Here is a 60,948-nt window from a genome sequence, read left to right on the forward strand (position 1 = left end):
AGTAAATTTATTACTCCAAAAATATGCACACTATCTATTCACTTTCAGTCCAAATATCGTTACAATTAACGTCTATTTATAAAGAATAAAGCAATTTCCAAATACCCAGGTTTTCTTGGCGAAATATTGTAAACTCTCGTTTTCATGGTACTTGATGTTCATGTTTACATCGGCTTTCCTGACTGAAGTGTGTCGGACGTGTTGGCATCGTTAAGTGTAATTACTCAAAAAGCCATATCACGCATGTCAGGTACAAGTTCATTTGTAAAATGAACTGTAAACATCCGACTGGAACTTTTCGAATTTTTTTTGGAACTGCAACTGTACTTAACGATTTATTTAAAGTTGATGTATTGATATCGCTTTAGGTAGATGATGATGGCACCTACATACTGATCTTAAGTTTGAGTTCCCATACAACCCCTGTCGTTTAAAGAAAGAACAGTGTGCTGTGTGGGTGCGTAACCCGCTTGCAGTAACCTTAATCGTTTTCTTACTACCGATAAATGTATGGAGTGTCCGTGAAGGTAATATATGTTTTCAGAGATTGTAGGCCTACCTGTTTATAATAGATACTCAATGAAATCATTTTGGCGAACAGGAAATACACAAACATTTCAACGTGTTCTAGTGTTTAAAGTTTCGTGGTGGTATATTACGCATCAACAAAATGTTAACAACATGAAATGTATTTCGCGCTGGTCTGTAGGCATTCGTATTAAGTTTGTGTTCTGTGCATTTCAACAGCGCGCTGTAAATTCATGTAGTCTCTCAACACATATTGTTGGTGAACATCGATATAACATAACGTTCTATGCATTTCAACAAAACTACGTTTGTGTGTCTCGGTATTGTGATTCAATAGATCTATCTGAAAGGACATGCAAAACGTGCAATGTAATATGAAACATAAACTATACTTGCCTGTGTTTAATTATCTCAATGTTCTTGACACTTTAAATAAACAAACACTGTATGTGGCAAAACATAATAACGGTACAGATAAGTATTTTGCAATACGAAGTGACCAAAGAGTATGATATTTTGCTATAACAAAAGACGTATTATCTTTACCATAATATGTTTAAACGAGAGCGCCGATGGCGTTAAAAGCATAGGTGCAAGATACAGGGAAGAATGGCGTCACGTGGTATAATGTAGTTCGATATCGCCATCCGCGAATTTCTCAAATCAATAATTTCAAACAATTACCGACTATTTAAATAGATAATCTTTCCATTTACATCAGTGTTTGAAACGCTTATGAAAAATAATTACCCAAGCCTTTCAAAATTTAAGCACGGACAGATCTGTATCGATTCTTTTCTCTATTCTTTTCACAAATGAAAATAGACGCTACCCTATTCGTCTGCGTCAAGAATTTGTCGTAAAACTTGTGGTAAGCGTTAGATGCAGACGTGCACAACAGATTGAGTTCTGAATACAGATTTCTGAATGCAGATTTTTATAGAAACTCCTCACAGCAGTTACTTCCCTTGCTTCGCCCAGTCAGTAACTTCTAGTATAAGGGAGGCCACTGCGTAGGAGATTGAGATTTATAGTGCAGATAGAATTGTTTTACGAACGAAATTTGTTTTAGGTTATAAGAAGATTTTTTGACATAAAACGGTCTTAGAAAAATTCACTGAAAACGGTGTCAGCAATATTCTTGGAAGAAAACGTTAGAAAAACGTTTCCAAAAAAAAATTGTAAGAATGACCATATACTAAATCAAATAGATATTTCGTCTGATTTTTGATCAGGTAAGGCTTCATAAAGGGCAACCGATGGATGTGGATTTTCGAAATGTGGTATATACCATAAGCATAGGTGCGTAAACGCACCTATGCTAAAAACAACATCCTGATAGTATAGTTACTTATGTTGTCTTCAAAAAGTACGTATACAAATATTAATCGAATCGATGTGCATCATTATAAATATTGTCTTGGTACAGTACGTGCACTAGGGCTCCATATAGTTTGTGCACTTATGATGGCTTCTTATAACATGTGTATAAAAATACAATTTACACGCACATTTACCGAACACACTGTAATAGGACTTGCATATTATTTCATTTTTAAAACCAATATTGCTCTTTTAACCGTACTAATTTCACTTATAACATTATTTATTATCACCAACAAGATCAATTGTAACCAGCAAGTTCGATATATATGTTTTTGCTGTCGTTTTGGAAATTTGTTATACAGTAATTGCAATTTTTTTCACCGACGTTTGCTAAATATACAACATAATAGGTATTCCATTAACACTATTTATGCGGAAGATAAGAAGATACATACGCTCTAAGTGGCGCGTCTGGTTTTTTTCTGAGACAGATTTATGATACTTTATTTAGGAACCGCATACGTTGTAATAACAATGAAAAGAAACACAATTGCAGTGTAATGGTGAGTGATACATATACATATGTTTGTCAATATATTTACAATATCGCAAGCTAAAAGATAATATCTGACGTAACATATCAATTTATTAACGAATATTACCTTGAGGGCTTGCAGTTATTGTTGCTTCGTTTGTGAATTTCGAAGGTTAAAAGGTATTTCGTATCTGACCCGGTTTTAATCCCGGACCCATGGTGTGTCTCAGGACGCCAACCTTATCAACTTTACTTGACGCACGAACGTCGGGAAAAATTTAGAGCCCAGCTGAAATTTCCAGCTTTTTTATTTTTACTGAAAATATATCAATTTTGGTGTGATCTTTTGCAGTGGTTGGACAACGGAGTACACTGGGAAATCCCACTTGACAGGTATTGCGTACACGTGCCAAAATCACATACGTATTGAGCGGGTATTGAACGCGGGTCACCTAAGTGGGAAGTGCGTGAACCAAAACACTGCGCTAACCGGGAATGCATATTGTGGTTTAGATACTAACTCATTGTACACATTTTAAACATCATTTGTTTATTATGTTAACACATGATAAATTAATATATAATAATTTAACTTGACCATCCACTAAGGATTGTAATTCAAAATAAAATATTAATTAAAATGTACTAAGAAGCTCAATTATATCTACTGCAAATATACATTGTATAATATACACATTTTTGATATATTTGTTCAGCGAAACTGTTAAGTTATGAATGCATCAGGGGACTGGAGAACGACTTAGATCAACACTCTTTGAATAGTTAGCCAGGTAAGGAGTCACTAAAATAGGACTACTTATTTATAAAAACACGTGCATGTTTTGAAATGTCTTTTTTCTGGTATCCTTTGTCGTTGATAATCGTAAAAAAAAACTTAATCATGTTGAGAATACGTGTGCTATTGGAAGAAATCAACAATGCTGATTAAAATGTTATTGTTGTAAACATGCATCGAACTCATTCTTCTCGACTTGTATTGGTATTCATGACAGAACTACGTATTTGTTTTCAGACCGTTCATTCAGTAGTTAAACTATAATTCCGTTGATTGTATTTTTGAATGGATAAGAACCACATTCACAATACATATATGTGTATGCGGATTTTATCGTATATGGTCAAGGGAAAAACAGAATATATTTACTACAGTTAATCGATTCATTGCACTATTATTTAAAAATAATTAAAATAACTAAAATACATAACCACTTTCTACAAACAGTCAAAAAGCATATAATGTCTTGTAATATTGAAGCACGATATAGTGCATGTCAAGTTGGTATCTGCTAAATTTTGATATTATCCGCAAGAAAGGCATTTATAACATTATATTATATTGTATATAATCTGCAACGTATCCATTGCATTAAGTGTATTGAAGCTATGATACGCCTAGATCATACGCATTAGCCTAGACCATACGCATTAGCCTAGATCATACGCATTAGCCTAGATCACACGCATTAGCCTAGACCATACGCATTAGCCTTGATCATACGCATTAGCCTTGATCATATGCATTGGCCTATATCATACGTATTAGCCTAGATCATACGCATTAGCATAGATCAAACGCATTAGCCCCGATCATACGCATTAGCCTAGATCAAACGCATTAGCCTAGATCATACGCATTAGCCTAGACCAAAAGCATTAGCCTAGATCATATGCATAAGCCTAGATCATATGCATAAGCCTAGATCATATGCATAAGCCTAGATCATACGCATTAGCCTAGATCATACGCATTAGCCTAGATCATACGCAATAGCCTAGATCACACGCAATAGCCTAGACCAAACGCATTAGTCTCGATCATACGCATTAGCCTTGATCATTCGCATTTGCCTAGATAATACGCATTAGCCTAGATCAAATGCATTAGCCTAGATCATACGCATTAGCCTATATCATATGCATTAGCCTAGATCATACACATTAGCCTATATCATATGCATTAGCATAGATCAAACGAATTAACCTAGATCATACGCATTAGCATAGATCATACGCATGTAACTATTAAGATATGGCTAATTTCATAGTACTCATTGAATGTAATAAACGAGTATAAGGGGAAACGCCAAGAATTTCAGCTGACGTTATCCAGGTGTAAATTTTAAAAGGATAATGACACGTTGCCATTGTTTTGACTATCTGTATCTGCGAAATTCCAAACACTCTCACAGCCGTTATTCTTCATAAAACACATACGCAATCTGTATCGTGAAAATCCATGCGGATGTTTCGATCTGGTTGCAAAAAGTTTTTCTCAAATTTCATTTTGAAACACTTGGGATCCCATTACCTCTAATAGCCGCTGTATTACGGTAAATCTATTCTTAACGGTTTACCTGTACAAGAACGTAACATATTCTCAAAGTTGATATCACGAGTGATACGGCTTTCAATGTGATATATATGTAGTCCGATATTTTTGGTGTTATGAAGCTTCCCAATATTTGCAAGACGAGAACTTTTGATTTTAACGATTGGGAACGCAGTCTAGTCAGTAGTTACCCTCCCCGCTAATGAGACTACGAAACTTTGTCGGACTTCGTAGCGGACAAGATTGATCCTGATCTGACTGAGTAAATGTGCAGCCTGGTCTGGAGCTACGCTTACCGCATAAGGCAAAAGATACATTTTTGCACAACACAGGGCAATTATAATTGGCAGCATTACTTCCGATGGACTGAGGCGTATATTACATCTACACCAAAACAAAACACACACATTGCGTTGTGAACGTATTAAATGAAATATTAAATTTTTGGTAGAGATACTTTAATTTAATTTTCAATGCCAGTAGTTTCGTACTTAATCACTATCATATAACACACATAGCTTATAAAGCATCATACAATCGATTTTTAAAATGTTTCAACATTACATTTGGTAAAATTTAATGATACAGCGAGTATATACGATATAACTAAAACAATTATAATCAGGTACATGGTTGATGAATAAAAAATAGAAACACAAGTCACGAATTGTTAACAGAGAATCAATATACCTAGTAGTTATACTTTATACACGCAATTGCATATACTGTTCGCTTACATAGAACAAACGTTTAGTTTTGTAAGAAGGCATGTACAATTTGTGCAGATTTATTCAGACGAAACACAGTCACAATTTTTGGTTGTTCCACAAGTAAGAGTAAGTTCGCATTGGCGTAATGGATAAGGTGTCCGCCTAGCGATCGGGAGGTCACGGGTTCGATACCAACTCGAGAGTGTTTCTATAAGCGTGAGGCTTTCGATGCAATCGAGCTTAAATAAATAGGTTTAAACTAAGTAAGAGTTAACGTGTTTGTATCAGCTCAAACTTCGTCATTAATAATTTCATTGAAATAAATCAATTGTATTTATGGTACTTTAACACGTCAGTTAATACATGTTTCGGCGTAAGCTGTATTAAGCCAGCTTTTCACCCTGACTTGACCTTTGTAAGTGTCCAATAATATTCAAATAAAATTTCCCGCGGCTAGGTACGAATGAATACACTTCATTTATTCCATTGGCTGATTTGAGTATAACACCAGAACATTGGAAACATATCCGCGTCGTTGTAACACTGTTTTGCTGCATGAAACAATTTTATCTCTAATGAAAAGGCTCAATAGATAGAACAGTTTTACATTCAATTTTCGACATAAATACAGTTTGTGCGTTCACCTTGATATATCAATATTTTAGGCACATTTGTTGCCTTGGTCGTGTACAGTTGGCGTAAAACAGAGTATTCACATAATGTACGTGAAGCATTAAAATTATAAATTAGTTTTTAAATAGGGCGTAAAAAAGAATACACCGTACTTATTTTTTAAATTAAATTTGCGCACTAAAAGTACCTTTATCACATAGCTTGTGCCCCGACGCTATCGCTAGGTGAAACTGTGGAAATTTAGTACAAGTATATTTGATGTAAACAAGTTCCTTGTTAATAATTACTGCTAGAGCAATATTATAAGCGACATACATAAGGAGCATTTTGCGGAAATATATGTTTCGTTTGAGAACTGTTGATTCGCAGGTTTTCGGATGCAATAATGTTGAAAATATCTACGGGTTAAGATGAACATGTGTAGCTCAGCTTTAAACATTGCACTGTTATATAATTTTGTAAACAGCGTAGTAATATACGTTAACGTCTCAAGTCAAAAACTGTGATAGTGTATACTAGTGTTTGTCTATTGCAATATTTAGTTCACTGAAATATTTATTATATGTTTATTTACTGTTAATCACTTCAAGTGGAGTCATAATCATAATTGTTACGGAACTATATTTCCTCACATTAATTTATGCGGGTGTACTGCGGCTGTGTATTGCGGAAAACGTGTACTTCGCATTAGACCTAAGAAAGAATGTGATTGATGAAGAAGGCCATGTTCTTATATTTAGTACTGACTTCCATATTCCTGTCAACATGTTATATGTAAAAGTATAAAGAGCAGTGGAAGCGATGCCGCACTTTAATGCATTGCATTTCAACCCGCGAGGTATAAGGGGTCAGTTCGCGGTTAGTGTGTTTGAATGTCAGTGTTTATATACAGGTCAGACGTTATGTGCTGTTCGGAGTTCGGTCAGTAACATAATAGTTATATAATAAAGACGCTATAGCGTGAACTAGGTGAACTGGAATTTTCTTCACCACCAGAAAGATGTGAAATGAAGATATCCATCGATATTATTTTATGGCCTGTCAATAATAGATCCTTAATGTGTTTTCAACAATACCATGATAAATATTATTTTTGATTAATTAACAAGAATTATTCCATCATATTTACTAATGTATTATTGCAGCATATTGACTAATGTATTAAGTATGAGCGCGATGATTCTCGATACTGTTAATAATCGAATCAAATACACGTAGCAATGCCCGATAAACCACTCAAACAGGTTTGTTCGAAGAACGCGCGTATACATATTTAAAATATGTACGGAGACTTCGCGTGTGGCCGGTTGACTTTGGTTTTCGGTTTTGTATCTATAGGTTTATGACCAGCAATATTTAATAATGTAAAATAAGCCGCGAAAACTCCGCGTAACATCCCGTACTGCGTTGGATGCAGCTAAAAACTGCACAGAAAAAGATATTAGCTATCCTTGATCTCATTCATTTAAATCTTTACCTTCCATAAACTCCAACCACAATCAACGCCGTATATCTTTTTTAAAGATATTTCTTGTTTATATATGTGTTTACATTCCTCACTCCTATTCCTGTATTTGATTGAGAATATGAAAATGCAAGAATGACATAAAGCTCGTATATTCTTGCTTTTACAACAGTTCTTCGTGTAACTCTTTATAATTCTTCATTATTCGCTTAACATATCCGTCTGTATAAAGACATACCTAAGTAAAAAAAACTCAGTTGGTTGCTTTCAGCAAATGTAACTTAAAGATGAACGCTACAGGTATGACATGTTATTTTTATTGCAGCATCAATTATCTTTCACGACACGGTATTCTGGGAATAATTATAACCATAGATGAAACCATGAACTTTATTTCTTCGCCATTATAGGTTTTTATTATACATCATTATAAATCATTTCCACAATCAACCAAGATATTCATTTTGACATTTTAAAACATCTGCTTCCTTATTTCGACGACGACATTTGTAGTCTACAATTAATTTTTGATTCTGTCTTAGTTAAGGCTAGCCATCAAACCGGTTTCGACCCCCAATGCTTGGAACTGACTGGACCAAAACGTTCACTCTATCTTTTAAACTTTTATCTTTGTTTTCAGTTTGTTTATCCTATATCCCTTAATACAAGCTACATGTAAATATAGCTATCTTGATAATGATTTAGGAGTTTTATTTTAAAACTACATCAGCTTGATTCGTGCTTTGTCGATGAGTAAAAGCTTTTCTCCGTACGTGATGTCATATTTCAGTCCTAAGTGGCCGTTAGCAATAAAGCTATTTTGTGTTATAAGAGTGCAATCTTTTCAAGTCTTTCTAATACTTAGATTTGAATGTACCTTCTGTAAATACAACGCAAACCGATGGTTGGTCCATAACTTCGTAAAGAAAGAGACAAACCAGCACCAGGTTGGCTTTCAATGAATACATGCTGTGAATTAAAACTATAATGTGTTCTGGTTGTTTCTGTTTATACCAACACACATAGCGAATATGATCGTCTTGTTCTTGTCGTATTGACGTGAGCAAGACGATATATACATTAACCTATACAACAACAAGGTCTCTGTGGTCAGCACATAAAGTAGACGCGCAACGACTCGGCCATGTTCTGTTAATAAACTCTCACAGACACACAGACTAGGTCTCGATCAAACAAAATGAAAACGCAGATGTGTGTTTCGTAAACAATATGATGACATTGAATAGACGTACTCTATTTTAAGTGCAAAACTGGTAAAGATGTACGATTAAAGAGTATTCTGAAAAAATTATCCACAAGTATAACTTTTTGTCTTCTCTGTTTTTTTTCGAAATGTAGTCGGAAATAATTCGGAAAGATATTCTGGATTGGGAAAAAACCACTGGCGGATAATTGAACGATGAGAACAGAATCGTATTAAAATAATGTGGATTTTAAAAGTACTTTTATTGTATCAAGATGAGCATTTTCAATGCCTGATTGGTTTAATCAATACCTTCCAGACATTGCCACTAAAGAAATATAATTTAATGATAACTCAATGTTTAGGCATTTTATGATTTTAATATTTTCAAATTAAATAGTGTATGTTAATAAATAAATATTTCCTTCTATTTATCTAAGCATATATTTCGATTGTATACTATGATTTGAACTGACCTGTCATCATTTAATCTATATTTCAATTTAATTAGAAATTTAAGTGTACAAGTTGTAGTCAGGCTTGTGAGAACATGTTCAGGATTTTTTTTATAATTCCATACTTTTTTTAGTATTAAATAAAATCTTAATAAATGTACTTGAAGATGCACATCACATGTTTAAATGAAAATCATCATTAATGTGAATAACGAAACAACTTTGAGATTTTAATCCAATTTTATCAACATCGATTAGCCACAACATGGTCATTCCTTATCCAGATGGCAAAAAAATCGTTCTTTTAACTATCAAAGCCCAGTAATACACGCATGAGATATGAGTTCATGGCATTCATTCTTATGAACTAATCACGTGTAGAGAATAACACAAAGGTAACGTAAATGTAATGTAAACATGTACATATAACAAAATGGACGATACAATAAATTATAAAAAGAGAAAACACATAGTTTATTATTGATTCAGCATAATGATTTGCATTAATTTTACGCTTGCATTTAGTTACTGTTTGTGAGAAATGCGTTCCCATTTAAAGTCTCTTACTCCGTTCGAAATGTAGCAGACGTATGTTGCATGACAATTGATTGCTAAAAACAATTCGTCTTAGTTAAATATTTTAAAACTTTTATTGAAAAGCTTAAAACTGGATGGATTTTTCTTGTTCGCTTGTTTGATATCGTCCTTCTTGTCTGTACTGTTTTTCGGAGATCGCGGTCTAGCCTTTTGCCCAGCGTGTACCCTGTCCTCAGATATAAAGAGCGGCGAATAAACTAAACTCCTATCTCCACGCGATTTCTGTATTGCATGCACAAGTCCGTGGAACACGTCCTCGACACATTCATAGTCCTCTGCCGCTGTGCACTCAAAGAATAGTCCGCAATGGTCCGTGCATAACGTTTGTCCATCTGACTTACTGACCTGTCTGAAAAAATATACATTTGAAAACAAATTCAGTCTTCTTGGTTTATTGTACATTTGTATGAAAAACTTGATCAGTTATGATATAGTAGTAGTAATTTTGTTTATGTACTGTTTATCGTAGGTTTGCTCTTAACATATCCTTGATTTGGAAGTAAATGTGCATTCTTTGAATGTTGGTCTTGAATAAGTGCAACGGTATTAACGATAATGAATTTCTTTTAATCGGACGAGATTAGAATGGCTATTTTAGAAAAACATTCAATTCGTAAATACCGATTACGAAGAATATTTAATGTGATAAAATTCACATAAACCTATTAACGTTTAGAAATAGGATCGTACCTGTATCTTTCTAAATCAGATTTGTTCCCAACTAAAGCAATTGGACACTCCTTGTTGGCATTCTTCAAATAATCAGATACTTTGCACGTGTAATCTTTTGCCGTCTCAAAACTCGTCCTATCTGTTATGCTGTAGACAATCATGTACGCGTCCGCCCAACGGAAATAACGCTGAGAGTTAGAATCGTCCTGTAAATAGGGCACTTGATATTGCAGCGTTTTTAAAAACTTATTTGCCAAACACGATAACAATAATGCTAACATAATACAACACAAAACATAGTAAGAGTTACAATTTTGAAGTGTAAATGCATATATACAACGGGCCCGGCCTTCATGAAGGAAAATGTGATTTTCGTATGGCTGGTATGGATGCCGAGAGAACATGTTTTTATAGTACTTAGCGCTGAAGTATATATTTTTTTCATAAAATGTATTATGATTTTAACGCTGTTTTACATAATCAAAACATTGCAACTCAATCTGAGTGATGCAAATTCCATTTTTTATTGTTAGCCTCAACATTTATGCACTGCAATTTATTTGATTCTTATCAGTTAACCAGTACAAGTAGGTTATTATTAATCTCTCTATCTCTCTCTCTCTATCTCTCTGTTGCTCATCAACAAGCGTTATTGATGATTCCTGATATTATGATGCCAGAAATCTCAGTGTACTATGAATTAACTTTCTTGGTTTGAATGCATACGCACGTAAGATTAGATATAAACTTATATTGAATTCTTTGTGGCAGTTGTTGTGTATTTTCTAAAAAAACACACTATGTTTTCTACTTAGTTATGAATCTTGAAAATAAATGTACATTATGTACTGCTTTGGAATCTGACGTTAGTAGATCGTTTCATGTGTTTCAAGATAACGATAATTCAATAATAGAATAAACGTTTTTCATCATAAAATACTACCTGCGAATTTGGCAAAAACACGATGTTAAGACTCGTACGCGAAGACTTTAAAATAGTGTTAAGACGAAGAAATAAAAAAATAGAGATGAAAAATATTTCTAAAGAGCTTTAACAGAGGGTAATTACGTCTTTATTTGTTCTTGCTAATGTTAAAGGGGCCTTTTCACAGATTTTGGCATTTTTTTAACTTATTCATTAAATGCTTTATATTGATAAATGTAAACATTGGATCGTAAAAGCTCCAGTAAAAAATCAAGAAAAAATTTAAAAAAAGGAAAAGAACATTGTCCGGACCAGGTTTCGAACCAGTGACCCTTGGAGTCCTGCCAGAGTCCTGAAGTAAAAACGCTTAAGCCTACTGAGCTATTCCGCCGAGTAGACATACCTGACGTATTTTATACCTTATATAAGCAATCTTCGTAGTTTCACAAAATTTAACGACAAAAACAGAACTCTCCAAATTATTCAATCGTTTCGCGTTGCAACGCTTTATAATTTTTAGGTTTTAAAATCGTCAAAAGATGCATATAATGGATATATTAGAGCATGGTTAATGTTCAGTATTACTGTTTCCTCACAAATATCATAACTAAAACGAAAACTTACGAATCTGAAACAACTTTTTTCAATTTTGTCAATTTACCAAAGCGTGAAAAGATCCCTTTAATTTCGATCGACCGGAACATTATACATCCAAAAGACAAATGCTTTTTTTCTGAAATAATGGCCCCATGAGTCATATTAACTGTTTTGTTTATTAAGTATATGTTACGGAATTTGAAATAACTCTCTGCTTTACGAACAAAACTTGTGGATTTCGAACAAAGCACTTTTCTAAAAATCATAAAAATATATACCTTCTCAAACGTGTCCATGACGTTGACGAAGAAGTCCTGGCTTTCAACACCTTCATGTTTCGTGTAAATGTCTTCTGAAATTATTAATGTGAAACCTGTAAACATGTTAAGGAGTCGTCGGTCTTTTACAATTTTAATACCATAATACTTAATGTGTTCACGTTACTTGCTGTCAACGTTATCACGTTGAGCATTGAATTTGCATCAAAACAAAGTTTGATTTGCGGAGAATATTGTGCTTCATCCTGACGGAAAATATGTGCCTATTTTAATGTTTACATAAACATATTACTTTGAAACGTATTTGCATGACAAAATTGGCATGATGATCGTGTTATTGCATCCAAAACATGTGCAGGCAACGTAATTTATTGTTGAGATTAAGGTATTTATTATGATTAAAAGATCTCCTGTATAGATCTTCTAAGGCTGCAATTAAGAGAAAATATATGTACAATGTACAAACCTATAAATGGATCGTATTCCATAATAAATCGTTTAGTCATGTACTTCACTGTCAGAGCTGTAATTAAATTATAGAAGTGTGTTAATATATCACGTACAACATAATAACAACAAAATCAATTAAAATATTACTTTTCAGTCACCTCGTTGGCTGTAGCGAAAATGAATGATATATTTAAAATATCAAATGGCATATTTTTAAAAAGAATATCAAATGTCATAAGCTTTTTTCACCTGGAAGGTAAGTTTGAAAGCAACACTAATTTTTCACAACAAATTCAAATGAACTACTGCATATTAACTATAAACAATCATTGATGTGTCAATCGTTACCATTTATAATGCGTGTTTTTTCTTTCCAAGTACCGAAGTGTTAAGTGCACAATAAACGTCTGTATAATTTAATTAAAAGATTTCGAAGTTTTTAGCAATTTAACTTCAGGGAAACTGATCCATGATAATCGTAAGAAAGGCTTTTGTGTATATTATCGATTGGTAACCGCGTTCTCGGTTAATTCGTGTTAGCACGCCAAAGGGTATCTTTTGCGAGTATACACCTCCTACAGAATGTTCAAAGTGGAATTTCTCAGTCAGGTACTTGTTCTAAACACATTCCGTTTTCATTTAATTTAAACATAATTCAGGTTGGAATTTTAGACTATTATTCGAGTGTTTGACACAGATAAAATGGATACACTCACGCTTTCATATTTAACTTAGTTAGAATAAGACTGTTTTGAGGGAATTAATTTGGCGTTTGTTTCGAAATTGTATTATTACACCGCGAAACATAATTGAGTATTAACTGCTTAATGTACACAATATATTTCAAACTGGAAGGGTATGTGCCACATTATTTCTGCATCGTTTATTTAAAAGTATGCCAACCAATACGCACATCCTTTGAACCCTTATGAACATTAAATGCTCTTTAAATCATGACTTTAGGTGTTAGAGGGCGTTGCATTGCTATCAGTTAATTATAAAATCGTGTAAAACCGTTTGTTTAGCGTGTTATCCTATTGTTTGTATTATTTTTATTTGAGGAATATTTCATTGATTATATTAGACAGATTTAATTACATTATCTTCTTCTATTACAGATAGTATGTACTAACTAAAAATAATAATAAGACGGCTTATTTCGGCTTTGATCTAATACTATAATTATGTTGTAAACGACGTTACCCCAAAAAACGAGTGTGTAGGAGGAAGTCGCTGTTTCGTTTACCGAATTTATATACTAAATGCCTACGAATTATTCGTTTCTGGTGTTACATTTATCTCAACGGGACAATTTTTAGATGGTCGCTTAGCGACCGTCTAAGGTGGTTAGTTTCAGATTCAGGTCGATACGCTTTAGCTACTAGGAGCCCAACACCCGCTTACTACGCGTATCCGCGCGAGAAAGAGTTGTATAATTTATACAAGAGGTTTGAGTTCTCCAATTATATTCATTCACAAATGGAAACATGATATTAAAATCGTGTTAAATGCAATAGTTTCGAACGGTGCTTTTATAGAAAAGAATCAATAAACAATAATCGTATTGTACGTGTCGCGGAGGAGATTGTTTATGAATGAATAAAATAGTCCACTTTCTGCAGCGTCTTCATGACGTAGTATTTTTGCTCAGTCCATTCATGATATGAGGCTATTAATAGATGCGTCTTTCGATAAACAAAGGAAAGTCCACGGGCGATAACAACGCAATAGGTTACGCTCTCACATACACCTCAATGACGTAGTACAGGTCGTAAATTGAGGCTATTAATAGATTCGGGAAAAAGTTAACGCTTATTTATATTCTCAATTTATAAGAGTTGAACATAAGTTCAACAATAACTTCAGCGATACGATAGACAAAAACAAAAAAATGTTTCATAATCGCTAAACCCGAATATAACAAACAATTTATAATAATAATATGAATATCCCGTTTCGTAACCTCGTTCATCCTACTACAGCGGGTATTTCTGGAAAACGTTCTTTGGTTCTCAACAGATACCGGCGATCTTTTGGGTGCTAGCAACGCAATAGTAAAAGGTTAGTAGAAGGTTTAGCTTGTTTATATTCACAGTTCTCAATACAGTTGGATATGAGTTCATCAATTACTACAGGCATACTTTAGGCAACCTCGAAAATGCTTTATAATCGCTAAAACCGAAAACAACTAAATATATTATATTAAATATATTTATAACAATAGATATCTTTTCAAATGTAGTCGGCGTATACGCTGACTTTGAAATACAGTTTGCAATTTACTTTTCTAAATAAATAAATACAATTAAACAAAAGTTAAACTATTGTGTTGTGTTGTTCACTTGTAAGTTGCATATTCACCGCATGAAATGTGTTTTAGCATTGTCAAACCACACTTTGGTGTGAGTAGATAAAAATATACTACGGGAGAACACTTCATATGTGTCCTCATATGCCTTGTTATGAGTATCTTTCTTCACTATCGAAATATATCTTATGTTGATATTTGATTTAAACGCAATTTTCTTTCGACACATTTAAATCATACGTCAATAGCGCCGTCATGCGAAAATGGGTCTTATGCGTTTCGGCAAGCGTTTGTTAAACCCATCATGTGCTTTTGCGCAGTCAGGCCATGGGCGATGCTGTTAGCTATAAAATCACTCAATATGTTATGTTTCTCCATACCAGAAGGAGAGATAGCTGAGTGGGCTATTTATATGTTGGGCGCATATGGAATAAGACCCATTTTTGCATGACGAGGGTCATTACAAATCTCATTGCGAATTGAAAATGCCACATTTAAGAACAATGCTTTTTGATACAAAATTGAACTAAAAATAGCAAACTTGTTAATAACGGCAGCCTATCCACACATTAAGGAATGATTTCCAGACGTGCTGACCAAGTACGGCAAACATTGTGGTATGAAAATTAAACGATTTTCTCTTATCGTGACACTATACTATTTCGCTAATGATTGTTTTCTCATCTTGGAGGCGAAAGTGAAATTCTGCGAGATGGATTGTAACGCGTAATTGTAACAGGGCCACAATTTGTGTCGTTTGAGCATACAGAGATTAGTCCGGAATCCCTTACACTGAACAGTGCTTCATCCTTTGAATTGAGCACATACGCAGTGATGTAACAAAAAATCAGAGGTTGTATCTCGAATCAGCTTATTAAATATTCGAAAATATTCATGCGTGTCTGTTGGCGTTATGTAAAAGTCACTAAGATGAAAACTGAGTAAAACAGCTATGCCTAAAAGCGCATTAGTGCTCTATACCTATGATTATGTCAGCCTTGTTGACACCGTGTGAAATGCTCGGGTAACAAGTAAAGCATAAACAGCAATGTTTATATACTTTTATTCCTCCAAATGCAAGATACGAAGATTATTGTATATTTTGAATTTGTATATGGTGTCAAAAATCAAAAGTTTTGTACACGGAACTTTCATTATGGATTTATATTCTTGGTGAGATAGTTATTTGATATTAGAAAAAATATTCCTTTAATATGATGGTGACTGCAAATTTTCTTTATATTAAGTTCTCATTACCATTTCCATCATACTTTCTATGCTTTCAGAACGTCCAAAAAGCATGTTGTTTTTATTTTGTCTAAGCTATTTCTATGAAATAATAAGGATGATAAAAAGTGCACACAAAACTCGACCCGTGCGCTATGACACACACTTTATAAAGTTGAATGGCGTGTGTTCATTTCAAACTTGCGATTGATTTTGAAAAATGAATTGCGTGTTCAATAATGCAATAGCGAACATCTTCAGTGCCTTCAGCGCTTTGATTATGAATGTTTTGAATTAAATGCCAAAAGTAAATTTTCGAACAATATATGTACTCATTCCTCCATTATTTTTATGGCTTATGCGTATTCCGAAGAGAATGATAATGAAGAAGGAATGAAATTAATAAATATAAACCACCAAGGCTCCATTATCTTCGATAAAACACATAAGAGAACTATAAATGAGGAGAATTAATACTTATATGTAAACAAGAAAAGCTAGTAACCATATGATATCATTATAACAGTGGAATATTGGAATATTAGTGTTTACAGAAAAAGCGATTTATACAATTCCGAGTGAATCACATACTGATATAGTGATTTAGAATTAACGGTAAACAAGACAAGTATGATTAAATTAATTGAATGTTATGTAATAGATATTGTGTTTTAATCGGAAGTTTTTTTTAATAGATTGCAAATTTGATATGCGATCATAGATTTTTCATTTTGTCAGCCATTCAGTTAATACCTAGATCGTATTGTGATCGCTTTTGATAAGAGATTGTGAATAATTATTTAACAAGACTATTGCCAAGCAATATATGTCCCCTACCGGCTCCACCATTGTCAGATTATTTTTTTATTTGTTGCCATAGCAATCAGAATTTTTGACGTAGGAAGACAATGAAATGACGTGCATAATGTGAATATTGCCATCTATCCATGTTTCAAGTTTCATGAAAAAAATATGAAGAACTTTTAAAGTTATCGCAGGATCCAAAAAGGTTTGACAGACTAACAGACAGACGCACAGAGCGCAAACCATAAGTCCCCTCCGGTGAAACCGATAGGGGTCAATAACATATTAAGAGAATGTTTGATGAAAGTCTAACTACAGTTACCTGATTTTCCGACACCAAGAGCCCCGAGTATCACAATGTTATACTCTGTCTTTCTTCTGCTCCCCATAGCGTCTTGAAAACGTACCGTACGTATTAAAAATAAAATGTTCGCGTTCTAGACAAAGTCATAATGAATTGTTAGTCTTTTTCATGCATCCGTAAATAGTTTGTTAAATTAATGTTATGTGGTTTGGTTGAAATAAACCAAAAACAGCACACTTGATGTTATATTGAAATATTTATATATCCCTTTGTAAAAACTCCATACCATTTACTTTAATATTCACTATATCACATGGCAAACATATTTAGAAATTCACGTTTTCGATTTCAATAACAGCATTATATTTATGTAAACATTCAAGTTTCATATTTTGCATATAATCACACAATAATTGATATAAAGACGCTCGACAGAGCAAGCATTCAAATGCAATCCGATGCAATGTATTAATTTACTGATACGTTTCCGCAAAACACTTCACTTCACAACCCGTTCCATCCAGTATGCTCGCTCTTATACCTTGTTCCTCGAACGTAGGTTAATAAATCTACTGCAAGTGCTTTGCTTATCAGTAGAGGCGAAATAAGTCTGGCCTCTCTAATTGTTTCCAAAGCTACGATGAATCTCAAATAAGCAAACGATTTGAAATACGGTGCGTCATGTCAAGACTTGTCGGTCTCGGATGCCAACCATCTTTTGTGTGGATATTTATGACTAAATCGACTCGGAACTAGCATTAACCCATTTATGCCTAGTAGACTCTCCCATCCTTCTAAATTGGATCAATTTATTTCCAAAATTAGGGATTTCTCGTTTACTTATTTCTATATTTAGAATATTTCTTACATAATTTTCTTTCAGCAAACGATGCGGCGTCTCATCAGGGTCTACGCTGTTTGCCAATGCCTTTTTTTCTAGACGCTAGGCATAAATGGGTTAATACATTTGCATGTATTCATATTCATATTTCGAATCAGTATATAGTCTAACACTTAGTTATTATAATGAGTTAATTGGTTTATATGTTCAATAAATCATCGCTGATTTTCAATTTAATTCAAATAAACTTCCACAGGCATGGATAATGAACTCAATAACAATGCAAGCAAGCGTAATGTATCTTATTTTACCACAAATATAAGGTGCGGGGAGCCATACCATTTACATTTTCAAAGGTAGATTAAATGTTTAAGGCTCTAAAAGATGCATGGAATGCAAACACGTGCAGGCGTCAAGCACTCATTTCATTTTCAAAACATCTGTTCACGAAGATATTTGTTTGTTGTTTTTTTACTTTGATATATAAAGGTGTATATGTTGAAACATAAGCTGATAATATGTTTTCGCAAATTTCTATTATGTTTTAGTTGAATGCGCCATGCCTAATATGAATAGACGTTATCTATATCTTTATCTATATATTGTTTGTAAAAAGTCCCGGATTGTCAATATTATCTAGTTGGTTGTGCTTCCGGGTTATGATTAAATGTTTGTATTTATGCGAAACTCTCCAATTCATATTGAATATCAGACGACCATACTTACGTAAATGAAATATTCGCGCAGCTTAGAAAAACTGCTTTTATTCCGTCAAACACATCAACGTGTTTTAGTTCGTTAACAAGATAAGTAGTTATGAACCTTTGAGTGATGTCTAGAAAATTACTGGCATAATCGCTTTTAAGAAACCGCCATCGAATCAAAACATTCATCCACACGTTGCTCCGAGGCATGTGCTTATTTGTTTATAGAACGTTTAAATAAACATTAAGAGTATGTTCAGTCCATCAAAAAGACCTCTTTACAGTTTTCCTTAAAAAACACCGATTGCTGCCGTACATTGTCGCAATCAATTACGGTAATGAAAACATCTACACTTATCTGTACTTCATATTACTCATGTTTCCTTCGCTAATAAAAAGTATTTCACGGAAATCGAATTGGCACACAGTTGGAACTATCTATTCCGACGATATGGTATTGCGTCATACCTTCAAAACATCTACACATCAACATTGTTAAATTATTGCATGCTGTTTGCCTTTAGGACGAGTGTTATACCATTGTTTTGCGAACAAGTTATATAAACGGATAGTTTCTTTCGGTCCTGCTTTCAATGGCAAACTTACAAACACATATATCAACAACAGTTTTTATTGATAACATTTTGATCTATATCTAGCTAGATTATTTGATATTTATACTTTAAAATGTATACATAAACACCACATATTTTACCAATAAAGATAGAACGCGTTTTCCCACATCTGATGAGAATATATACACAAACTTAAAATATGTAATATGAAATAATTTCATGTCCTTAAAATGATAACCAACTTAGATAAAATATTTGTTCAAATTATACAATTGAACCAACTGTAATGCATATAAAGATGACTTAAAAAAATATAATATGGCATCCACCAGCGATTATCTCTCTGTGTGAATGATTGAAGATTTCAAATGATTGAAATATAAATATAAACATATATGATTTATGATTATTCAAATATGAAAGTCAAGATTGAATTAATAAACAAATGAGATTAAAATTTTCTTACGGGAGATTCTGGAAGATAAGCACCGGTTGATATTCAACATAAAATTTCCGATTACGTATGAACGCAATAAAACATTTTTACACAATAATTACGTGTTGTACTAAAAGCGTTTAATGGGGATGATATTCTCTTGGCATGATAAGGCTATCAGTTTCTTTCTTGTTAGTCCGAAACAGTCTATTAAGACAAATTTTGCCTCAGAAAATGTTTGCACTTGTAATGCAAATTAAATCAATTATTTACCAATCGCAAGCTACATGTGTGTTACAATGCATTTACGAACCTATTCACATAGAAATATTTGCCAGGATTAAAACATATTTTACGACAAAATAATTATATGGTCAAAGCTATATACTACAACAAAAATTGCAAACAAATTATGACACAAAGGGCGTTCTTGGTGGCCTAACGGGATACAAATCCTAATTGCACTTCGATTATCCCATTTATGCCTAGCGTCTAGAAAAAAGGCCTTGGCAAACAGCGTAGACCCAGATGAGACACCGCATGATGCGGCGTCTCATCTGGGTCTGCGCTGTTTGCTTAAAGGAATTTCTGTAAGAAATATTCTAAATATAGAAATAAATATACTAGACATCCCTAATTTTGGAAATAAATTGATCCAATTTTGAAGGATGGAAGAGTCCACTAGACATACATGGGTTAATGACCTTGATATGCACCATAAACACTCACAAAAGCTCACTACAACATTGTTCTTATTTCAATTCCAGATGATGGTTGTGGTCCTTTCGACATCTGTCTAGATCTGTCTTTGGGAAATTCTGAATGGGTCTGCAAAGAATAATAATCATATGCTGTGATTTAATATCACCAAGAGGATGCTTAACCATGTGAATATTTTTCAAATGGTTATATCAGTATAATACATCAGTGATAAATGACATTTATAACTAAATATAATTAAATTTACAAACAAAGACATTAATCTGTTTGTTTTTTAGTTGATTTTCATGCTACCAACTCTTCATTAAACCCCTTTTTTTCAGTTTGACACACGGGTACTTTCTTTCATATATCTGTATGTAGCCAATACAACTATTATGTACACTTGAAGGACATTACGCATATTATTTTCTTCACATATGGTTAATATTAGATAGAGTGTTAAAGTTTAAGACAATACACGTATAAAGTAATAAATATAAATATCGGACATTTAACAATGCGCCAAGACACTACGAGAATGATTTGAGTACATTGAGTCGCGTTCTGAGAAAACTGGGCATAATGCATGTGCGTAAAGTGTCGTCCCAGATTAGCATGTGCAGTCCGCACAGGGTAATCAGGGACGACACTTTCCACCTAAACTTGATTTTCGGTAAGGAGGGACTTCCTTGAAACTTAAAATACCATAAAAGCGGAAAGTGTGGTCCCTGATTAGGCTGTGCACAGGATAATCTGGGATGACTCTTTACGCATATGCATTAAGCCCAGTTTTCTCAGAACGCGCAAATTACAAGATTACATACGTCGGAGTAAAGTTGTCTGTAAATCTCGCTGGGTCTTGTCGACACCTGTGGTCTTTGAATAGAGTACTGCAATACAGATGAAAAAACAATAACAATTACGTCATATCACGCAGAGAATGCTTTACAACATCAACCGCCTCCATCTGGCACAATATTATATGCGCATAATGATATTTTAGATGATTGATGATTGAAAGTGTAGCTGTACTAACACATGATGTATATGTATTTTATCATTTAAATTGATATATTAAGAAATAGTGTGTAACATTAATCGTGTTATTTATAAAGGGTTTATTTTACGAGTGCGTGCAAGCAGATAAACTTAGTAGTGTTCATGTGAAAAAGAATTCCTGACACAATATATATTAATATAATATATATATATATATATATATATTCCTTTTTTTTTCAAGTTTAACATGAAAACGAAAAACGTTCAATTACTAGTAAACATAACCTGTTAGTTGCACTTCTCGGAATATATGTTGTATTACCAAACTACCACATAGTAATTAACATCACCACACTTAAACTAAAAATATCAAAAATATACAATTGGAAAATCAATTCGTACACAACTAGCAAACACGCTGCCAAGAACGCAGTCGTACCGCTATAACGCTACCAGGCTTTCTGTCCCATCAAATAAATGTTGTTGTGGGTATTCGATTGAAGTGGTTCCGCCCTAATGTGAAGTATTATAAAACACACGTTGTATCTTCGTTTTACTGCTCTCATAGTAGATTTGGCATGATATGTCATCACTAGGAACACATGCTAGGAGCAATATTGTTATCGGATGTCGTAAAGTGTTTATATGAACTACATCAAAACAACGACAGCCAACGCCAGAGCCATAATATCGACTGTTGCGTCTATCGCTACTGCTACCGTAACTACTACTTAAACAACAACAACAAAAACTACTACTACTTCTACTACTACTACTACTACTACTACTACTTCTACTACTACTACTACTACTACTACTACTACTACTTCTACTACTACTACTACTACTACTACTACTACTACTACTACTACTACTACTACTACTACTACTACTACTACTACTACTACTACTACTACTATTACTACTACTACCACCACCACTACTACTACCACCACTACTACTACCACTACTACTACCACTACTACTACCACCACTACTACTACCACTACTACTACCACTACTACTACTACTACTACTTCTACTACTACTACTACTACTACTACTACTACTACTACTACTACTACTACTACTACTACTACTACTACTACTACTACTACTACTACTACTACTACTACTACTACTACTACTACTACTACTACTACTACTACTACTACTACTACTACTTCTACTACTACTACTACTACTACAACTTGCAACATCTTACATCAGCTGCGGGATCTATGCGCATAAATGACGGCGTGTTGTAGAAGTCATCTTCGTCCGGTGAGGGGAGGTACATTCCTTGGCGCAAACGCCCACTTCCGCTAAATACAGGCTCAAATGCCTATGCAGAAACACGTATTATGACGTAAGGTATGTTCTAACAGATTATCAAAATTGGGAAAAATATTGCACAGCTTTATTGGTTTTAAAATTTTAAATGTTTGTTTTCAGCTAACTAATACATTAATTAAAATATAAGTTTTACTAGTCAATTCAAATTAGTTATTTCATTGTGTTGTAGGGATCCCAAAACTTAACTTATTCAAGCGAGTAATCATCAATAAATAGTTTTTGATCGTCAATAAATAATCTGTAATTTTAATACAACAACGTTTCTTAATTCTGTATTAAACTTGTGATGCGTTACCATGTTGACATGACCCGGTGTACGGTGGTAACGCCCGTATGTCGACCCTGTTTTGCCGGGATGGGATCGGAAACTGAGATCCTTTAGTGTCGCTATACGGCCTGTCGGTGGCTCATCCCATCTAGATACACCATAATCACTGAAGAGAAATTGAGAGATTTAGGTTGTGGAAGACGATTTTCATCTTTTATATCTAGTTTGTTTCATTTCATATTTAAGTAAGTTACATATTGTTATATGATCTAAAGGACAATATGCCAATTAAAGGGATCTTTTCACGGTTTGGTAAATTGACAGAATTGAAAAAAGTTGTTTCAGATTCGCAAATTTTCGGTTTAGTTATGATATTTGTGAGGAAACAGTATTACTGAACATTTGTCATGGACTAATATAGCCATTATATGCATCTTTTGACGATTTAAAAACCTAAAAATTATCAAGCGTTGCAACGCGAAACGATTGAATAATTTGGAGAGTTCTGTTGTTATCGTTTAAATTTGTGAAACTACGAAAATTGCTTATATAACGTATAAAATTCCCATCTTATGTATGCTTGGCAGGATAGGTCAGTTGGCTTATGCGTTTTTACTTCAGGATTCCGGGGGTCATTGGTTCGAGCCCTGCTGCGGGTTACTTTTTTCGTTTTTATTTTATTTTTATTTTTTTTGCAGGAGCTTTTAAAATTTAATGTTTACATATATCAATATAAAGCATTTAATGACAAACTTCAAAACAAGCCAAAATCTGCGAAAAGGCCCCTTTAAAGCATATGTGGGCAACGATGTATATGGTTGTGGTGATTGACTCTCGAATATATTAAGATGTTAAAAAACTACCTGATGTTGTGTTTATTCTTGTTTCTATAATTGCGGATGCACACACATATGATGATGATCAGCAGGACGAACACCACGCCACCGCCTATCCCCAATGACATGGTGAGCACATACTTCTGGGTTGCTGTCATCTCGTCGCAGCGTGACCCGTGATACACGTGGTATGATGTCTGATCGCACCTTTTTTCAACAATAGTAAAACAGAGCATATACTACATTTTCTTTTTATTTTATTTTATGAACGTAAATATCGAAACCATGATCGGTTTTAACCAGAGAAGGTATTATTTACCAAAGTAACAATACAGACTAAATGCCTGATTTTGGTCTAATACACATAGGAAAGTATGTTTAGAAATATAGCATTACATCAGTATTTTTCTATGAGCAACAAACGTCTATCATCGGCAGCGAAACTCCCATGCCATATGAATTTACAGAAATATAAATTGTATACATGATTACATAGTTTGTGTATGTTCTTTATAATTAATATAATGTTTACAATCATTTGGACATCACAAACGTCAACAAAAATATAAATTAGAAACAAAGTTACACACGATGACATTTGTCTCACAATAATAAGAACACGTACTTTATAATTCACTGAAAGCAACACAAATCCTAACTATTCTAATTGTCTTATGCTGACAATATAAAGAACACATATTTCAAAAGTGTTCTGTTTTATTGTTTAAACGCTATCAAGAGTAGGAACTCTAATTTATCTTTTGATTACACTGTAATTGATAACACACTTCTTAGTCATAACTGTATAATTCACTGAAAGCAACACAAATCCTAAATATTCTAATTGTCTTATGCTCACAATATTTTAAAGAACATATATTTCAAAAGTGTTCTGTCTTATTGTTCAAACGCTGTCAAGAGTATGAACTCGAATTTATCTTTTGATTACACTGTAATAGAAAACATACTTCTTACTCATAACCAAAGTGTACATGACTACATTAATGGCATAAATATTTTTTTTATAAAATTCTTACTTGCAAGCCAGTACGTCGTTTCCAAAGTCATAGAAGCAGGTCCCATGGTTGCCACAATAGTCAATTGACTGAGTTGTGACGCATTTGTGCACACAAGAGCCCCGTGACACGTCACCGTTAAGGCATGTTAATTCATAGTCTGGCCGGCATGCGCCTGTGATAAGGCTGCATTGGTCTTTGAGGGCCATTACTCTCGCTGAAAGTGAGATCACTCATAATTATATAACTATGCACTATTAAAATGCGTAGCTTGTTTGTTGTTTAAAGAATGTTTCATAGCTTTTCCTAATATTCATTTACACATGGTCACAGTTTTATTCAATTATTGACCTTACTAATATATGTTTAATTGTTAGTTAAAGGGGCCTTTTTACGTTTTGGTAAATTGACTTAATTAAAAAAATGTTCAAGTTTCACAAATTTTCGTTTTAGACATGATATTTGTGAGGAAACAGTAATACTCAACATTTACAATTCTCTAAAATAGCCATTATGTGCATCTTTTGACGATTTAAAAACCTGAAAATTATAAAGCGTTGCAACGCGAAACGATTGAATAAGAAAGAGAGTTCTGTTGTTGTCGTTATATTTTTTGAAGCTATAAGGACTGCTTATATAAAGTATTAAATACATCCTCATGGTTTGAGATTGGTTGATCGAGTGGTCTATGTGGTAGATTTTTACTCCAGGACACCAGGGGTCAGTGGTTCGAGCCCTCTCGAGGGTGACATTTTTTCTCTTTTAAATTGTATTCTTGATTTTTTACTGGAGCTTTTAGATCTAATGTTAACATTTATCAATACAATGCATTTAATGACACACTTCAATACATGCCAAAATATGTGAAAAGGCCCCTTTAAATAGCCAAAAATATTTTTTTAACTGTGTTAACCGTAAAGCGTATAGAAAACATAAAGTGTGAACAGCAATTAAATAAGTTTAATAATATGCTGAATATTTTGTTCAACGCATGATTTGAGCACACGAACGCACAAACTACCAAGTAGGTTAACGTTAAAGACAAAATATGTAGTTGTGAACAACCTCTTATATCTTTAACATTTTGTTGCAGATCCAGTGTTTTCACTTCCCCACGTGTTGTTGAGATGTTTCGAATCGACCGTACGTTATCGTCAATTTGTTGAAGAACCGTCGTGATGTTTTTATTTGCAATCATCACTGCACTTTGATTAAATCTCGCCTCAATGTGGCATTTTATGCTTCCTTCACTAAAACATCACCCATACTATTAACATCTATAAACATAATCATGCTTAGAAAGTATGATGAATATGTATATATATTGTTTTATTAATTTGGCACAAAAATTACTGAACATCTAACAAATATTAGATTACAAATATTAGGCGCAAAATATTAACACTTTTTCCCAAAAGGAATATCATCTTTGAATCATAACGCGATCAATACCGTGTTATTGTGTATTCTTCGATTTGAGTTGCGTTCTGGTGTACATATGTATATTTATTTATATTGGAAACGCATATACTATAAAGAACATTATAATAATGTAGGTGTATATCTAATAGACGTGCATTAATTGATTCAACGACATGTCAACAAAAAGTATGCATGATGTAGACCGCTTAAGCGCGTTAATTTACATGTCAGACGGCGTATCGCATTTTCTTTATCTATTAGATTCGAAATTCCAAAATAATGCACGAATTTGCGGTGACAGTAACCATGTTCCGAAGGCATCACTTAAGTAAGCAAATATAATATTTTCACAACACAATGCGAGCGTCAAAAGACAAGTGATAACACAAGCATCTTAAAAATGTGTAATGTCGTATTATGATCTCCACACAATCATAACGCGATATTGCTTTTAAAACATATAAGTACACTATTTCATATCTTATCTACCATATGCACTGTAAACACAACTAATAAATAAATATTAATATTTTAGATTATACATGAGTATTTTATATTTGTTCATTATATCTATTGTTGTTTTACGAGGGCAATAAATCAACAATAAGCTCTTTTACACAATTGTTTAAAAAAATGATGCTATGTTTACTATACATGTTCATTTTGACGATCATAAGTTTTATTTCTATGGTAGCGGATTTCTAAAATAACACTATTGTAAACATAAATGCCAAAACATTACAAATGCACAAACGCAGTTGTAACAAATGAAGTTTAGGTCCCAATTACATGTTAAGAAATATCTTCAAGACATAATTTGTTATGTAGCTCGTAAAATATCTTATGGTAGTATGAATTGTGAAACATTTAAATGTCGTTGAAATAATCCAACTCCCAGATATTGACCCTCCGGGTCGCTGGTATGGGAATTGCAACTGTTAACTGCATGTTTAATGTTAACTATTCCGCCTGGAATCCACTTAAATAGGTACAACGAGCGACATAACTTATTTCTGGCATTTATAAACACAACAGATCATAAATATATCCAATGAGCGCAAACTAAAACAACTTATTTGATGTTGTGTGCTCGCAGAGTAATGATATTAACCCAAGGTTCAAACACGTCAACGGTTCACGAAAATGTGTACGTGTTTGAAATGAAAAATAGAGAGTATTCCAAATTTGAAAATATGCTAATTTATACGTCGACTATCTCCGAAATCCTTGGCAAGTTAGATCTCGTGTTTAATTTACCAGTCATGCTACATAAACTTTCTCCGGAACCTCCATAAGATTGATTTATTCGTCAATTCAAAACTTCGACTTTCGATTTGATTCGGATTTTTATTAACTTATAGTTTTTAGTATGTATCAACACACAAAAAACACGCACGTTAATGTCGATGGTAACATGTATTTGTTTTTATGACGATGTATTAGGTTCATTGTATTCGATTTTATAGACAAACTTGCGACTTTTTTCCATAGACTTAGGTTTATCAGGAATAACTTCGAGTTGTTCGTATGTAACATATAAAAGCTCAAAGCATCCAAGGAGAACTAGTTTTAAATGGTATGTGTAATTAGAACACAAATGGTACAACGATCAATCAAAGAGTTAAGCTCAGGTTAGTTTAGTCAATTTGTTACACATTGTGTTTATACTACTATTGCTGATTTCTGCCAAAACGCTTTTGTAAATAAATGAACATACATTAGCAAAACACAAACATAGTCTAACTAGCGTAATTAAGGACAAACTGGCAAGTACAAAAATATATTGATGAAAAAATGTTGTTGTTTTTTAAACAGTAACATATATTCAGTTAGTATGTTTTTTTTTCAACGTTTTAATGCATCCGTTTTAGTACACAAACGATGCAACTAAAAGTCAACTTATAATATCCACTCAGTTTAGACAATAAACAAAACAGGTATGTGCGTTTGTGACTGCGTTTGTACGTGTGTGTGAATTTAAACCATATTAGCTTCGCACATCTCTTTATTTCTGAAAGGAACTAATTGTCTCATTACCTTATCGCAAACAAAATTAGCGTTATTACGCATAATTAATTACTACTCACAATTGTTAGTAAACTATATACGAAAATACTTATACACATTTACCTGTCTTTGCTGCTAAAATTTTTCAATAAGATATACGTCAGATGTTTCAATCATGCAATATCACAACGTATGCCATATAAAATGCTTTGAAACCATCTGGGACTAAGTGACATACGTTTCTGTGTGGTTATATTTATCATTAAATAATGAAAAAAATGAAACCTATTTATCAATAAACATGATAAAATAAATAATAATGTCAAGAAAATGAAAATATTACGAGTACACGTTACCAATAAACGAAACGTGTTGTATACAATGCTTATAGTATGGTACTGAGCACTGGCCCATACATTATGTAAACACCTTTTGGTCTGTAATCATTTAACATACTTCACAGTTTTTAATGATAGAATGCAATTTACAATCTTAAATGATCAGCTCTAAATTTAATTTGGTTATGCATATTCAAACCTAATGTGTATACGTGCAATATAATTTAATAAATATCAAAATCATAACCGTAAAGAATCAGACGTACCTAAAGCTGAGTGTAAAGCTGTAACCTGGTGTGTTATTGAACATGTTCGTGTTCAACTGAAATGTAAATAACAATAAATATAGTATTAAAACATCGGCATTGACCTAAGGCACGATGGCTATTAAATTCCAATATGAAACCAATTAATACATAACAAGTTGCGCACCGTAACATCTATTATGAATAAGATATACGACAAGTATCGCAGTGAACGGATTAGAGTTGATAATAGAAACAAAACCATATGGCAACATTAACATAAAGTAACCTTGGTGCGAAGATCCTCCAAGAAACTCTCATCCTTTTCAATTAAAGGGTCATATTTTGCGTTTATTACAAGAACAAATTCCACCACATATACTGCAAATCCTACAAATAGAAAACAGTCAAATGTTTCAATGGAATATATCAGTTCAAAAGCCACAATACTAACTTCTGGGTGAAGAACAGCATGTTATTAGTTGTAAGATTACATGATTATTTACTATATGCAACGTACACAAACAATTCAGCAGATTTTTAATGTAATTTCAAGTATTCAAAATTACAGTGAATAATGCACGAATCGTCATTTAGATACCGAAAACACTTATATATTTATGCATAATAAATCACAAACAAATAAAAGAAAGATGTAATTGAGACAAAAACCTAAAGAATATTATAAAACTTTTACCATTGCCATGAATAGAACATACCTAAATCCGGACGCAACACCGGATATTGAGTAAAAGGAGGATTCGTATTTTCAATTGTAGTTTGTTCGTCGGTGACGTAAGAGGTCATCGACGGAGTTTGAAATGTAATGACTGATGGCGCGCTGACTAACGGGGTCGTCGTGTTACCGATATACATAAAAGGACTAGTCGAAGTAAGAGACAGGTTGATCGATGGATTGCTGCTCGCGTGTGTACTACTTGCTGAAGTCATCATGGTACTGATGCCTAAAGATGTACCAGACACAGTAGGAGACGTGTTGACTGATGGTGAGCTACTTTCAGAAGACATCATGGTACCGATGTCTGGAGACGTACCAGCCATTGTTGGAGACGTGTTGACCGATGGTGTGCTGCTTTCAGTAGTGATCATGGTACTGATGTCTGGAGATGTACTAGACACAGTTGGCGACGTGTTGACTGATGTTGTGCTGCTTTCAGTAGTCATCATGGTACTGATGTCTGGAGATGTACTAGACCCAGTTGGAGACGTGTTGACTGATGGTGCGCTTCTTTCAGTAGTCATCATGGTACTGATGTCTGGAGATGTACTAGACAATATTGGAGACGTGTTGACTGATGGTGTGCTGCTTTCAGTAGTCATCATAGTACTGATGTCTATAGATGTACTAGACAATATCGTAGACGTGTTGACTGATGGTGTGCTGCTTTCAGTGGTCATCATGGTATTGATGTATGTAGATGTACTAGACACAGTTGGAGACGTGTTGACTGATAGTGTGCTTCTTTCAGAAGTCATCGTGGTTCTGATGTATGGAGATGTACTAGACAATGTTGGAGATGTGTTGACTGATGGAGTCCTGCTTTCAGCAGTCATCATGGTATTGATGTCACGGGATGTACTAGACACAGTTGGAGACGTGGTGACTGATGATGTGCTGCTTTCAGTAGTAATCATAGTACTGATGTCTGGAGATGTACTAGACACAGTTGGAGACGTGTTGACTGATGGTGAGCTGCTTTCAATAGTCATCAAGGTACTGCTGACCTGAGATGTACTGGACAATGTTTGAGACGTGTTGACTGATGGTGTGCTGCTTTCAGTGGTCGTCATGGTACTGATGTCTGGTGATGTACTAGACACAGTTGGAGATGTATTGATTGATAGTGTGCTGCTTTCAGTAGTCATCGTGGTACTGATGTCTGGAGATGCACTAGGCAATGTTGGAGACGTGTTGACTGATGGTGTGCTGTTTTCAGAAGTCATCATGGTACTAATGTCTGGAGATGTACTAGACATTGCTTGAGACGTGTTGACTGATGGAGTGCTGCTTTCAGCAGTCATCATGGTGCTGATTTCTGGAGATGTACTAGACACAGTTGGAGACGTGTTGACTGGTGGTGTGCTGTTTTCAGAAGTCATCATGGTACTGATATCCGGAGATGTACTAGACACAGTTGGAGATGTGTTGACTGATTGAGTGCTGCTTTCAGCAGTCATCATGGTATTGATGTATGGAGATGTACTAGACACAGTTGGAGACGTGATGACTGATGATGTGCTGCTTTCAGTAGTAATCATGGTAATGATGTCTGGAGATGTACTAGACACAGTTGGAGACGTGTTGACTAATGGTGAGCTGCTTTCAATAGTCATCATGGTACTGATATCTTGAGATGTACTGGACAATGTTGGAGACGTGTTGACTGATGGTGTGCTGCTTTCAGTGGTCGTCATGGTACTGATGTCTGGAGATGTACTAGACACAGTTGGAGATGTGTTGACTGATAGTGTGCTGCTTTCAGTAGTCATCATGGTACTGATGTCTGGAGATGTACTAGGCAATGATGGAGACGTGTTGACTGGTGGTGTGCTGTTTTCAGAAGTCATCATGGTACTGATGTCTGGAGATGTACTAGACACAGTTGGAGACGTGTTGACAAATGGTGTGCTGCTTTCTGTAGTCATCATGGTACTGATTTCTGGAGATGTACTAGACACAGTTGGAGACGTGTTGACTGGTGGTGTGCTGTTTTCAGAAGTCATCATGGTACTTATATCCGGAGATGTACTAGACACAGTTGGAGACATGTTGACTGATGGTGTGCTGCTTTCAGTAGACATCATGGTACTGATGTCTGAAGATATACTGGACACAGTTGGAGACGTGTTGACTGATGGTGTGCTGCTTTCAGTAGTCATCATGGTTCTGATGTCTGGAGATGTACTAGACAATTTTACAGTCGCGTTGACTGATGGTGTACTGCTTTCAGTGGTCGTCATGGTACTGATATCTGGAGATGTACTAGAAAATGTTGGAGACGTGTTGACTGATAGTTTGTTGCTTTCAGTAGTCATCATGGTACTGATGCCTGGAGATGTACTAGACAATGTTTGAGACGTGTTGACTGATGGTGTGCTGCTTTCAGTAGTAATCATGGTACTGATGTGTGGAGATGTACTAGAAACAGTTGGAGACATGTTGGCAGATGGTGATCTGTATTCAGTAGTCATCATGGTACTGATGTCTGGAGATGTACTAGACCCAGTTGGAGACGTGTTGACTGATGGTGTGCTGCTTTCAGTAGTCATCATGGTAATGATGTCTGGAGATGTACTAGACAATGTTGGAGACATGTTGAATGATGGTGTGCTGTTTTCAGTGGTCGTCATGGTACTGATGTCTGGAGATGTACTAGTCAATTTTGGAGACGTATTGATTGATGGTGTGCTGCTTTCAGTAGTCATCATAGTACTGATGTCTGGAGATGTACTAGACAATGTTGTAGATGTGTTGACTGATGGAGTGCTGCTTTCAGTAGTTATCATGGTAATGATGTCTTGAGATGTACTAGACACAGTTGTATACTTGTTGACTGATGGTGAGCTGCTTTCAATAGTCATTATGGTACTGATGTCACGGGATGTACTAAACCATGTCGGAGACGAGTTGACTGATTGTGTGCTGCTTTCAGTGGTCGTCATGGTACTGATGTCTGGAGATGTACTAGACACATTTGGAGATGTGTTGACTGATGGTGTGCTGCTTTCAGTAGTCATCATGGTACTGATGTCTGGAGATGTACTAGACAATGTTGGTGACGTGTTGACTGATGATGTGCTGCTTTCAGTGGTCGTCATGGTACTGATATCTGGAGATGTACTAGGCACAGTTGGAGATATGTTGACTGATGGTGAGCTGTTTTCAGTAGTCATCATGGTACTGATGTCTCGATATATACTAGACAAAATTGGTAACGTGTTGACTGATGGTGTGCTGCTTTCAGTAGTCATCATGGTACTGATGTCTGGAGATGTACTAGACACAGTTGGAGACGTGTTAACTGATGGTGTGCTGTTTTCGTTGGTCGTCATGGTACTGATGTCTGGAGATACACTAGACACAGTTGGAGATGTGTTAACTGATGGTGTGCTGTTTTCAGTGGTTGTCATGGTATTGATGTCTGGAGATGTAGTAGACACAGTTTGCGACGTGTTGACTGATGTTGTGCTGCTTTCAGTAGTCATCATGGTACTGATGTCTGGAGATGTACTAGACCCAGTAGGAGACGTGTTGACTGATGGTGCGCTGCTTTCAGTAGTCATCATGGTACTGATGTCTGGAGATGTACTAGACAATATTGGAGACGTGTTGACTGATTGTGTGCTGCTTTTAGTGGTCATCATGGTATTGATGTCTGTTGATGTACTAGACAATATTGGAGACGTGTTGACTGATGGTGTGCTTCTTTCAGAAGTCATCGTGGTACTGATGTATGGAGATGTACTAGACAATGTTGGAGATGTGTTGACTGATGGAGTGCTGCTTTCAGCAGTCAACATGGTATTGATGTATGGTGATGTACTAGACACAGTTGGAGACGTGATGACTGATGATGTGCTGCTTTCAGTAGTAATCATAGTACTGATGTCTGGAGATGTACTAGACACAGTTGGAGACGTGCTGACTGATGGTGAGCTGCTTTCAATAGCCATCATGGTACTGATGACTTGAGATGTACTGGACAATGTTGGAGACGTGTTGACTGATGGTGTGCTGCTTTCAGTGGTCGTCATGGTACTGATTTCTGGAAATGTACTAGACACAGTTGGAGATGTATGGACTGATAGTGTGCTGCTTTCAGTAGTCATCATGGTACTGATGTCTGGAGATGCACTAGGCAATGTTGGAGACGTGTTGACTGATGGTGTGCTGTTTTCAGAAGTCATCATGGTACTGATGTCTGGAGATGTACTAGACATTGTTTGAGACGTGTTGACTGATGGTGTGCTGCTTTCTGTAGTCATCATGGTACTGATTTTATGAGATGTACTAGACACAGTTGGAGACGTGTTGACTGGTGGTGTGCTGTTTTCAGAAGTCAACATGGTACTGATATCCGGAGATGTACTAGACACAGTTGGAGATGTGTTGACTGATGGAGTGCTGCTTTCAGTAGTCATCATGGTACTGATGTCTGGAGATGTACTAAACAATTTTGCAGTCGCGTTGACTGATGGTGTGCTGCTTTCAGTGGTCGTCATGGTACTGATATCTGGGGATGTACTAGAAAATGTTGGGGACGTGTTGACTGATAGTGTGTTGCTTTCAGTAGTCATCATGGTACTGATGCCTGGAGATGAACTAGACAATGTTTGAGACGTGTTGACTGATGGTGAGCTACTTTCAGAAGTCATCATGGTACCGATGTCTGGAGATGTACCAGCCATTGTTGGAGACGTGTTGACCGATGGTGTGCTGCTTTCAGTAGTGATCATGGTACTGATGTCTGGAGATGTACTAGACACAGTTGGAGACGTGTTGACTGATGGTGAGCTGCTTTCAGTAGTCATCATGGTATTGATGTCTGGAGATGTACTAGACACAGTTGGCGACGTGTTGACTGATGTTGTGCTGCTTTCAGTAGTCATCATGGTACTGATGTCTGGAGGTGTACTAGACCCAGTTGGAAACGTGTTGACTGATGGTGCGCTGCTTTCAGTAGTCATCATGGTACTGATGTCTGGAGATGTACTTGACAATACTGGAGACGTGTTGACTGATGGTGTGCTGCTTTCAGTAGTCATCATGGTACTGATGTCTATAGATTTACTAGACAATATTGGAGACGTGTTGACTGATGGTGTGCTGCTTTCAGTGGTCATCATGGTATTGATGTATGTAGATGTACTAGACACAGTTGGAGACGTGTTGACTGATGGTGTGCTTCTTTCAGAAGTTATCTTGGCACTGATGTATGGAGATGTACTAGACAATGTTGGAGATGTGTTGACTGATGGAGTCCTGCTTTTAGCAGTCCTCATGGTATTGATGTATGGTGATGAACTAGACACAGTTGGAGACGTGATGACTGATAATGTGCTGCTTTCAGTAGTAATCATGGTACTGATGTCTGGAGATGTACTAGACACAGTTGGAGACGTGTTGACTGATGGTGAGCTGCTTTCCATAGTCATCATGGTACTGATGACTTGAGATGTACTGGACAATGTTTGAGACGTGTTGACTGATGGTGTGCAGCTTTCAGTGGTCGTCATGGTACTGATGTCTGGATATGTACTAGACACAGTCGGAGATGTATTGACTGATAGTGTGCTGCTTTCAGTAGTCATCATGGTACTAATGTCTGGAGATGCACTAGGCATTGTTGGAGACGTGTTGACTAATGGTGTGCTGTTTTCAGGAGTCATCATGGTACTAATGTCTGGAGATGTACTAGACATTGTTTGAGACGTGTTGACTGATGGAGTGCTGCTTTCAGTAGTCATCATGGTACTGATTTCTGGAGATGTACTAGACACAGTTGGAGACGTGTTGACTGGTGGTGTGCTGTTTTCAGAAGTCATCATGGTACTGATATCCGGAGATGTACTAGACACAGTTGGAGATGTGTTGACTGATGGAGTGCTGCTTTCAGCAGTCATCATGGTTTTGATGTATGGAGATATACTGGACAATGTTGGAGACGTGTTGACTGATGGTGTGCTGCTTTCTGTGGTCGTCATGGTACTGATGTCTGGAGATGTACTAGACACAGTTGGAGATGTATTGACTGATAGTGAGCTGCTTTCAGTAGTCATCATGGTAACGATGTCTGGAGATGCACTAGGCAATGTTGGAGACGTGTTGACTGATGGTGTGCTGTTTTCAGAAGTCATCATGGTACTGATGTCTGGAGATGTACTATACATTGTTTGAGACGTGTTGACAAATGGTGTGCTGCTTTCAGTAGTCATCATGGTACTGATTTTTGGAGATGTACTTGACACAGTTGGAGACGTGTTGACTGGTGGTGTGCTGTTTTCAGAAGCCATCATGGTACTGATATCCGGAGATGTACTAGACACAGTTGGAGATGTGTTCACTGATGGAGTGCTGCTTTCAGTAGTCATCATGGTACTGATGTCTGGAGATGTACTAGACAATTTTGCAGTCGCGTTGACTGATGGTGTGCTGCTTTCAGTGGTCGTTATGATACTGATATCTGGGGATGAACTAGAAAATGTTGGAGACGTGTTTACTGATGTTGTGCTGCTTTCAGTAGTCATCATGGTACTGATGTCTGGAGATGTACTAGACCCAGTTGGAGAAGTGTTGACTGATGGTGCGCTGCTTTCAGTTGTCATCATGGTACTGATGTCTGGAGATGTACCAGACAATATTGGAGACGTGTTGACTGATGGTGTGCTGCTTTCAGTAGTCATCATGGTACTGATGTCTATAGATGTACTAGACAATATTGGAGACTTGTTGACTAATGGTGTGCTGCTTTCAGTGGTCATCATGGTATTGATGTATGTAGATGTACTAGACACAGTTGGAGACGTGTTGACTGATGGTGTGCTTCTTTCAGAAGTCATCGTGGTACTGATGTATGAAGATGTACTAGACCATGTTGGAGAGGTGTTCACTGATGGAGTCCTGCTTTTAGCAGTCATCATGGTATTGATGTATGGTGATGTACTAGACACAGTTGGAGACGTGATGACTGATAATGTGCTGCTTTCAGTAGTAATCATGGTACTGATGTCTGGAGATGTACTAGACACAGTTGGAGACGTGTTGACTGATGGTGAGCTGCTTTCCATAGTCATCATGGTACTGATGACTTGAGATGTACTGGACAATGTTGGAGACGTGTTGACTGATGGTGTGCTGCTTTCAGTGGTCGTCATGGTACTGATGTCTGGAGATGTACTAGACACAGTTAGAGTTGTATTGACTGATAGTGTGCTGCTTTCAGTAGTCATCATGGTACTAATGTCTGGAGATGCACTAGGCAATGTTGGAGACGTGTTGACTGATGGTGTGCTGTTTTCAGGAGTCATCATGGTACTTATGTCTGGAGATGTACTAGACATTGTTTGAGACGTGTTGACTGATGGAGTGCTGCTTTCAGTAGTCAAAATGGTACTGATTTCTGGAGATGTACTAGACACAGTTGGAGACGTGTTGACTGGTGGTGTGCTGTTTTCAAAAGTCATCATGGTACTAATATCCGGAGATGTACTAGACACAGTTGGAGATGTGTTGATTGATGGAGTGCTGCTTTCAGCAGTCATCATGGTATTGATGTATAGAGATGTACTGGACAATGTTGGAGACGTGTTGACTGATGGTGTGCTGCTTTCAGTGGTCGTCATGGTACTGATGTCTGGAGATGTACTAGACACAGTTGGAGATGTATTGACTGATAGTGTGCTGCTTTCAGTAGTCATCATGGTACTGATGTCTGGAGATGCACTAGGCAATGTTGGAGACGTGTTGACTGATGGTGTGCTGTTTTCAGAAGTCATCATGGTACTGATGTCTGGAGATGTACTAGACATTGTTTGAGACGTGTTGACTGATGGTGTGCTGCTTTCAGTAGTCATCATGGTACTGATTTCTGGAGATGTACTAGACACAGTTGGAGACGTGTTGACTGGTGGTGTGCTGTTTTCAGAAGTCATCATGGTACTGATATCCGGAGATGTACTAGACACAGTTGGAGATGTGTTGACTGATGGAATGCTGCTTTCAGTAGTCATCATGGTACTGATGTCTGGAGATGTACTAGACAATTTTGCAGTCGCGTTGACTGATGGTGTGCTGCTTTCAGTGGTCGTCATGGTACTGATATCTGGGGATGTACTAGAAAATGTTGAAGACGTGTTGACTGATAGTGTGTTGCTTTCAGTAGTCATCATGGTACTGATGCCTAGAGATGTACTAGACAATGTTTGAGACGTGTTGACTGATGGTGAGCTACTTTCAGAAGTCATAATGGTACCGAAGTCTGGAGATGTACCAGCCATTGTTGGAGACGTGTTGACCGATGGTGTGCTGCTTTCAGTAATGATCATGGTACTGATGTCTGGAGATGTACTAGACACAGTTGGAGACGTGTTGACTGATGGTGAGATGCTTTCAGTAGTCATCATGGTATTGATGTCTGGAGATGTACTAGACACAGTTGGCGACGTGTTGACTGATGTTGTGCTGCTTTCAGTAGTCATCATGGTACTGATGTCTGGAGATGTACTAGACCCAGTTGGAGACGTGTTGACTGATGGTGCGCTGCTTTCAGTAGTCATCATGGTACTGATGTCTGGAGATGTACTAGACAATATTGGAGACGTGTTGACTGATGGTGTGCTGCTTTCAGTAGTCATCATGGTACTGATGTGTATAGATTTACTAGACAATATTTGAGTCGTGTTGACTGATGGTGTGCTGCTTTCAGTGGTCATCATGGTATTGGTGTATGTAGATGTACTAGACACAGTTGGAGACGTGTTGACTGATGGTGTGCTTCTTTCAGAAGTCATCATGGTACTGATGTATGGAGATGTACTAGACAATGTTGGAGATGTGTTGACTGATGGAGTCATGCTTTCAGCAGTCATCATGGTATTGATGTATGGTGATGTACTAGACACAGTTGGAGACGTGATGACAGATAATGTGCTGCTTTCAGTAGTAATCATAGTACTGATGTCTGGAGATGTACTAGACACAGTTGGAGACGTGTTGACTGATGATGAGCTGCTTTCCATAGTCATCATGGTACTGATGACTTGAGATGTACTGGTCAATGTTGGAGACGTGTTGACTGATGGTGTGCTGCTTTCAGTGGTCGTCATGGTATTGATGTCTGGAGATGTACTAGACACAGTTGGAGATGTATTGACTGATAGTGTGCTGCTTTCAGTAGTCATCATGGTACTAATGTCTGGAGATGCACTAGGCAATGTTGGAGACGTGTTGACTGATGGTGTGCTGTTTTCAGGAGTCATCATGGTACTAATGTCTGGAGATATACTAGACATTGTTTGAGACGTGTTGACTGATGGAGTGCTGCTTTCAGTAGTCATCATGGTACTGATTTCTGGAGATGTACTAGACACAGTTGGAAACGTGTTGACTGGTGGTGTGCTGTTTTCAGAAGTCATCATGGTACTGATATCCGGAGATGTACTAGACACAGTTGGAGATGTGTTGACTGATGGAGTGCTGCTTTCAGCAGTCATCATGGTTTTGATGTATGGAGATGTACTAGACACAGTTGGAGACGTGATGACTGATGATGTGCTGCTTTCAGTAGTAATCACGGTACTGATGTCTAGAGATGTACAAGACCCAGTTGGCGACGTGTTGACTGATGGTGCGCTGCTTTCAGTAGTCATCATGGTACTGATGTCTGGAGATGTACCAGACAATATTGGAGACGTGTTGACTGATGGTGTGCTGCTTTCAGTAGTCATCATGGTACTGATGTCTATAGATGTACTAGACAATATTGGAGACTTGTTGACTAATGGTGTGCTGCTTTCAGTGGTCATCATGGTATTGATGTATGTAGATGTACTAGACACAGTTGGAGACGTGTTGACTGATGGTGTGCTTCTTTCAGAAGTCATCGTGGTACTGATGTATGGAGATGTACTAGACCATGTTGGAGAGGTGTTCACTGATGGAGTCCTGCTTTTAGCAGTCATCATGGTATTGATGTATGGTGATGTACTAGACACAGTTGGAGACGTTATGACTGATAATGTGCTGCTTTCAGTAGTAATCATGGTACTGATGTCTGGAAATGTACTAGACACAGTTGGAGACGTGTTGACAGATGGTGAGCTGCTTTCCATAGTCATCATGGTACTGATGACTTGAGATGTACTGGACAATGTTGGAGACGTGTTGACTGATGGTGTGCTGCTTTCAGTGGTCGTCATGGTACTGATGTCTGGAGATGTACTAGACACAGTTGGAGATGTATTGACTGATAGTGTGCTGCTTTCAGTAGTCATCATGGTACTAATGTCTGGAGATGCACTAGGCAATGTTGTAGACGTGTTGACCGATGGTGTGCTGTTTTCAGGAGTCATCATGGTACTAATGTCTGGAGATGTACTAGACATTGTTTGAGACGTGTTGACTGATGGAGTGCTGCTTTCAGTAGTCATCATGGTACTGATTTCTGGAGATGTACTAGACACAGTTGGAGACGTGTTGACTGGTTGTGTGCTGTTATTAGAAGTCATCATGGTACTAATATCCGGAGATGTACTAGACACAGTTGGAGATGTGTTGACTGATAGAGTGCTGCTTTCAGCAGTCATCATGGTATTGATGTATAGAGATGTACTGGACAATGTTGGAGACGTGTTGACTGATGGTGTGCTGCTTTCAGTGGTCGTCATGGTACTGATGTCTGGAGATGTACTAGACACAGTTGGAGATGTATTGACTGATAGTGTGCTACTTTCAGTAGTCATCATGGTACTGATGTCTGTAGATGCACTAGGCAATGTTGGAGACGTGTTGACTGATGGTGTGCTGTTTTCAGAAGTCATCATGGTACTGATGTCTGGAGATGTACAAGACATTGTTTGAGACGTGTTGACTGATGGTGTGCTGCTTTCAGTATTCATCATGGTACTGATTTCTGGAGATGTACTAGACACTGTTGGAGTCGTGTTGATTGGTGGTGTGCTGTTTTCAGAAGTCATCATGGTACTGATATCCGGAGATGTACTAGACACAGTTGGAGATGTGTTGACTGATGGAGTGCTGCTTTCAGTAGTCATCATGGTACTGATGTCTGGAGATGTACTAGACAATTTTGCAGTCGCGTTGACTGATGGTGTGCTGCTTTCAGTGGTCGTCATGGTACTGATATCTGGGGATGTACTAGAACATGTTGGAGACGTGTTGACTGATAGTGTGTTGCTTTCAGTAGTCATCATGGTACTGATGCCTAGAGATGTACTAGACAATGTTTGAGACGTGTTGACTGATGGTGAGCTACTTTCAGATGTCATCATGGTACCGATGACTGAAGATGTACCAGCCATTGTTGGAGACGTGTTGACCGACGGTGTGCTGCTTTCAGTAATGATCATGGTACTGATGTCTGGAGATGTACTAGACACAGTTGGAGACGTGTTGACTGATGGTGAGCTGCTTTCAGTAGTCATCATGGTATTGATGTCTGGAGATGTACTAGACACAGTTGGCGACGTTTTGACTGATGCTGTGCTGCTTTCAGTAGTCATCATGGTTCTGATGTCTGGAGATGTACTAGACCCAGTTGGAGACGTGTTGACTGATGGTGCGCTGCTTTCAGTAGTCATCATGGTACTGATGTCTATAGATTTACTAGACAATATTGGAGACGTGTTGACTGATGGTGTGCTGCTTTCAGTAGTCATCATGGTATTGATGTATGTAGATGTACTAGACACAGTTGGAGACGTGTTGACTGATGGTGTGCTTCTTTCAGAAGTCATCGTGGTACTGATGTATGTAGATGTACTAGACAATGTTGGAGATGTGTTGACTAATGGAGTCCTGCTTTCAGCAGTCATCATGGTATTGATGTATGGTGATGTACTAGACACAGTTGGAGACGTGTTGACTGATGATGAGCTGCTTTCCATAGTCATAATGGTACTGATGACTTGAGATGTACTGGACAATGTTGGAGACGTGTTGACTGATGGTGTGCTGCTTTCAGTGGTCGTCATGGTACTGTTGTCTGGAGATGTACTAGACACAGTTGGAGATGTATTGACTGATAGTGTGCTGCTTTCAGTAGTCATCATGGTACTAATGTCTGGAGATGCACTAGGCAATGTTGGAGACGTGTTGACTGATGGTGTGCTGTTTTCAGGAGTCATCATGGTACTAATGTCTGGAGATGTACTAGACATTGTTTGAGACGTGTTGACTGATGGAGTGCTGCTTTCAGTAGTCATCATGGTACTAATTTCTGGAGATGTACTAGACACAGTTGGAAACGTGTTGACTGATGGTGTGCTGTTTTCAGAAGTCATCATGGTACTGATATCCGGAGATGTACTAGACACAGTTTGAGATGTGTTGACTGATGGAGTGCTGCTTTCAGCAGTCATCATGTTATTGATGTATGGAGATGTACTAGACACAGTTGGAGACGTGGTGACTGATGATGTGCTGCTTTCAGTAGTAATCATGGTACTGATGTCTGGAGATGTACTAGACACAGTTGGAGACGTGTTGACTAATGGTGAGCTGCTTTCAATAGTCATCATGGTACTGATATCTTGAGATGTACTGGACAATGTTGGAGACGTGTTGACTGATGGTGTGCTGCTTTCAGTGGTCGTCATGGTACTGATGTCTGGAGATGTACTAGACACAATTGGAGATGTGTTGACTGATAGTGTGCTGCTTTCAGTAGTCATCATGGTACTGATGTCTGGAGATGCACTAGGCAATGTTGGAGACGTGTTGACTGGTGGTGTGCTGTTTTCAGAAGTCATCATGGTACTGATGTCTGGAGCTGTACTAGACAATGTTGGAGAATTTTTAACTGATTGTGTGCTGCTTTCAGTAGTCATCATGGTATTGATGTCTGGAAATGTACTAGACAATATTGGAGACTTGTTGACTGATGAGCTGCTTTCAGTAGTCTTCATTGTACTGATGTCTGAAGATGTACTTGACAATATTGAAGACATGTTGACTGATGGTGTGCTTCTTTCAATAGGCATCATGGCACTGATGTCTGGAGATGTACTAGACAGTGTTGGAGAATTGTTCAATGATGGTTTGCTTCTTTCAGTAGTCATCATGGTATTGATGTCTGGAGGTGTACTAGAAAATGATAGAGACGTGTTGACTGATGGTGTGCTACTTTCAGAAGTCATCATGGAACTGATGTCTGGAAATGTATTAGAAAATGTTGAAGACGTGTTGAGTGAAGGTGTGTTACTTTTAGAGGTCATCGTGATACTGATGTCTGGAGATGTACTAGACACAGTTGGAGACGTGTTTACTGATGGAGAGCTGCTTTCAGAAGTCATCATGGTACTGATGTCTGGAGATGTAGTAGACACAGTTGGAGACGTGTTGACTGATGGTATGCTACTTTCAGAAGTCATCATGGTACTGATGTCTGGATATGTACTAGACACATTTGGAGACGTGCTGACTGATGATGTGCTACTTTCAGTAGTATGCATGGTACTGATGTCTGGAGAAGTACTAGACACAGTTTGAGTCGTGTTGACTGATGGTGTGCTTCTTTCAGTAGTCATCATGGTATTGATGTCTGGAGATGTACTAGATAATGTTGGAGACGTGTTGACTGATGATGTGCTGCTTTCAGTAGTCGTCATGGTACTGATGTATGGAGATGTACTAGACAATGTTGGAGACGTGTTGACTGATGGTGTGCTGATTTCAGTAATCATCATGGTACTGATGTCTGGAGTTGTACTAGACACTGTTGGAGACGTGCTGACTGATGGTGTGCTGCTTTCAGAAGTCATCATTGTACTGATGTCCGGAGATGTACTAGACACAGTTGGGGACGTGTTGACTGATGGTGAGCTGCTTTCAGTAGTCATCGTGATACTGATGTCTGGAGATGTACTAGACAATGTTGGAGATGTGTTGACTGATGGTGTGCTGCTTTCAGTAGTCATCATGGTATTGATGTCTGGAGATGTACTAGATAATGTTGGAGTCGTGTTGACTGATGGTTTGCTGCTTTCAGTGGTCGTCATGGTAGCGATGTCTGGAGATGTACTAGACAATGTTGGAGACGTGTGGACTGATGGTGTACTGCTTTCAGTAGTCATCATGGTATTGATGTATTGATATGTAATAGACACAGTTGGAGACGTGTAGACTGCTGGTGTGCTTCTTGTAGTAGTCATCATGGTACTGATATCTTGAGATTTTCTAGACAATGTTGAAGACGTGTTGACTGGTGATGTGCTGCTTTCACTTGTCGTAATGGTACTTATGTCCGGAGATATACTAGACACAGTTGGAGACGTGTTGACTGATGGTGTGCTTTTTTCAGTGGTCGTAATGGTACTGATGTGTGGAGATGTACTAGACACAGTTGGAGACGTGTTGACTGATCGTGTGCTGCTTTCAGAAGTAATCATTGTATTGATGTCTGGAGATGTACTAGACACAGTTGGAGACGTGTTGACTGATGGTGTGCTTCTTTCAGTAGTCATCATGGTACTGATGTCTGTAGATTTACTAGACAATGTTGGAGACGTGTTGACTGATGGTGTGCTGCTTTCACTGGTCGTCATGGTACTGATATTTGGAGATGTATTAGACAATGTTGGAGAATTGTTGATTGATGGTGTGTTGCTTTCAGTAGTCATCACGGTACTGATGTCTGGAGATGTACTAGACAATGTTGGAGTCGTGTTGACTGATGGTGTTCTGCTTTCAGTGGTCATCATGGTACTGATGTCTTGAGATGCACTCGACACAGTTGGAGACGTGTTGATTGATGGTGTGCTGCTTGCAGCAGTCATCATGTCAGATACCGTTCCTATGCTTTTGTTCGTTGTACTAGCGTCTGTTAAATAAGCCAGTACGGTACATACAGCTATAAGCATTGCATGCATTTTATTTTTTATTTGAACTTCCTTGCCCATAGTGTTGCCCCTTTGAGTTTTCTTTTAGTTCCAAACCTGAAAAGATATCAATGTATTTCGAATAGTATTTAAAACATTTAGTCTTCCAAGTCTACTTAATTCTTTTTAATATCATTATTCTTTGTTTTAGTTATATTTTCTTTTTTTTATTGTTGGACAAAAATAAAGCTTGTGTTTTCATAATTTATTTATTTGTACTGTTTCCATGTTCATGTAAGGAGCGATAATTGACTGAAACGATGGTTTAGTATATTTTATGTTTTACCATGTACCAATTCATCCAACAATTGTGCTATTATTGGTAGACATTCATTTTGTCTTTTGAATTGTGAAATTAAAAAACATAGTCAGCATTATAAATATAAATGATTATGAGAAAATGTCAGGTTTGAAAACGATAAATATTACTTGAACATGAAACGTGATGATCTTCCTGTGAAATTGTCATTATATAACTTTACCGTAACAATGCAAACAGAAGCACCCGAACATGATCACAGATGAAGTAAATGAATAGCTCGTTTCAATACATCAGATCATGTTGAAGCCTATATAACGCTAAAAAACAACGACAATGTCGTACAGTATTTCGTAAAATAAAGTTAACACCTAAACAATAAGTGTTCCTTATAGCAATAGCCACAATTTCAACGCAAGATGTGGTATGATTACATAGATTTGTGTACATACAAAACGCTCGTTTTTATTTATTTGTGACACAATTAATTCGACGTTGATTTCCCGCGAATATATCTATGCATACGACACACGAACACTAAAAGGGTACCATGTTAGTGTTCATGTGTCGTATAAATAGATATCGTTGTAGGACATTAAAGGGATCTTTTCACGCTTTGGTAAATTGACAAAATTGAAAAAAGTTGTTTCAGATTCGCAAATTTTCGTTTTAGTTATGATATTTGTGAGGAAACAGTAATACTGAACATTTACCATGGTCTAATATAGCCATTATATGCATCTTTTGACGATTTTAAAACCTAAAAATTATAAAGCGTTGCAACGCGAAACGATTGAATAATTTGGAGAGTTCTGTTTTTGTCGTTAAATTTTGTGAAACTACGAAGATTGCTTTTATAAGGTATAAAATACCTTAAGTATATATACTCGGCGGAATAGCTCAGTAGGCTAAAGCGTTTTTACTTCAGGACTCTGGCAGGACTCCAGGGGTCACTGGTTCGAAACCTGGTCCGGGCAATGTTCTTTTCCTTTTTTTAATTTTATTCTTGATTTTTTACTGGAGCTTTTACGATCCAATGTTTACATTTATCGATATAAAGCATTTAATGAATAAGTTAAAAAATGCCAAAATCTGTGAAAAGGCCCCTTTAAAATGGAATTAAATATGCAAAACAATAATAAAACAAGCATTTTTATCTACAAACATCTATTTTACCAGACCACATCTGGCGTTGAAATTTCGGCAATTGCCATAAGGAACAATCATTTTTAATTGTTTAGCTTTATTTTACGAAATATTGTACGAACTTTTCGTTGATTTTGAGTAGTAATGTTACTTTAATATCTACGCATATCTATGTCTTATTTTATTCATGCTTTTTTGCGGATGAGTGTCCACTTTTTAACGGCATATTTTTCGAGTTATTTTACTTCAGTAGTTATTGAATTATCAAACATGGCGATTTTACATAAAATTTAGATTGATGTATAAGTATGATAAAATAGTTATCCAATCCTAGCAAGCGATATATATTTACATTTCGTATTAACTATACATTCACCTTTTTATTGAAAGACTAGCCTTTGATAATCAGAAATGTATTTATTTATTTGTATTGACATTTGCACAATTATCATTAATTGTTTTAGAAAAGACATGATTATCATGAGTATATGATAATAATGATGATGATGATGATGATGATGATGATGATGATGATGATGATGATGATGATGATGATGATGATGATGATGATGATGATGATAATGATGATGATGATGATGATTATGATGATGATGATGATGTGTGATGATGATGATGATGATGATGATGATGATGATGATGATGATGATGATGATGATGATGTGATGATGATAATGATGCTGATGATGATGATGACTGATGATGCTGTGATGATGATTGCTGCTGCATGATGATATGTGCATGCTTGCATGCTCTGGTGGTGTGCTTTCTCACTCTGCTGCTGATTGTGCTGCTGATGCTGTTGTTTGCTGTGCTTGTGCTGCCTGCTGTGCTGCTGCTGTGCTCTGCTGCCTGCTGCTGCTGTGCTGCTGGCTGCTGCTGCTTCTGCTGCTGATGCTGCTGCTGTGCGCTCCCGCTGCGAGCTGATGCTCGATCTGGCTTGATGCTGATGATGCTGATGATGATGCGATGTGATGATGATGAGATGAGAAGAAGAAGAATTAGGAATATAATGCACACAAACCTTTGCATTCGATTTAAATTCCGTCATTTATAGATATCCACGTTCAGTTTTCACACTTAACCTTCGCTTTTTTTGTCATTCAGCAACAGCTTTAATGAAATATAATTTAACTGAACCTTTAGCAATCACTCCACACAAAATGCTTTGAAAATGTGTTTAAACGCTAATGCTTTTATAAAATCCGAAATCCGAAAAGTTAAGTGGAATTCTGAAACTTTATTCCAAATGAATCCCAACACAGCACCCGAGTGACAAAGTTTGACTGAATGAAAGTTGAAATGCCCTTATCTGCGTCTTTCTGTTATCTAGTGATATTAGTGATATAGTGTAACGTTCAATTAAATACCGGTTGGTTAATTCAGAAATATATATTATTTGATATGCAACTTAATGGTATAAGTGTGTTTAAAACTATTTTTATGTGATTTGTATTATGTTTATTTTTTGTTGCATACGTGCGAAGAAACAGAAGCGCATAGTTAGCATACAATTTTAACACAATTTATGCAATATTAACCTTCTGCAACGGAAGTTCAAATTTACTTGCAATTATTGTAAACCAACATTTTCTATCAAAACACGCACAAAAACCTGTTACTGTGTGACAAAATTAATTCAAAATGCACACGGAAAAAATAACTGCTGGATTAGTGCACCTATTTAGATCAAATTGACCTTATACAACATTTCAAGCCGTTTTGCCTTATCATAAATAACATTCAGCTGCTCTGTTTAAAGAACACAGAAAACATATGAGTCGTGTTCTGAGAAAACTGGGAATAATGCATGTGCGTAAAGTGTCGTCCCAGATTAGCCTGTGCAGTTCGCACAGGCTAATCAGGGACGACACTTTCCGCCTAAATTGGATTTTTGCTATGAAGAGACTTCATTTAAACGAAAAATGTCATAAAAGCGGAAAGTGTCGTCCCTGATTAGCCTGTGCGGACTGCACGGGCTAATCTGGGACGTCACTTTACCCACGTGCATTATACCCAGTTTTCTCAGAACGCGACTCATATTGATCAAGTTTATGTACATTTCAAGCCGTTTTCCCCATCATTAATACCATTTAGCTCCTCTGTTTAAAGAACATGATCACATTCAGAAAACCTGAAAACATAATCATCAATTGTGTCAATACATCGAAGCAATTATGTATAAGAAATTATTTCTATATACGATTTATATTAGAGGCGTAGGTATATATCTGCATGTCTAATTATTTTATATCATTTACTTTAACAAAATAAATATAAGTAAAATATTTACTTATCCGCTTCTTTTTAATAAATTTTCTGTTTACATGATTTTATCCGCTCGTCGTTATAGATGGGTTTTGACATTCTAATGCTTTGACCATCAGTATGAACTGACACCAGCAACTTGTTTTGCTTACTTCACTGTTGTCTAACTGTTCATTTGAGCATAAATTTAAAGTTTTTGTTTTATGTTATTGTCCAAATTGAGTTCCTGATTTATTTTGTTTTTATTACGATGGAGCGGCATATAATCCTAATATTTTTTCAAGAATCACGAGGAAAAATGTTTTAACTTTTAAGGCAAGTCGAATTGTGTCACTCTTGAAATTCACTATGTATTAAGTAAGAAAAAAGACCCAGTGTAACTGCAGGTAAACATTCTATTGTGATTCCGGGTTGTTTGCTTTTCAAACTATGTTTTTATTTAGTGAGTAGGAAGATTAACATCATGGTAGTTTGAATGACGAACATAGCGCTATTTAGTGTACTGTTAATCTCTGTTGTTGAGTTTTATTTCACCGATGTGCGACGGTTGATTATGTTATTTTAACAATTTGTTAGCTGTTATCTGACTATTTTGCTCTTTGTATATGTTTGAAGTGCATACTGATGAATAGACCGTTAACCGTTTTTGTCATAAACGAGAATCCGAACAGATATCACGTTATTCGACGTTCCTCTTATTCTAACATAAACAACTAGTAATCACTTATGTAATAAATACACATTAACACATATATAATGCATGAATAAAAGAAGGAGGGAATGAAGAAACGAGCGAACGAACGAACGAACGAAAAAAAGAAAACCACAAAGGAACGAACAGAGTAGTGAACAAACACACAAACACTCACATTAACAGAAACATAAATAGAAAGGTGCACGTCTTATGAGATGTTTATTGATTGTTGATCGCATTGTGCGAGTTATGTGGCAACATAGGTATTTGCTATCGGAGATGCTTCGCACGTTTGATGGAGACTATTAACACTATTTAATTGAAAGCGTTCAGGGCGTCGTGGTAGTACCTTTGCTGATAATATTGTTGAAGATCATACCGATTTGTCCAGAACAAACAGATCCCATGATAAGGCGCTGAATACCTCAATTTGGCGTGACCGCCTTAACGTTATTTCAATATCATATTGATTCAAGCGTTATTTTTTTTTCTATTAGTTTGTTCGATTAAATAAAACACGACATTTCTACAACAACAACAAATATTTGAACACTAAGAGTAATTGTTTATCATATATTTTTTTTTATGGATTTTAGTTCGTGTGTGTAATTAGAACGTCTTTTTTTAAATTCATAATACGCTCTAGCTTGAAACAATTTATTTAGAAACGAAAACTATTTTGCAGTGTTCCGAGAAATGCTTTACTTGTGAATAAAAGGACAGCTAATAAACAAAACTAATGGAATAAAAATCCAACAGTCAATCTAATTGGTATCTGCCACATTTTATCGAGAGAAAAAAAGCGAAATTTAAAAGGATACTAAAACAACGTTAAGCAAACATTAAATTTCAATTTATTATTTTCGGATTCATAATGACATACACTAATTATACTTTTCTGTTTTGTATAATATGCGTTTACGAAAATTAAAGTTGTTTCGTTTATGTAATTGACAGAAGTGTGTATACACATTAATAAACCTATGTTACGTTGCGGTTAATACATTTAGGCTGATATAGTCTCACTCACGATTAATTAAGCATTCTATTTAGACGGTGATAACAATCATGAAAAAGCACATTCGAAAAGTTGCATTCACGTTGTAGTATAAACAAATGACATCAGATGTTTGGGTTGCTGTCTTCCCTCAGTGGTGACTGTAAAATAAAATATGCAAATGGACATTATAAGGTTTTTAGATATCCCCGCACTTGCAACAAGACGAAATACATGTTCGGTTACATAATTATCAAAAATAGTGTAACCTTTAACATGACACTTTAAATATCAGACATTAATCGTCGTAGAAAACGCACATTAGCAACAGCGTTTCATTAATAAAAAGCAACTGCGAATTGACTTTTATTCAAATCATTTACAATTTTATGGAACTGAAATCCTTTAGTTTTTTTATCTGCGGTATATTAATTTCTTATTCGATATATTGTTGGCGTTCCAATTGTTTTGACTGCGCGTCATTCAAGAGTTTTTTTTGTAATCTAGAAGTGGTTTGTTATCGTACCAAACTCATTTGCCGCGATTTTCCAATATATACATGCCATTTAAGTATTGACATTTACGGTGTAGACATGCATTACCCGTTTTTTGTCGCAATATTAAATATGTTAAAGTGCTTTATTATAGTTATAAGTTGAAAGTGTTTGTATTAGCATTGAAATCAACAAGGAGACACTAATAACTAATGCATTCAAAAGTTGAAATTGTGCAACTTTGAAGAACATGAGACCATTCAACTGAATTAAAATTCAATGGTATTAGCTTTAAATAACATAATGTGTTCCTTAAACAAACCTGCAAAATTTCGTACCGATACACAAAGCGGCATACTCCCGTCGTTTCAGCGCCATCATCCAGACATTCAAAGTATCGACCCGCCTTCGTACAGATATAAATTTGACATCGGGTTTTACATCGGCCCGAGATTGGACCTGCAACCAACACCGAAAAAGGCAATCTGTGCCATCATCACACATTCTTTCTACCAAATCGAGTGCTTCTGCTACTATTTACCCATTTTTCATTGTCTCGCTTAAGATTTGTTAGAAGTCTTTGTTCCAATACTAAGAAACAAAAGGCGTACAATTTCGCTTATTTATGTTCATCTCTTGTTTTCTTAAAATCATCTTCTCAAAACGTCCTGCTGCTTGTGGTGTTTTGTTATTTGGAAGTATTGGCTGTTCTAATATCTCGCTTAAACATGAAACTCGGCAAACAATATAATATAGACCCAATTTATTGCTGATTTTTATTACATATAACACAGAATGAAAATAATAAGATGGTCGAGGAAATGTTTAACACATAAACAAATATGGAACATAAGCCATTTCGCATGAGCAATTTTAGGATATACTTTAAGAAAAAATACTGTATAAAATGTACTTAAGAAAATCACTTCCATCCGGTGTATATCAACGAACACACATAAAATGCTTACGCATTGTATGCTGTCATGATTCGGCTGATATGGGCGTGTTTACTGTGGTTTTACATTACTGATTCAAAGTAGTCGAAATATTCAAACAATACAAGAACTTAAAAAAACAGTAAGAATCGTATGTGTGTCAGATGCCAAATGTACCAAGCGGCAAGTTTATTTTAGTGTTTACTGTTTGATCATGGATTATACAGTTTTCACTATCACAGACAGATGCGGATGCTGACGCGAAGATTAATCTGTATAATCACCTCACATCTTAAATCAGGATTCGACGCTTTCAGTGCAAAGTACTTACTTTTGCTCATTTTAAGCCAATATAATCTGCCTACGGCTATAAGTTATGTTGAATTTACTTAAACTAAGCAAACATGTACGTGTTATTTTAAACAGATACTGAGAGTCTATCATTGTACGAGGTGTACCATATCACATACATTCATAGACAGTTTTCGCCATAGAGGTGCTATACATGCAACGTTTTATATTGTAACTCTCAATAGCAAATTAATAATTTATTATAAATACATGTATATATCATACTTGTTGACGAACGAAGTGTAAAATGTATTTTAATTTGCCTTGTTTGATTCGAACGCATCTACACGTATTTCTTCATTAATGCGTTATGGTCTACGATTTGTTTATCTTTCCTTATCTTTTGGAATATAATAGTCTGGAAAGTTATTTTTTAACAAAAGTTGAAAGTCGCTCAACAAAGGTTTACGTCAAAGTGAAGTCAAGAGTGTGCATATATTACGTAACGACTAACTGATGTCGGAAACATGTAATAAAAATATATTGGTACCCTTTTATTGTAGATGTGAACGTAGTTGTTAAACACGTTAATACTTGAACATTTCTATTATGCACCTTCAAATTCTAGCACGGTCATAGAGACCTGAAAATAAGCATATTCTAATCCAAACTATAGCCGGAATGAAAGCAGTACAAATTTCCATGGCTTTTTGCCATTTCATATCAGTGACATCAAAGGTCAGTGAAACGTTCGGTTTTGCTAACGAAGCACTGCCCAGGAGCAATAATGGTACAATACAAGCCTGTTAACTAAAATTAAATATGAACTATTTTCAAATTTGTCTTTGATAACGGCAACACAACTTGATTGAATTTGAGGGGCGTTGTGTGTGTGCACTGGCTGATAAGATTGTCCAACTAAACGCCGATTTGCCTTGAATAAATAGAGTTAGGATAAGGCCGCGAATAAGCCAATATGGGCGTTTACTATTAAATCCATTCAATATCAGAACCATTCATGCTTATGTCGGCGGCACTTGAAATGTTCGTCTATGGTAGGATTGTTGATAAGTTTTATTGGAGTGTAGAGGTTAAGATTTCGGCGATATCAAGGCAGGACATTTTGGATACAAAAACAACAACAAATAAATGATAATAATTATAATAATAATAATAGTAGTAGTATTAGTAGTAGTAGTAGTAGTAGTAGTAGTAGTAGTAGTAGTAGTAGTAGTAGTAGTAGTAGTAGTAGTAGTAGTAGTAGTAGTAGTAGTAGTAGTAGTAGAAGTAGTAGTACACAACAAAATGTAGTAATGCACAACAAAATCAGGTGATATTAAATGTATTTAATATATTGAAAAAAAGACTTGTTCATAGAATGTCTATTTAAAAAAAAATATCTATAAGTACCAAAGAAAATGTAATATTTAAATATGTTCAAATAATTCTAAGAAAAGGAAAAAGTAAAATAAAACAAAGGGACTGCCCTGGGAATCCAGCCAGAGATCTCTTGAAGCAAAAGGTTACTCGCTTCTAATACGCCACGCAGGCTTTTGAATCTATAAAGTATTTAAAGGGGCCTTTTCACCGATTTTGGCATGTATTGGCGTTTGTCATTTTATGATTTATATTGAGAAATGTAAACATCGTATCTAAAAAGTTCCAGTAAAAAACAAGAATAAAATTAAAGAAATAAAAAAGTAACTCTCAACCGGGCTCGAACCACTGATCCATGGAGTAAAAATCTATCGCTTAAACCATGCGGCCATTCGTGCTCATACAAAGAGTGATGGATTTTATACTTCATATAAGCAATCCTCGTAGTATCACAAAATATAATGACAACAACAAAACTATCCAAATAATTCAATCGATTCGCGTTGCAATTCTTTAAACATTTTAGTTTTTCAAATCGTCAAAAGATGCATATTATGGATATTTTATAGCATAGTCAAGGTTCAGCATTACTGTTGCCTCACTAATATCATAACTACAACGAAAATTTGCGATTCTGAAACATTTTTTTTTTATTTTGTTAATTTACCAAATACTGAAACGTCCCATTTAAAACCCAAGTCGCTCATTCATTTTTTTGCAGATTATCGATGAAAAGCGTGATAATTTATGATATTATCAATAAACGAACATATTTCTGTATATCTAACTTTTCTTGGTCGGGACTTTTACTTCCCTTCTTATTTTTAAATCTAAGAACAAATGTTGGAATATTGTCATTTTGCCAATCTTTGATTTTTTCCCGTTATAGCAGATTATACTGTAATAGATTTTTAAATAATACCTGCAATTAGTAGATATATCAAAGTTAAATAACCAAAATGCATACTTTATGTATTAACATGCATATTTATGTTTCTTCGCGCTTGCATCAGAATTCCTGATTAAACCGAACACTCTTGTTCTACTTCTAATGGAAATCGATTGGGAAAATAGGCTTAGGCTCGGAACGTACTAAACACATTCCGATGGAAACAGTACAAGAAGATGGTTCCTTAACAAATGACATTGGTTAAGTATTATTTAAATGGAAACATGCTTTCCAAACCTTACTTAATTGTGAAACGGACACTAATTTTGAGGAGAATAATGACAGAGTTAACATGTTCGAGCACCATAATACAGAACAGCTGAATTAAGGCATAAGCTTGTATGATGTACACATAGCTGTGAGATCCCTTAATAAAAACAAGGCACCGGGGCATGATGAAATACCAGTTGAAGTTATTCAGTCGGAACCTTGTATACATTTCCTGCATATACTTTTCTGTGTCTGCTTTGCAGCTGGCAAGATCCCAAACTCCTGGAATCTGGGCTTACTTACACCCTCTGGCGGACAAAAGAGACCCAACCAATTACCGGGGTATTGCAGTAAAGCATATTGTGCGGTGATAAATAATAGACTTACTAAGTGGGCTGAAGATTATAACGTTTTCGCCGACGAACAAAACGGGATTCGGCGTAAACGAAGCACAATAGACCAGTTATCAACATTGACTGATATTATTGAATGTCGTAAAAAGAATAAGCAATCAACCTTCGTAGCCTACCTGGATTATTCTAAGGCATATGACCGGATCCCGAGGCGCATTCTGTGGTCAAAACTATAAAAACACGGAAATCAAGGGAAACTACTCAATGCTATTCAATCTTTGTACGAAAATGTGAAATGTGCTGTAAATGTCAACTCGTATAGAACCGTCTGGTTTGGCCAAAATGTCGGTCTAAAACAAGGATGTTTATTGTCAACTACCTTGTTTAATTTCTTCCTCATTGACCTTAGCCTGCGCCTTAACCAGTCAGGAATAGGCGTTCATATAGAAGAAATGACTATTAACCACCTACTTTACGCGGACGACCTTGTACTCATTGCTGAGACTGAGAGTGATCTACAGAGTCAAGCAAACATATAACGCTGAGCCTTATGTTAAAAATAATATTATACCTAGGTCCCATAGAAGTGCATTTGCTAAATTTTGTTGTGGTGTAGCACCACTTAAAATAGAAACTGGACAATATCAAGGCATTGTACCAAATGAACGTTTTTGTTTTAACTGTATAACTGGTCGGTGTTTTAATTGCCATACGGTCTTATTTGTATTTTTACACCAAGTCGGCTTTTCCTTTACTCATTTAATCTTTGATAATTTTAAATGTAATTCGAGTCATTGGATCAAGTGCAGGTCGGTGTTTTGATTGCCGATGCGATTAGAACCTATCATAATTTTGACACAAAGTGACTGTCTTTGTTAGGCAATTAGCGGGATTTATGACCGGTATACTGTCATCACCATAGCGACGAATTATCCGGACTAAACATTATGACACGAGGAACGACTTTTTGTACAATGTTTGAAGCAAATTTCACGAATACAAAGTCTTTGAAATTACTCGATTTTTTTATTTTTTTCTTCCGAATATTCGATTCGGAAAATAGTATCCGAATATTCGGTCCGGGACCGAATATTCGGATATTCGGATATTCGTTGACATCCCTAGTATAAACCAAGTGGAAGACGAATATCATGTACTTATGTCATGTAATCTCTACGAACATATTAGAGAAAAGTTGTTCATAAAGATATTTGAACTTAATCCGGATTTCACTGAGTATAGTAATGATAACAAATTCTGATACATATTATCTAATGACGAAATCGTTGAATACAGTGCCAAAGATTGTCATGATACACTAGTCACCAGACAAAATACCTTGTAGAGATAGGAAATATTTTGTAAATATGTAATGCTATTGTACTAGCGTGTTTTGTTTTATGTCACATTTTAAACAAATGATTTTTATAATATCATGTTATACAGAGCGTTTTTGTTAATGATCATAATTATATGTCATAACATTTGTATATATATACATAGGTGCGTCTCTCATAACTCAAACTGAGTGGTTGTGTACATGTCTTTTATTTTTACCATATTTTTATATGTGTATCTGTAATATCATGTACGAAAGTGAGACGTAAATAAACTATCTGTCTGTCTGTCTGTCTGTCTGTCTGTCTGTCTGTCTGTCTGTCTGTCTGTCTGTCTGTCTGTCTGTCTGTCTGTCTGTCTGTCTGTCTGTCTGTCTGTCTGTCTGTCTGTCTGTCTGTCTGTCTGTCTGTCTGTCTGTCTGTCTGTCTGTCTGTCTGTCTCTCTGTCTCTCTGTCTGTCTAATACTAACTACACATCGACCAAACATTTAACCTAAAATTATTGAACAAGTGTGTAATACAATAATGCAATCTAGCACATTTCAAGATAATTGGTTTTTATTAATACGCGAATTTCCTTTATCGCGGCTGAATGCGAAAAGGGATCCAGTTCCGTTTACATTATTCAAGCAAAATTAGGAACTATCATGTTCTTCCCTAAAAGATACTTGAAAGAAACCAACGTGTGTCAGAAATGAATCGAAATCAGCGTGAATGTAGGCTGGCTATTAATTATAATACTATATTTATTGCAATACTTTGCTACTTAGTTTAAGGAAATGATACTCCAGATCATTATTTGATTTGAAAACGGAATACGAAAGAGGTTCATTGTTCCCTTTAATAATCGAATGAGGAACCGGCATTTTTTTACTAAAAATAAAATAAAATATTTCCGAAAACACGTTTTTATGGATTCCAATTTTACATACTTCAACATATTCACACAATCAAAGGTAATAAGCATTATCAATAGAGCATTGGTCCCCAGTCATAATTTTCTGAAGTTAGTGCAACTAGTACCTTTTGTTTATTCAGCCGAAAAAAGGGACCTGGGTAATCATCTAAAAACACATTAATACAAATATACTGAAACAAATATTGTTGATATCCAACCTAGATTTAAAATGATTTTCATTGATTTATTGGTCTCTTGGGTTCATTTTCATTTTTTTAATACGAATAAGAAGTAAATAAAGAGGAACAAACTTACGCTCCATATTAATTGTCGGACAATATCTGTGGTGAATTATTCGTTTCTTTGTTTTTGATCAAAGATTAGTACATCAACTAAACAATCACCAGCTTACAAAAACAGTATTAAAATGATTTATATTGCTGAAGTTATATATATATGGACCGTGCTCTGTGAAAAGGGGTATAATCCATGTGCGTTAAGTGTCGTCTCAGATTAGCCTGTGCAGTGTGCACAGGCTAATCAGGAACGACACTTTCCGCTAAATCTTGATTTTTTCTAAGCAGATACTTTCTTGAAGCGAAAATATTAGATTATCCGAAAGTGTCAACCCTGATTAGCCTGCGCGGACTACACAGGCGGATCTGGTACAACACTTTACGCACATGCATTAAACCCCGTTTTCACAGAGCACGGCCCATATCGATTTTGTCTGCGCTATTCGGGTTACTTACTTATCGTGTATTCTACAATATGTAAATGTCAGTTCATCCAACTTGAAAAATGGCTTGTGTTTCTTATATAATTTTCAATCCTGTATGTAGACTTTTTGATAGTAAACTTCGTGAGCGCCATAACATATGGTTTAATACCATATTCCATTCAATACTACATACTCTTATTAGCCTTCACCAACATTCGATTGCGAGACCACTTGAAACTTACACTTATGCTCTACCATTAGATCACGTCGGCGTTTGATATAAATTGCCGTATTTGAAAAGCTACGCACGTTAAACACGGATTTTCCCAAGCAAAACGACGTAAAACGTTACACATGGTTTTTAAATGTTGACCGATTTCTATAATATTGCACATTATCTAACTCAATAGCGCCATGTTGATTGTTTGAATACCCTGCATTCACTCCTTTTATTTAACAATGAACACATTTTTTAAATGTTTAGTCAATAAAAAACAACCCTACAGTTAAATCTACCGAAATACTAATGGGTATCGTATTTGTCGATTGTACCATGATATTGATTAAAGTATAAAGTTTAAATTGATTGAAAATGGTATGCCGGATAGATGTTAATATTACAAAACATGTGTTAAACAAGGAATGCTGTTAATAAATATAACATATTTTATTCAAAGAACATTTCTCTTTTAATACAATGTATAGCAACCATTAAAAACGTAAGTTTACTGCCATTCGCGGACGACATTGTTTTATTTTGCAGTTTAATTTGGAAAACAAAACACATTGTAGACACTCGTATCACAGCTAAAATATTCAAATATTCCGTTAAGCAACAATGTTAAGACAATCATTGTTTAAATTGCATTAAGCTGCATTCACATCATCCATGTTTGTCAATGAATTTATCAGAAAAAGTGCGTTTCCTGCGTTGAAAGAGTCGCCGGCTTTAGCTTGACTATGTCCTTATCATGTCCTAATGATACCGATAACCAAACCAGAAGCTTGTACTCTTGACAAAAGTGCAGTATTAATGAACACATACAAAGTTGCACTTGTTTACAATATAAGATTATATAAATGAGACAATCAATTTATATTTGCGTTGACTATTTTTGAATGCAAGGTGTTATGCTGGTAGGAATTAATGTATGTGTATAGAAACGTATAAATTGTATGTGTGAAGTACGTGTCATGTTTATGCATAACGATATTCTTCGTAAGATATGCCGTTTTGTTGTTTTAGTGAATTTTTCTATAGTACCTTTAAATGTATTAATAATTTATCAATATTTATTTGAAACACTTAGAGAGGAATTTTTTGTCATACAGTAGTATTCGTGGCGATTTTTTTTATATTATTATATCCATAACCCATTTGGCTTCAAAAATCCCATAAATGGTTTCTACATACCATGCACTATCGTTATACATGTTTCCTCGATGTATGTGTATGTTTTCTCTAACAATATGAGTTATTTCTCAGTTATTTCTCAATTACTAAAGTCTCTAAATTCTCTACATCGCCAACAATGTGAACATATGCACAAGCTCAATGAATAGTAATGAATAATATTTATTATCATTAAAGATATGAATAAAATTTTAATGTTTTGCCTATAACTCATAATCAGTATTAAATGCATTATAGTTATAATTGAGTATGACATGATTGTACAAACCTTCCATGAAAAGTGAAACCGGCAACACCTATACAATGCAATTCACACACTTTATAGTTTGCGTATTTTCTTGTATTTATTTTGCCATAGCTAAATAAAATGGATAGGTGTAGATGAGTAGCTGTGGTGTTTGACTTCATTAGTGTCCGTTAGCTATTTACTTTCACGTGATGCGCATGCGGATATTTCATTAAATTTAGAAAAAGGTATCGAATGCGGATCGATTGAATTGTTTTCATTCATGTGACATGAAAGACTAAAAGACTAATTTGATGCCTTATAATACAAACAAAATACTGAGAAAGCACAGTTTTGTTAAATCGTTAATAAAACCAGAGACATGGATAGTTCTCTGATAAAACGTTTATTTTTCCAAATACGATTTTTCTTTCTATGCAAAACAGTGATTGGGTATTAATTGCTTTAGTTGTAGATGTCCTTTTTCCAAGGTCAAATGGCCGAAATAAAGTATGCCTGTGCAATCCGAAAACTCTCCAGCAAGGTAAATAACTGAGCTATGTATACATTCAATGTCTACCGCCGATTCAAAATGAGCCATGGTTGCAATTCATTCTTTATATTGTTTTAATTGTACCGTAATTATCACTACTAAAGCGCGCTCCTTTGATGATTCGCATCACCGTCTTTTTAAGTTCTACTGCACTGCTGTTAGGTTAGAAGTTTCACTATCAGACTTGTCTCCCTTAGTTCTGAAATTCAACATGCACAGCCTATATGTAAGATCGATCAGTTTATAACCACGATTATTTGGTTGAACTTGCCTATTTTTTTTTGTAAAGGTTAATCCTGTTTTGGAAAAAAAGACTTATCTATGATAATTTATGACATTTTGGTATTTCCTTTAACACAAATCAATATATCATATTTCTAATATGTCGCGAATTTGTTAAACCTTTAACTTTTCATATGTCACTTGTTTAAGTAAACAAGCTTAGTGAAATACGAGAATAATTGGTTTTCTTAAATTGTTTCTGGAATCACATTTACACTTTTTGTCACATGATGATTTTTGTCTAGGCCCAAAATGCTTGAGTATTTTAAAGTGCACGCAGTAGCTTATCAACGAATATATTCAGTTCCTAATGTACTTTAATTACTGGTTATTTCGGTCAGTAGTTCATATCTTGTCCTCACATGGAATAACACTGGCTCTAAATGATTGTCATTATCTTTAAAACTTGTACGTAAAACAATCCCCGCAAAACAACCCTTTTATTCGTCAGGATAAGGTTAACATCGCTCTCTGTGTCTAGAATTCGAGAACGAATTCCAACTTCCAGAGGAGCATGTCACGGTAAGGAACTGAAATGGGGTTGGTGATAAAATATGATAGCGAGACGTCCCTGACTGCCTGCACACTTTTTAACGTCCGGCGCAAATGCGCGTTTTTTTATGATGTGAAATCTCTTCTGATTAACACTTTACTATTTATTCATATCCTTAATGCAGGGCGCATGACATAAAGGCATTGTGATTCTCGATTTAACTTCTTGCTCGGTGGTCAAACAAGTAGGATCGCACAAGTACGAGACTCGAATCTTCAACCTCA

General features: G+C 35.9%; 4 protein-coding genes across 5 annotated transcripts; 1 reads left to right on the top strand and 3 right to left on the bottom strand.

Moving 5' to 3' along the window:
- Positions 1-9,425: 9,425 nt before the first annotated feature.
- On the bottom strand, positions 9,426-17,675 carry LOC127871524 (ras-like protein family member 12). Its single transcript, XM_052414547.1, has 5 exons — positions 17,387-17,675; positions 12,742-12,798; positions 12,276-12,349; positions 10,494-10,681; positions 9,426-10,152 (listed from the first exon to the last, which is right to left on the bottom strand). Exons 1-5 carry the CDS (start codon positions 17,451-17,453, stop codon positions 9,834-9,836), a joined length of 705 nt encoding a protein of 234 aa, XP_052270507.1. The 5' UTR covers positions 17,454-17,675; the 3' UTR covers positions 9,426-9,833.
- A 1,855-nt stretch (positions 17,676-19,530) lies between these two features.
- Positions 19,531-30,101, bottom strand: LOC127871522 (uncharacterized). 2 transcript variants are annotated; one of them, XM_052414540.1, is made up of 10 exons: positions 29,833-30,101; positions 29,403-29,503; positions 29,135-29,190; positions 26,167-26,351; positions 25,123-25,318; positions 24,113-24,292; positions 23,277-23,397; positions 22,851-22,970; positions 21,451-21,516; positions 19,531-20,752 (listed from the first exon to the last, which is right to left on the bottom strand). In XM_052414540.1, the coding sequence occupies exons 1-10, from the start codon at positions 30,065-30,067 to the stop codon at positions 20,663-20,665; spliced, it is 1,350 nt and encodes a 449-aa protein (XP_052270500.1). In that variant the 5' UTR covers positions 30,068-30,101; the 3' UTR covers positions 19,531-20,662. The 2 variants fall into 2 exon arrangements, with proteins under 2 accessions (XP_052270500.1, XP_052270499.1); XM_052414539.1 differs by having other exon boundaries at positions 23,277-23,415.
- Positions 30,102-32,091: 1,990 nt separating this feature from the next.
- On the bottom strand, positions 32,092-36,460 carry LOC127872604 (uncharacterized). The gene is made up of 9 exons (XM_052415930.1): positions 36,253-36,460; positions 35,707-35,850; positions 34,927-35,226; positions 34,064-34,524; positions 33,973-33,989; positions 33,583-33,911; positions 33,133-33,276; positions 32,431-32,808; positions 32,092-32,117 (listed from the first exon to the last, which is right to left on the bottom strand). The coding sequence occupies exons 1-9, from the start codon at positions 36,458-36,460 to the stop codon at positions 32,092-32,094; spliced, it is 2,007 nt and encodes a 668-aa protein (XP_052271890.1).
- A 1,639-nt stretch (positions 36,461-38,099) lies between these two features.
- Positions 38,100-41,783, top strand: LOC127872605 (uncharacterized). The gene is made up of 8 exons (XM_052415931.1): positions 38,100-38,154; positions 38,560-38,739; positions 38,950-39,090; positions 39,262-39,480; positions 39,652-39,831; positions 40,354-40,494; positions 41,134-41,196; positions 41,551-41,783. The coding sequence occupies exons 1-8, from the start codon at positions 38,100-38,102 to the stop codon at positions 41,781-41,783; spliced, it is 1,212 nt and encodes a 403-aa protein (XP_052271891.1).
- Positions 41,784-60,948: the final 19,165 nt, after the last annotated feature.

This window comes from Dreissena polymorpha, chromosome 3 (genome assembly GCF_020536995.1).
Source record: "Dreissena polymorpha isolate Duluth1 chromosome 3, UMN_Dpol_1.0, whole genome shotgun sequence".
Taxonomy (NCBI): Eukaryota; Metazoa; Mollusca; class Bivalvia; order Myida; family Dreissenidae; genus Dreissena; species Dreissena polymorpha.

What these genes read in the sequence shown, in the direction of transcription:
- LOC127872604 (XM_052415930.1), bottom strand. Translation starts at nt 36,460, where the DNA reads ATGACAACTGAAAGCAGCGCACCATCAGTCAACACTTCTCCAACTGGG. An exon ending in CACGTCTCCAATATTGTCTA is followed by an intron (nt 34,525 to 34,926) that starts GTAAATCTATAG and finishes GTACATCTCCAG; the next exon opens with ACATCGGTACCATGATGACT. An exon ending in TAGTACATCTCCATACATCA is followed by an intron (nt 33,277 to 33,582) that starts GTACCACGATGA and finishes CTACATCTCCAG; the next exon opens with ACATCAATACCATGACAACC.
- LOC127871522 (XM_052414539.1), bottom strand. Translation starts at nt 30,067, where the DNA reads ATGATGACTTCAGCAAGTAGTACACACGCGAGCAGCAATCCATCGATC. An exon ending in GGTGTTGCGTCCGGATTTAG is followed by an intron (nt 29,504 to 29,832) that starts GTATGTTCTATT and finishes TTCTATTTGTAG; the next exon opens with GATTTGCAGTATATGTGGTG. An exon ending in AAATGTTAAAGATATAAGAG is followed by an intron (nt 25,319 to 26,166) that starts GTTGTTCACAAC and finishes TCTCACTTTCAG; the next exon opens with CGAGAGTAATGGCCCTCAAA.
- LOC127871524 (XM_052414547.1), bottom strand. Translation starts at nt 17,453, where the DNA reads ATGGGGAGCAGAAGAAAGACAGAGTATAACATTGTGATACTCGGGGCT. An exon ending in GGAATACGATCCATTTATAG is followed by an intron (nt 12,350 to 12,741) that starts GTTTGTACATTG and finishes TAATAATTTCAG; the next exon opens with AAGACATTTACACGAAACAT. An exon ending in TCTGATTTAGAAAGATACAG is followed by an intron (nt 10,153 to 10,493) that starts GTACGATCCTAT and finishes ATATTTTTTCAG; the next exon opens with ACAGGTCAGTAAGTCAGATG.
- LOC127872605 (XM_052415931.1), top strand. Translation starts at nt 38,100, where the DNA reads ATGGTACCGAAGTCTGGAGATGTACCAGCCATTGTTGGAGACGTGTTG. An exon ending in TGGCGACGTGTTGACTGATG is followed by an intron (nt 39,481 to 39,651) that starts GTGCGCTGCTTT and finishes TGCTGCTTTCAG; the next exon opens with TGGTCATCATGGTATTGATG. An exon ending in TGGAGACGTGTTGACTGATG is followed by an intron (nt 40,495 to 41,133) that starts GTGTGCTGCTTT and finishes AGCTACTTTCAG; the next exon opens with ATGTCATCATGGTACCGATG.